The 72,089-nt window shown below is 40.1% G+C and overlaps 3 protein-coding genes, 1 non-coding gene and 2 pseudogenes across 10 annotated transcripts in view; all 6 read right to left on the bottom strand.

The window, feature by feature from the left end:
- The window catches only part of fbxo41 (F-box protein 41), a 33,323-nt gene extending 31,512 nt beyond the window's left edge, over window positions 1-1,811 (bottom strand). The window contains exons 1-2 of one of the 4 annotated variants that reach the window (XM_058384985.1): window positions 1,094-1,157; window positions 400-519 (exon numbers count right to left, since the gene is read on the bottom strand). The gene's annotated coding sequence lies outside the window, so the exon portion shown is untranslated. Of the gene's footprint in view, window positions 1-399; window positions 1,060-1,093; window positions 1,186-1,375 lie in introns of those variants that run through there. The other 3 variants (XM_058384983.1, XM_058384986.1, XM_058384984.1) reach the window with 3 other exon arrangements.
- Window positions 1,812-19,815: 18,004 nt separating this feature from the next.
- Window positions 19,816-23,800, bottom strand: LOC131348944 (early growth response protein 4). The gene is made up of 2 exons (XM_058384194.1): window positions 23,324-23,800; window positions 19,816-22,928 (listed from the first exon to the last, which is right to left on the bottom strand). The coding sequence occupies exons 1-2, from the start codon at window positions 23,583-23,585 to the stop codon at window positions 21,790-21,792; spliced, it is 1,401 nt and encodes a 466-aa protein (XP_058240177.1). The 5' UTR covers window positions 23,586-23,800; the 3' UTR covers window positions 19,816-21,789.
- A 10,683-nt stretch (window positions 23,801-34,483) lies between these two features.
- On the bottom strand, window positions 34,484-40,361 carry LOC131349112 (mannosyl-oligosaccharide glucosidase-like). Of its 4 annotated transcripts, none has more exons than XM_058384498.1 (5): window positions 40,188-40,361; window positions 38,746-38,879; window positions 37,975-38,198; window positions 37,139-37,332; window positions 34,485-36,595 (listed from the first exon to the last, which is right to left on the bottom strand). In XM_058384498.1, the coding sequence occupies exons 1-5, from the start codon at window positions 40,208-40,210 to the stop codon at window positions 34,843-34,845; spliced, it is 2,328 nt and encodes a 775-aa protein (XP_058240481.1). In that variant the 5' UTR covers window positions 40,211-40,361; the 3' UTR covers window positions 34,485-34,842. The 4 variants fall into 4 exon arrangements, with proteins under 4 accessions (XP_058240483.1, XP_058240481.1, XP_058240479.1 ...); XM_058384496.1 differs by having other exon boundaries at window positions 38,509-38,879; window positions 40,188-40,327; XM_058384497.1 differs by lacking the exon at window positions 40,188-40,361 and adding an exon at window positions 39,889-40,178 and having other exon boundaries at window positions 38,509-38,879.
- Window positions 40,362-40,985: 624 nt separating this feature from the next.
- LOC131349111 (mannosyl-oligosaccharide glucosidase-like) lies at window positions 40,986-65,107 on the bottom strand (annotated as a pseudogene).
- trnag-gcc (transfer RNA glycine (anticodon GCC)) lies at window positions 63,111-63,181 on the bottom strand. The gene has a single exon. It is a non-coding gene; the product is annotated as a tRNA-Gly (tRNA).
- A 4,594-nt stretch (window positions 65,108-69,701) lies between the features above and the next one.
- The window catches only part of LOC131349142 (mannosyl-oligosaccharide glucosidase-like), a 6,873-nt pseudogene continuing 4,485 nt past the window's right edge, over window positions 69,702-72,089 (bottom strand).

Genomic DNA, 72,089 nt, shown 5'->3' with positions numbered 1-72,089 from the left:
TAAATAAAATAAATTCCAATTCAAGAATTGAATCCATGCTGAGGAAGTCTATAGATTTTATTTATTTTTTCAGTAAAAGGAGACTCTTGTTAGCAAACATTTGAGAACCACTGCTATAGGTAACAGACTAGAGACTATACAACTTTCACTATTAAAGCCCATTTAAACCTGGTCCAATGTTGATTTAAATTTTAATGACATTTACTATCCATCCATCCATTGTCTATACCCGCTTTATTCCTAATTAGGGTCACGGGGATCTGCTGGAGCCTATCCCAGCACACATAACGCGAAAGGCAGGGGTACACCCGGGACATTTACTAATTTAACCAAATTTATTTTACATTAATATCTGATTCCTGGAAGTAATTTGAGCTTATAACACTTCACTATCCTTACCCACTCACGCTGACTTTGTGATCCTGCCTCACATAAACACCCAGGGTTTTGTAGTCCTGTGTGGAAGATGGTGATTTTTTTACAATCTCCTGACGGTGGAAACTTCAGCAGTTAGAGATGCTGTAACAAGACATCAGGACGTGTTTTGGTTTTTACGGACGAGAGATGAGGGGCTAAAATCGATCTAAGCAATGATTAGATGATGAGATCGAGATCTGCATCTTGGCTGCATTTACATTTTATGTTATTAATGGAAATCTAGCTGATATGAAGGAGGCAGGTTAATGATGCAGGTGTAAACAGGAGCTTAATTCATCTGGACATTATCTACAAGGTCAAAATACCATCTATAAACCCTGCTCTGTTTCTCTAGGCTACAGAGGATAATAATACAAGCTGTAAGACCGATTAGCCTGTTTTATTTATTTATTTTTATCCCGCAGACTCTAATCCGTTTAGCAGATACAACTGATACACATCGATTAAATCGAACCCGATCCGATCCATCAACACTTCAAGCTTACGGTGTGAGGCAGAAGCCTCCATCCCACTAAGATGCTAATCACATCCTAATTTTTTTTTCCTTTCTATGTCAGGTCCAAGAGCGCGAGCCACTGATTAATGCATCCTCATCTATTGCAAGCAACCGGAACCGAACCCGTTTAAATTATCATCATAATATTCAACCTCCAACCTCTCTGAATATCCGTGCCCGGTGGTGTTGGTGATGGTGATGTGATGCCAGCCAGGTTTGCACCATTTCTCGTTCCCTCTCTCCCCCTCCCCTGTCCTCCCCTCCGGTGCGGCTCGCGCTCCTCTGTAATACCCCGGTATACCGGAAAGCGCGCGCCTTGGAGGACGCACCGCCACCGCGCTCGAGCTCTTCCGTACAAACACGCCATGTCAGAAAACGACAGAAGGCAAGAAAGAAAAGGTCAGACACGTTGAGGTAAAAAAAAAAAAGGTTTCTCCTCACCTCTATCGGTCTTTCCCCCGGTATTTTTTTCTCCCGCGGAGCCGAGCTCGCGCGCTCCGGTGCGCTGACGTCACGCCGCTGCGCTCTGCAGCATGACGCGCGGGGCGCGCGAGAGCTCATCAGAGTTGCCAGATTGAACGATCCACCTTTTTTGTACGTGTTCCCCCAACCCGATTCAATCACGGACTAACGTCGATGACTGATGATGATGATTTGATTGTACACGTGACTAGGTTAGTTAAGTGAGAATTGTCAATCTGGCAACCCTAAAGAAAAAAATCTAACGGCCCCGACGCACGGAATCACATCCTGATCGCTTAATTCGATTATTCGACTCGACTCTTGGGGATGAACGCAATACGAGTAACGGGTGTAAGTCATAGAGGCGGACAAACCGGAAATAAGGGCATCACTGCGAAATCCCGGGATGCAGAAACACGAGTGACGGAGGAGTCGATGAATCACGCAGGAGTCGGTTCGTTTCGAACGAGTCTTTAAAGTGACTCAGGGAAATCGATTCGCACGTACTCATGACCTTTATTTGCTTTAATAAAAGTCAATCAATTCATGCATTATTCGAATTTATTTATTTTAAATGATTTTAATATATCATTTTAATTTAACTTCTATTTATTAATTTATAAATTCATAAAATTATTTTTTGTGATTCATGTTTATTAAATTGTACCTTTTTTATTTCGTGATTGCTGGCCATCGGAGACAAAACAACATGACTTGTATTTCAACTCAATTCATGTCTATTCATCTTCTTATAATCGTGTTATAACTGATCGGCTTTATTAATCCTTTGTAATACAAACACATTGATGAAAAGGGAGCCAACTGGCAAAATACTGCACATTAAAGTCAACTGAGGAATATTAACGGCATAAATAAGTTTATAATGTTTAAAATTGTTCGTAGATCATCATCAAATATTCAGCCTGAAATCTTTTATAGCTGGAGTTGCACTTTTCAGCTGTCCATAAAAATCATCAGGAAATCAGCGGCTGGTGGTGGAGTGTAATATATACAAATAGAATGAACAACAGCACCGCCTTGTGGTAAGAATTTAAAACTGCATCCCGAAAATATCAAGAATGCAGCCAAAGTACATTACGCTAGATGAGGGCGCTCTCTTTCCAAATATTTCTGGACTAAACTATAGATAATAATAATAATAATAATAATAATAATAATAATAATAATAATAATTAATAAATATCCTTCAGACTAGTTTGGAATAGATTTAAGAAACAGAATTAAAAAAATGAGAAGTAAAATTCCATCAACTAAAATGAAATGAAATACAGTACAATACATCTTACTGTATACCATCCATACCATCTATACCATACAACAACTATGCTATATTCAGTAGAGAACAATAAAACAAAAGTAATATAATACATTTAAAAATAATAATAATAATAATAATAATAATAATAATAATAATAATAACTTGTATTCATACCACGATTTATTTATTTATTTATTTATTTATTTATTTATTTATTTTAAATTAAATCTAGAAACATCATCGGTCCTTCGGTTGTACATTTACATTTCTAGCATTTAGCAGAGCGACTTACATTTTCATCTCATTTTATACAATTGAACAATTGAGGGTTCAGGGCCTTGCTCAGGGGCCCAGCAATGGCAGCTTGGTGGATCTGGCATTCAAGCTCACAACCTTCTTTACCACATCCCCCTTCTTTTGTCCTTCTGGAAGTTTCCTTGTAGAAACTGAGAGGTTCTTATCATGTCATTCGCATCACTATACTTTGCAATCCTTGGAAATTTGCCTGTGTGGAAGTTATCAACAGTTGTATATTTGAGGGGGGGAGGGGGTACGGGGGGGCTACAGCATCAAAGATAGGCTAGTTTACATTTACACCATTTTTCCTTTTAAGGTAATGAGCTGTAGTACTGCTAGTCCTTTAGTCATGATGTTAGTCATATTTCTCTGAGAACTACAGAATGAGCTATTTAAGACACACACACACACACACACACGCCCCTCTACATTCTTTATCATTCAGATGTAGCCAAATTGACAGCCATACTATAGCATAATTGCTATCCTCTCAGATCCCTTTGTGCTTTGATTGGCTCTGCTGGAGACGTGCTGCGCTTTTCACTTGCTTTTTATTCACAAACGCCTGGTCTGGATATTATTAGTTCCCTTTTGCTTAGCAATCATAATATGTGACATTTCTACAGCGTCGTCATTTCTGTGAGATGAGCAAGAAAACAACAAAAAAAAAAGAAAGAAAAGAAAACAACAAAACCTGTGAATGAGCTCCAGAATGTGGTGGTGTTGTTTTTGACCTGACAGTGCTAGCATCACGTGCTTAAATCAATTATTATTATTATTATTATTATTATTATTATTATTATTATTATTATTATTATTATACTTTAACCCCGAAAATGAAAGCGGTCTCGTTAACTTATTTTTCCTAAGAGTATTCCAGACCTGCACTTATTTTCTCCACCACTAGGGGGCAGCAGATGTTTACGTTCGAAATACGTATTCAATTTACCTGCAGAGAATTTTAATCTTTCATTTAACCTACATCAAAACAATTCTAATTAAAATTTACAAAGATTTATAAAAAATAATTAAGCCAAACTGAATACGCTGCAATTAATATTTATATAAATTTGTTCCATTTTGGAATATAATTAAGTTACAGATGCTCCACAGTAAACAATACGTTAATAACATTCTGACCTGGAAAGAGAGGTTTTTTTTTTTGCACCTAATTTTTTTGGACATTTAATTATTTATCACCCGAGCTGCGAACACATTGTATAGTTTCAATTTCAATTCAATTTATTTGTGTAGTGCTTTTAACAATAGACATTGTCTCAAAGCAGCTTTACAGAAGTGTAGAAACAGAGAAAAAATAAATAAATAAATAAAGTTTAAAGTCTCTAACATTTATCCCTAATGAGAAGCCTGAGTGACGGTGGTGAGGAAATGATAGGAAGAGGATGATATGAGGAAGAAACCAGAAGGCTCAGAAGGGAACCTCATCCTCATTTGGATGACACTGGACAGTAAATAATGTAACTGTTGATGATGTCCAGGAACCAAGAGCTCCTGAGGAACTAACAGGCTAGTGTAGTTTTTGAGTTCATTATAGACTTAGCACTAATTCCTTCCTGCTGAAAGCTGACAGATGCAGCGACAGTTCAGAGATGGTGTGATCGTCTCCAATTGGTTCTATCCACTGCAGTCCCCTGAGTCACGGGCTGTCCACTCAGATCTATCCACAGCATCAGTGAGCACCACCAAGTCACGAGACTCAAACACACTAGCCTATTAAGTAGAAGTAATAAGCATATACCTGCTCATTCATACATATATATCACAACATCTCAGAACATACAACAACTCAAAACTTGAGCTCTGTCAGTCAAGATGTCAGGTCAGGGTCATGATTAGAGAGCATCACAATCCTGCAGGACATTTAAATCTATAATCTACCTCGATGCTTTAATTCTTCTAGATTCTTCTAGTAAAATGTGAAGAAAAACGAACACAAGGTCCCTGACCAGATGAAAAAAAAAAAACATCCATTGTGCTTCAGTCAGCAGTTGTGTTTGTGTCTAGCATGTCACAAAGAGGAAAATCACACACACACCGGCGTAAAACTATATTTAGAAAATGGACATTAAAGCAGCAGTATGTAACTTTTAGGATCTAAGAGATCTCTCCACTTGCAGGATTTAGCTTGCCTTTATCTATGACTGACTGTGTAGATAATCATATGAGATACCTAACTAGCTTGCTTTTTTCCTCATTGAAGCAGCCATTTTTAAAAATAAATAAATAAAGTGTTAAATAGCACTTGTGGCCGTGTTTAACATGGCATACACACATTTATAACAGACCTACATTTATTTATGGCACATTTCTGGAATATTATGTATAATGGTACAAATAGCATAAATGATCTAGCAGAAATGGTCTTCGATATGTGTGTGTGTGTATGTATGTGTATATATATTTATATATATATACTAGTTAGATTTTTATTATTGCTAACTGACTACAAATGCCCATTGTCCATCATACATGGGGTGTACTGAGTCAGCAGGTTTCCATGCTAATTGTAATTAGCTGAGATTACTACCTTTCAATGCTAATTACAGAGTAACGGGCACAACAGATTCAATTTTTCATGCTAATAGAACAACAGTAACTACTGAAAGTCAGAAAATTTAAAATTGTCTGTTGGCATGAACATATCTATATCTGTATTAGTATATTTTGCAAAAAAAATCTATGATTACTAGCAGACCGGAATTAATCTTTTTTATTTTTTTACGTTCTACATGGAGGTTTTCAGCATGTGTAATTTGCATATTTTTGACACCTCTACAAATCCTACTTTTTTGATTTTACCCCTCAAAAAGTTGCTTCTGGTCGCTTTAAGTTCCAAGAATGCAATCATAACTCATCACCAGAGACATTTAGCAGTTAAACTCTGCTAAATGGGATGAATTAGAGTGAAGACTGCGAGCCAGACCAAAACTGGGACGTCTTCCTTTACATGCACATGAATGTAATATGGAGTTGTCTCCCGCTCTTTGCAGCTATAACAGCTTCAACTCTTCTGGGAAGGCTGTCCACAAGGTTTAGGAGTGTGTTTATGGGAATTTTTGACCATTCCTCTAGAAGAAGCACATTTGTGAGGTCAGACACTGATGTTGGATGAGAAGGTCTGGCCCACAGTCTCCGCTCTAATTCATCCCAAAGGTGTTCTATGGGGTTGAGGTCAGGACTCTGTGCAGGACAGTCAAGTTCCTCCACACCAAACTCACTCATCCATGTCTTTATGGACCTTGCTTTGGTCACTGGTGTACAGTCACGTTGGAACAGGAAGGGGTCATCCCCAAACTGTTCCCACAAAGAGCATGAAATTGTCCAAAATGTCTTGGTATGAAGCTGAAGCACTGAGTTCCTTTCACTGGAATTAAGGGGCCGAGTCCAACCCCTGAAAAACAACACCTGAACTCAATGATTTGGAGGGGTGTCCCAATACTTTTGGCCAATATAGTGTATGATAGTATATTGTGTAGCATTTTACACACAGGAGTAAAAACAGCAAGTGTTTATTTAACACCTAGAGTGTTTTATATAATCTGAACACAAAAGGGACACTGCACGAGGAAAATCTGAGCCTGGAATTCAGTGTAGGAATTCAGCAGCAGGAATCATTTGCTCTGCACTGATCGTTTGTCGTAATCGAAACGTATCAAGCGAAGCATTATGAAATCCATTAATGATACATGGCATGAATGTATGAGCCACGGCAATAATACAGACCTCTGCAATCTTAGCATGAGCCAGAGACGTTACCATAGTAACAGAGTATGTCTTATCAAGTATGGCTCTCGTGATTTTTTTTTTTTTTTTTTTCCACTGGAACTTATTTGGGCTTTCAGAGTAGGTATGACAACAGGCTATTGAGCCAGCGCATTGATTTGCATGTTAATAGATTTAACAGGAGCGGTATGTTAATTTGGCCGCTAGCTGAGAGGTCTCGTCAAAAAACCTGTCATATCGCTTAAAACTGAGATCGACGTATATATAGAAGCTTTTATGAAAATGGTGAGGAGATACTTGTAAACTAAAAATAGTGGCGGTTCAGGTGAAGGTGGAAAAAGGCCGCTGTTGTTCTCTGGATGGAGTGTGTGTGTGTGTGTGTGTGCGCACATCAGTGATACTGCAGTCGACACCTGGAAGCAGAAAATACTCAAAAAATCCAAAAAAAAGAAAAAGAAATTCGACTGTGTTGCAGCTCACACATTTGAGCTCTTGTAGGAGAACTGGACTGAATTCATGCTCAATAATTTAGCCTTAGCTTTCAGTTAGATTGCTAATGTTCATGCTAAGGAAGAAAAAAGAAACAGTGCTCATCAATGGAAGTGCAGCAGCTAGATAGACTGCTCATTTCCATGCTAGTCAAAATATGATAATAATGAAATAAACAGAATTGGAGAGTTTGAGTCCAGATTTTCATGCTGATACACCAGAGAAGGGCTTATGAAAAAAAGGATAGCGACTAGCTAGAATGCTATTCGAGTAGTACTGCTAGTTTGAGTGCAACTTTTTATGCTAATATGCACAGAAAATAGCAGGTACTTAGCTTCGTGCTGCATTGAAAGTAAAGTATTGGATAGTTTTAGATAGAGCAGCTAGTCTATCTTATATGCTAATTGGCTAGAGAGTTGATTTGTAAAATAAGCTAAAAAAATGTAACACGTTTGATCATGCTAATGAATAAAAGAGTAATGATTAGATAAATAGCAACTCTTCATGCAAATAAACCAAAGAACTAGTTAGGTGGTTAGAGAATTATGCTAGTTAGAGAGAGAGCTAGTTATCAGCTTGGTAGAGAATGATGTTTTGTTGCTAATTAATTCAAGACTAAAGTGATGACTAGCTTTGGCTTATTACCAGAGAAAGTCTAATTAATCTAACTAGTCGCTACGTAAGGCAGTAATCTTTCAAGTTGCTATTATTTGGTCTATTAGCTTGAAATATTTGACTATTTCTGTTTAAATAATGACTTAAGTTTCCAATTTTTATTAAACAACTGTTTAATTCATTAGCAAGTCAAAGAATGAAGGAAAGAAGAAGCTACTTAGATTATGGCAAATAATAGCAGCTAGTTAGCTTGCTATCTATGCTAAGCAACTGACGTACAACATTACAATCAATTTTATATGGCTGGATTGAAACACAGCTGCTATTTATCTTCTATAGCATGAAACAATCGCATGCTAACATGCTATATTATTAATATGAAATACAGGCTCACACTTTCTGCACATTTCCATTCTAATAAAACAAATAACAGCTGCTAGTTAGCTAACTTTAGACCTTTTCTGATGAATTAAAGAGAAGAGGCTAGTTCGATTGTTAGCTTATGTTGCTGTTGAATGAAAGAATGTTGGATTTTTTAATGTTTTAATATGGAGATTTTTGAACAAAGTTTTCTGCTCTGAAACGGCAAATAGTTCATTTCCTTTTCCCCCCACCGTGTTTCTGTTCTCTTCATATTCAAGTCTCTCTCCTGCTAAACTGTTTAAACTCGTTACACTTTGTGACCCCGACTTGGCTCAGCTTGACCTCGACGTATTCATCAAGTATAATGAAGGCCTGCGGTGTGACGGGAAGACGAGAGCTGTGAGTAAAGGTGATGCTCGCAGCACTTCCACACTCGTGTTGTCCATTATCAGGAAGCCGGTGACGGCTGCACTTCTCTGTTAATGGACAGCAGAGACTCGTAATACGACAGAACGCTGCGGCAGACATGATCTTTGTGACGGAAGAAATACCATCAGAGGCTGTTAAACTTGTTGGACCTTTGGGCCATTTATAAGAATGATGGGCTATTAATATGGTGTAAATGCCACAATGTGGTGCAGGTCAAAAACAAACAAAAAAAAAAGGAAATAGCAAATGGAAGTGCATTTGGAGCTCACAAATATAATCATGTCATAGGAAAAATTAAAGAAATACACCAGCGTTTTTTTTTCTTCTTATGTGTAGATACTGTATGTGTTTTTACAATGGAGGAGAATTTCGACATGATTTTCTGCACTGACCAAAGGGGCATCTATGAAATTCCTTCACTCTATGGACTTTTATACAGTGCTCTGGATAGGACCATCTACCAAGAGCCTTAAAGGTAATGTAAATGTAAATATAAGGATTTTGGTGTGATTTTTGGTTTCACAAGTATAAATCAAACATCATAAAAGAATGACCATAGCACCAGAATCATACAGTAAGAATCAGAATCGCGATGAAAATCTGAATCATAATAAGAATCGGAATCAGATTTGCAATGAAAATCTAAATCATAGTAAGAATCAGAATCGCAATGAAAAACAGAATTGTATTGGATATCTGAATCATAATAAGAATCAGAATCACACTGGGTCTCTGAATCGCATCGAGAATCAGAATCACAATGAGATTTAGAATTGCAATGAGATTCAAAATAGCAGTAAGGATCAGAATCACAATGAGAATCAGAAACACAGTAAGAATTACAATCTCAGTAAGAATCAAAATCACAAGAAGGATGAGAATAGAAAGAAGAAACTGAATCACAATAAGAATCATTCATTGCATTGAGAATCAGAATCACCATAAGATTTAGAATTGCAATTGAAAAAGAAATGCAATAGGAATCACAATCACAAAGAGAATCTGAATCAGAATAGAAACAATCATAGTGGCCGGGTACACTTGCAGTCTATCTATCTATCTATCTATCTATCTATCTATCTGAACTCCTTTGGTGAAGGCTGGAGCTTTTCCACTGTAGATTTGATTAAATGGATCAGTCTTCTTTGCATTTATTGTTATTTATTTTAAGGAGAAAAGAAAAGGAGATTTTCATGATTCTTAAGAAGAAGAAAATAACGTGGTGAGGAATGGGGATAAGACTGCAAGAATTTCAGCATTAAAACCCAGAAAGACTCAACACTTCAGCCGACCTGTCACCTAATCTGTCTCCCTCAAGCACCGCTGGCTCTCCACTTCCTCTTCTTCTACATCAGATTAATGCTTAACCTGCAAATCCTGAGTCCAGGCTGAGGGCCACAAAAGCTCCATCAAGCCCAAGTGATTCCTTCACTTCCTTCGCCAGCGGACTGGGAATGGGACACTGGTTAATGTTTAAAACCAGCAGAGACGAATCCATCAAAGTCGACGTCAGAGCTCCTTAAGAGAAGGATGGATGAGTACATGAGTACTACCTCGCTCCCGGTGACTCAGAAAAGATATGGACAGCTAACCAGCCCTTAGCTGGGCTGGTTAGCCCTTAGAGGAAATGAACATCATGGAACTCACAATGGGAGATCACAAGGAGATCAAAGGTTCGAGAAGATGTTTGAGATGTAGAATTCTCTTCATGCGTCATGCTGCTTCCCACCCCCCCTTGAGAACGTTGTCTTGCCAAAACTTTAAAAACATTATTATGCATTAAAATCTACAACAGAGTGCATTCCTCAGTTGCAATTAAAATGAAGAACGGTCCAAAGAACCCTTAAGGAACCTTTAATTAAAAAAAAAACTACCTGATAAACAAAAAGCTAACCAAGAGATTTGAAAAAAATACAATTGCCCAAAGAAAGAGCAGAACCACAATAGAACCGGTTTGTGTTTCCCAAAGAACCTTTTGCCTGATGGTTCTTTAATCATTTTTCTTGGTTCTAAAGAGAACTGGAATGATTTTTTCACCTTAAAAGCAAGAAAAGCAGCAAGAAAATTGGCCATAGAAGCAAAATTCCAGAACGTTCATTAGGGAACCGTAATGGTTCTTTTATTGGCAAAGATTTGAATAACCTTTTCTGCCATCTTTATTTGTTTAAAGTATTTAAGAAAAAAAAATCACATTTGAGAATTGTGTAAAAACACAACATGGCTATTTTAATCCCCATTACGGTAGCAGAGGGTCTCCAATGGATACACTTCTTCTCGATAATAAACGCTGATAATTGGTGTAAAGAATAGACGGCTTATGGTTTCCCAGTGGGGTGCAAACATTGTTCTGTATTCGTCCTCGCGAGACAGAGACGGATCAACTCTCTTCGCTACACAAAGGGAATCACAAATCGAACCTCGCTCCATTTCCATCGGCAATTTCCTCGACTCAATTTGCACGTGCGCCGATCTTCCGAGCACCTATGTCATCCTGAGTAATTACCGTGGCACGGCTGAACTCGAGTAATCGCAGCACTCCTCTCGGAACAATAATTAACGAGAGCTGTAATTATATCGCCCGTTATTCGGGGGGTTGTAATATACACCTCGAGAGGTGGAGCATGCGTGGAAAAAAAGAAGAAGAAGAAAAAGCTATTTTTCATTGTACATCATGAAGCTTTGGTGGAGGCCAGGTTCAGTCTGGGACGTGGTTCTGGTTCTATTTGAAAAGCCGCTGTTTTCTCAGCAGGGTTGCTATAGAGTAAGGACCCCAATTGTGTTGCCCCCCATGATCCACCCGACACTCTTTCAAACATCACAGCAAGTGTACCACCAATCGTCAGAATAGGGGGAGGGGAGATGCACATAGAGATCAGGAGTGTAAATGAATCAGGGTTCAAGCCCCAGCACCACCAAGCTCCACTGTTGGGCAGTTGAGCAAGGCCCTTAACCCTCTCTGCTCCAGGGGGCTGTATCATAGCTGCCCTTGCACTCTGACCCCAACTTCCTCGAAGAAAAGGATTCCACTGTGCTGTAATGTATGTGTGGTGGTGATAAAGGATTCATGCCCTCAGTTCAGTTCTAAGACCAGTTATAAACTGGAGTGATGAAGGTTGAGAAGGTTGAAGATCAGGGCTGATACGATAACATGTTGATTCATATGGCAACGAATCAGTACTTCTTGAGAGAATCTGCTGCATTATATAAAACAGAATCCCATTTCATTTAGTTTTTTCTGATCAACTTTATTCAGAAGTTGGCTCATTGATGATGATGATGATGATGATGATGGTGATGATAATGTAATGATGTAGAGATGAGTATTTTTTTAAGTATTTGGACAAATACTTTCTAGACTGTTCAAGTGTACTTTTTTAATTCCATTTCTTTTTAATTTTATGATCGTTGCCTCGATTTATTTCAATTCTTGCCTTTTAAACTGATGCACTGATCCAAATAATAACATCTTATGACCATTAATATTTAATTAAAAAAAAAAAAATCAAGAGCACAGGCCACTACTGAGAACAGAGAGAGATATTTTGGAGCAATAAACAGATACAGACACAGACAGTGACATTGTGTTACACGTCTAATAGAAATACATGCTAGGTCTTGTCACAAGGGATCTTCTTCATCCTCTTCTTCTTCTTCTTCTTCTTCAGTTTTTCTTCTTTCTTTTTTTTTTGTTTTTAACAGTCGGCTTGTACAGTATTTCCAGTAGAGCTGTTAAAGATCTCAGGAACACAGCAGGAATTCACACACCAAATTAATCCATTTAAACAAACAATTGAGTTGTTTATTTATTTATTTTTTTTATCACTCTCAAGACATTGCACTTTAGACTGAAAATAAGTTACACGCTCAGCAAGAGTCGCACCACTCCCATCTGGAATATAAAGTCTGTTTGAGAAGAGATCAAATTACGAAAATGCCATCTTTAAATGTCATCGCCATTGTCATCGTTCTTTGCCTCGCCAAAGAACGCTCTGAAGTCGCACGAAACGTTGAAACCTTACCGTATAAAAGCCGTAACGCAGAAACACTCCATTGACTAATAGGTGTGTGTAGCCTGCTTACAGAAATAAAAGTGCTAAAAATACATACATTCTGGAATGAGCATCTTGGTGTTGTGGCCAATTTCAGAATGACTCGGATCCCACGAGAGATCCTTAGCCAACTTACATGGCAGGTTTCCAGCCTGTGGAGCAGATTTCACAGCCTTGGACATCATTAAGGGTTGAAAATAAATGTTGCCACACAGAGTAGAGCAACAGGGCTGCCATAGCTTAGCACTTTCAAGATTGCAGTGTTGTGGGCTTTACAGCATATATACCGTTATTTAAGTGCACGTGAGGGTTGGGGTGGGGGTTGGGGGATTCGGCCGAGAGAGAGAGGAGGAGTCCTGCTGAGAAAATGCGAGCGCGGCTCATTCAGCCCACTCGCTTTATTAACTGGTCATAATCATAAACTGAATTTTTTTTTTTCTTCAGAGGGTATCTCTAAAATAGACGCTGGTGTTATTTATTTATTTATTTATTTATTTCACCGAAAAGCAAACACGAGCTACAAATTAAATTACAGGTTGTACTGATTTCATACAAACATTTCTAAGAAGTCTGCAAATTGGTCACATGACCAGAGCCATTTCCTTCCGTCGTGCACCCGAGAAAGATGATCTCATAAAACATGTTAGAAATATCATGTTGAAATGCTGTTTCCCGATTGGTCAATGAGAAGGTGTTGATTACCAGCAGCTCTAACGGTCAGCAGATCTGACGGGTGGCGGTAGCTCAAGTGGGTAAGGCTCTGGGTTGTTGACTGGAAGATCAGGGTTCAAGCTCCAGCATTGCCAAGCTGCCACCGTTGGGCCCTTGAGCAAGGCCCCCAACCCATCCTGCTCTGGGGGCACTGCATCATGACTGACCCTGCGCTCTGACCCCAACCCCCAAGGGCGTGATATGTGGAGAAAGAATTTATTAGCAGCAATGTATATGTGACAAATAAAGACACCTTATCTTAATGTTCAAGATCTCGTCTCTATAGCAACGGCTCATTGATGGGGACTCCTACAAATCATTTTCCATATAAACGTGTTTGAAAATGTAATTGTTAATATGGTGAACTTTTATGTTCATGGTAGGAGTCTCCAGCCTCGGAGTTTCGGGATTTTTCTTGTATTTCAGCACAGAGGAGTTTATGCTTTGTGATTTCTTGGTAACAAAAACAAGCTGAGCTTATTAATTATTAATTAAGTAACTGAGTAACTACAAACAGATAAAACGTGTAATAATATAATCTTGTTTTTTAATTACTAATAAAAACAATAATTGTGGTAAAACCTGTAACATTGTGTTATAAAAGAAATGTGGAGGTAACAGTTACTCCACTTCATCACACCAACACATTGTTGATTATTTTCCTATAACAGCATGACAAGGAGTGTGTTCTACATTTTTCACTTATATATAACTAATGTTACATTAATTTATAGAAAACTAAATTCTCATGTAGTGTGCTGGTTGAAACAGTCAGGACGTGTGTGTGTGTGTGTGAGAGTGTGTGTGTGTTTTGAAAGAATTGGCTTCATACACTAGGACAAAAATTAAATGAGTTAAATGAGTCTTTGCTGCTTGATTTCCCCCGAAAACCTTCTGAAAGTTTAAACTTTCAATAAACTTTGGGATTGAATTCGTTTCTTTTTTTTTTTTTTTGCTTACACACAATCGTCCTAATCGCCTGTTACATCAGTCTTACATCAGGCTCTGTCCAGTTTAAAGAAAAAAAACTGCTGCTATGCAAATATTTCTGCTTTCACACCAAAAAATGTTGTATTGTCAAAGCTGGTGTATTTGACTATTTCTCTTCAAGTAAACTCTTTTATTTTGTGTGTATGTGTGTGTGTGTGTGGATATGATGGACCTGTCTGGTGTTCTGTAATGGTGGATTGATGGCAGGATACAGCGCTGATCATTAACCAGGACGGGATCTAAGTTGTCACTCAAAGTTTCTTTTTAGTAAGACAGATGAGGGTGGATCCCTGGTTTATTTTCTCAGATTAACCCCTTTTATTCCCCCCACTACGGAGTTCCTCTCCAAACTATCCGTAAAAGCGCACACACGTCAGATTTCTTCATTTAAAGAATTACACGGCGGTTAATTTCTCAGCCGGCAAGTCGATACGGAATGATGCATAGACGGATAAGAGAACGGTCATCTTGAAAAAGAGAGACTATTAGCTGGTGCCCAAGGGGACACCGATTTGTGGTGTGGATGACAATTGTGTGGTGATAATGAGGCTAAGCCTGAGACGGCTGTGTCACATCAGGCCACCCAGGTGTCAGTGTGTGTCAGAGAGCACGCTCACACATAAGAAAGAGCAAGAGATGGCAGAAAGAGAGAATAGAATAATACGGTCCAGAATTAAGAGAAAGCGTGAGAGCAGGATGGAAGGATGGAATGTAATTATGTGAGAGAGAGAGAGAGGGAGAGAGATGGGGTGAAGAGAAGAGGAAAAATAAGCGTGAAGAGCCACGATGCAGCGAGTTTATCTTGGCTCCTGTGGTTCACCCACTGTGTCAGACGGAGAGAAACAAGCACTTAGCCATAGTGAGGCAACAGTTACCTGAAATGAAGTGTGCCACATCGGAGTGCCGGATTTCCCCTGAGTAACAGGTGCGGCGCCGAGGACCACTTCAGGAACCGACCGCGTCCTATATAAGGGACGTGATTTAATCTTTACGTAACATTTACATTTCTGCCATTTGGCAGACGACCCTCATCCTGAGCGACTTACAATTTATCTCATTTTATACAACTGAGCAATTGGTTAAGGGCCTTGCCGTGGCAGCCTGGTGGACCTGGGATTTGAGCTCACAACCTTCTGATCAGTAGCCCAAGACTTTAACCACTAAGCTACCTAAGTTAAAACAACCTTGATTAGTTAAACAAGCAGAACATGGAGAAGCCAGAGAAAGTTCTTCAGTGCAATGCTAAGTGGTTCTCTAAAGAACCGCACTGAAAAGTAAAACCTTAAACCTGAAGTCTTTGAAAAGCTCATGTGTGTCAATTCGGAATCATGTGTTTTTTTTGTTGTTGTTTAAGGAATTTTCTTTCCTTAAAAGACAAAACTTAAAATGCAGTAATTTATTTCTGTCAAAATGTAATGTTTCATTATTTACATTTCATTTCTAATATAGAAATGATCCTAGTGCTATCATACCTTCTTTTTTAAAGAAGTTTTCCAGCTGCCAGACCCTCCGGATTCATTCGCTTTGATTATTTTATGGAACAAGGATCATGAGGTGTAACTGGAGTCTGCATCTGATGATCCTTAAACTCTGATTTCATGCTTAGTGCATGTTCTCGGGACTTAAAGCAGGCCCTCCGCCACTCCATCATGGACGTCTCTGCGGTGTGATTTGATGAATTGCTCGGAGACAAAGTGTTCACCTCTCCGCCGTGGGTTTTTTTCGGCTCACCATGAAGCTTGACCCCCCGGTTGCTATAGAAATGTGGTGGCGAGAAGAACATCCGTGGAGAAGCCTCCTTGACCCTTCGGTTTAACTGGTGGTTTTTAATGTGGTATAAAAACTCCTTGGAGAAAACTCCTTCTGCTAATATTAATGAAGAAAAATTCAGTTTGTGAGGAATTAGCCACTTATGTGTTTGCATAATCAGCTCCTTTACCTCGCTGCTCGTCCTGGCTTAATCACCTGGACTCTCCAAAACACCTACACCCTTCTCAGGATCAGACACGGGACCAGCGGCGCGCATGGCTATCAGACGAATTAATCTGTCAAACTTGATTGCCATTGGAGGCGTGTGATTATGCGGTCCTGATTACGAAGCCAGCCCGAGGACCATACAGCCGTCAGCTCACACTCGGTCAAGGTGGATGGAGAAATCACGCAATGATTGCGCTGGGACGGATCGGTCTCGCCGTCACGCCGTCATCCGGCTCGTCTGAAGTGCGACTGTGATTAATACGGGGCCACTTCAGCGCTATACGCCCGGTAACGACACTTAACGAGACCTCCGGCTTTCGCATCAAAAGTTGCCCTTTTTACATCCTTCTAAAGCAAACACTTAATTTGACGGCCGGCGCAAACGTATTGGTTCCGGCTGGACAGAGGACAGGATTTGAAGCTGGGATCGTAGAAATAATTCCACCCCAGATGGAAGTTGTGTGAAAACAAATAGATAATATTTACGCTTTCAGTGCATTAGTCAAGGTTCACGTGATTTAAATGAAAGTTTGAACGCGTTTTTCCTGTGATTTAGAATTTTTTAACTTTTTTTCTCATGTAGTGAAGTTTTTATATGTAATGATTATTTTTTTGAATGTTCATTTATTTTCATGATTTTTACATTTATTTCTATGTTTATTTTTCACATCATGTTTTTCCATCTGAATTCTGATGATTTTTTTATACGATTCATTTCCATTCACGTGCAAATTTTCATAAGCATGTTTACAGTAACGTGTGATTGCTACACAATCATTTCCATTCACATACGATTTTTACGTGTTCCTTTACTTAACAAGTGTTTTTTACTCACAAATTTACTTTCACTCGTGATTTTTAAACATTCACCTTTTTTTATTTGTTTTATTTTTTTCACGATTCATTCACTTTCCTTTGATTATTTTTCCACATGATTCATATAATTTTGTGTAATTCTTTTTTTATTTATTTATTTATTTATTTTTATGCATCATGAGAACTACACCATAAAATATTGACTTTTCACAAAGCTCGAGAAAAATGTTTTTTTTTTCCATGTAAAATATGCATTTTAAAGGGGTCAAAAAGGTACAAAAAGAAATAAATAAACTAAATATTTACATCATGTTAGATCATAATTGCAATTCTTCCAGTATAGTATACATCCTTACGTACCATTTTTTGGCCATTTTTTGTTACTTGAACTAATTTAGAAATCTTTGTACCACTTAACTTGCTTTAAATATCTTGTTTGCAAAAGTTTGTACACCCCTACATTACAAGCACCCTCAATTCATAAAATTTTTAGTTTCGATGTGTAAAATCTCGTCACGGTCATGTCTGGTCTTCGCTCGGTGCCGATCTGTAGGTTGCCCTGAGGCTAGTAGAGGATGGAGAGCGCCGTGCTGCTGCCGTGGACCATGTGGTGGGTCACATGGCTCTCCGAGGCTGGGCATCGGCGTGGGTGCTGGTGATGTTCTGCCAGCAGGCCGCGTCATGTGCACAGAGCAGCCTACACTTCGAGGAGCCCCTCAGAACTCATGCGTGCCGCTCGGCGACAGATTGTAGGAGTCCAGAGCTCACAGAGAGCGCAGTAAAGTACAGTTCAAAAGTTTGTGCCCCCCCCCTTCCTTTTTCCCTTTCTGCCTTTTGAAAACATAATTCCTGTTCAATTTATTTGAAAGATCCACAAATCTGAAAGAATCTTTAAGAAAACCAGAAAGAGGTCGAATTTTAATTTCAAATGTTATACTACTGAGGTCCTCCACACCCCAGGTTTATTATCACAAAAAAAAGAGATAAAAGCAGCCACACAGAGACATTTAAACATTGCATTTCATGTCATACAGAAATGCCAGAAAACTAACTATACCCTAACTAACTATAGACCAACTATAGAAACCAACAATAAACCGATCACAACCTATAGATTCAATGAAACAACTTTAGTCTGCAGAAAATCAACAGTTATGCATGATTATCTTGTTTACTCAACACCAATGTTTTCCATTTATATTTTTAAATTTTTATTTATTTATTTATTTATTTATTTTAGAACATCCCATCACAATGGACCATATACAGAGTTTTCCTATTTAAGTTACATCAATATTTGTGTGGGATTTTTTCTTCTTCTTTAAGACACCTTTAAGCGCAAGCAACCTAAAAAAAAAATCTGGGATAGAAAATACTGACTGAAAAGTTGCAAATAGCATCTGAGTCAATATAATGCTGCATGAATAGCCAGAGTTGCATTTACTGTATTTCCAGCTTGTATAAAATCGTATTTGATCCAGTACATCTAATCATGTTCTATTTTTAGTTTATGTATTTATTTTTATTGTACAGGTAATGCTCTGAGTTACACATGAACACAATTTAAAGAACACAAAAATCACTAAATTAAGGTCATGAAACCATACTAAAGGTTTTGGATTGTCATGTTAATAATAGGATGACTTTTTCATACTGATGTGATGCGCTCTCCTGTAAAGAAAAGGTGTTCAGGGTTTGACGGATACGTTGCCTAAATACACACCTGCTAAAATTACAGTTCAATTTAAGTGTTGTTCATAACTGTATCCATGACATAAGTTCTACACTCTTGTAGAAAAAGTTCTTGCAGATTTCTTTAAGGATTTATTGCATTAATAAGGAGTTTTAGCTTGATGAATCTTATGTTTTGCTACAGATTTTACTCCAATTGTTGTAGTAAAGTTCCCTGAAAGGGTTCCACTTGGAATTAAACCCCTTTAAAACCCTTTACATGTTCCCCAGAGGAACAACCAAAGAAGCCTGTAGACTTACACTATATTGCCAAAAGTTTTGGAACACCCCTCCAAATCATTGAGTTCAGGTGTTGGACTCGGCCCCTTGGTTCCAGTGAAAGGAACTCTTAATGCTTCAGCTTCATACCAAGACATTTTGGACAATTTCATGCTCTTTGTGGGAACAGTTTGGGGATGACCCCTTCCTGTTCCAACATGACTGTACACCAGTGACCAAAGCAAGGTCCATAAAGACATGGATGAGTGAGTTTGGTGTGGAGGAACTTGACTGGCCTGCACAGAGTCCTGACCTCAACCCCATAGAACACCTTTGGGATGAATTAGAGTGGAGACTGTGAGCCAGACCTTCTTGTCCAACATCAGTGCCTGACCTCACAAATGAACTTCTAAAATTCCCATAAACACACTCCTAAACCTTGTGGAAAGCCTTCCCAGAAGAGTTGAAGCTGTTATAGCTGTAAAGGGCGGGACAACTCAATATTACATTCATGTGCAGGTAAAGGTAGATGTCCCAAAACTTTTGGCAATATAGTGTCCTTAAGTGTGTAAACTTTAAGTATTTGTCATGTCTGAGTGCTGATTTGATTAATTAGACATCACCTCTTACAGCCAGAAAAAAATACTCTTAAAAGTAGTTTAGAAATATTTTTATTCATAAACATCAGTCATAAAAATAACAAACATCAAAGTTCATTCAAAGTACTTTGTATAAACCGTCTTAATATGTACAAATTTATTCTCCCAGTATAGGAAGAGATTAAAAATAATTTAAGGCAAGTTTCCCATAAACATCTCCCCCGTCGTTTGTTCCTATCATCTTTCACTCAATTTTTTTAAAACAAACTTCAGTACAGTCATGTCCTAACTGTGATAAGACACCTGTTTTACCTTCATGTAATAGAACTAGTGGAAAAAAATAAAAGAAAATGCAGCAATGTGTGCTACCTAAGTTACTCAACAGCAATGTCCAGCCTGGTGCTATTCTAGTCTTCATCACATTACACACTACAAGAGCCATGTGAGCTAGATGATTCATAATTCATTCATTTATGTACATACACAAACTAGGGGTCTGTCAAACGACGACACACGGGTTCTAAGTGGACAGAAATGCTTTGTGTCTCTGCAATGTAAACTTGTACACTTGGTCAGGAGTCTTTAACTCTTTCACGCTTTTTTTTCCTTTTCTACGTGTCGAGGTCTGCTTTTTATTTCCCGTTAATATACTACACACAGGAAACACTGTGAGTTCAAAAAGGTTGGAAATAAACTTTTCATCTCGTATATCCAGACAAACAGAAAAATACAAAAATACAAATAATCATACATAGCCATATAAATATATTTATTTTTGCACTGACAGCTGTAGTAGAATAACTTCCTTATCAAACAACACAATTTTTTTTTACCATTCAATCTATAGCATTGCAATGAAATAAAACACAGAAATTGACACTAATTCAGGGAAAAAAAGAAATAAAAAGGAACCCCTTGGCACATTTGAACCACAAGTCGTGGTTGTGTCCAAGTTCCAAAGGTGAAAAAGCCACCACCATGATGTAGAAACGAGGTAAAGTCTCACTTCTGCAGTGAGGCGTCAATTATTACATTAGCTTATTAATCATCATATTACATGAACAGTAAACATGCAATATCAAAAAGCACAAAAGTTGGAGAGAAGTGCAATACGATCCAGCGCAAGAAAATAACAAAGTGAAAAGGAAGGAAGGAAGGAAGGAAGGAAGGAAGGAAGGAAGGAAGGAAGGAAGGAAGGGAGGGAGGGAGGGAGGGAGGGAGGGAGGAGGGAAAGAAGGAGGAGGGAAAGAAAATAAAGAAAAATAATGAACTCGAGGTCGGAGCTGTTCCGAAGTCAAAGTGCTGAACTGCAGCTCGAAAGCATTTGGCTGCTCTGCAAACAACCTGGAGCACAAAAGTTAAACGGTAAAAGAGTTTATGCAGTCGCTGCACACAGAGCAAGCATCGCGAAGGGCATTTCTGTAGGAAAGATCCCCCTTTATTCCCCTTTCACAGAAAAAAAAACTTCTGCCACTCTTGGCCAACTCGCCCCTTTTTGCGTAAAACGTCCTCCATCCAGTTCCTCCAGAGGAAAAAAAAAATGTGTTTTTAGTCTCTGATTCAACATGATGAACTGATATTAGTCGAGGAAGTAGCTTACTTGGAACTTTCCTTTCATATTTCCATGATATTAGAGGCCCTCTCTGTAAAAGTGTGTCCCCTTCTCGAAGGCGAAAATGAAATGTGAGTCTGTTTCGCAAAGATTTTGCGCTAAAAACACAACCAACTCCACCTGAAAAAAAGAAAAAAATGCGCACACTCTACAAACTAGGTTCCACTAGAATTGTTCATTTGGGAACCATTTCAGTTTTTAAGACCCTTTCCGATGTAGTTCCTGGAGGCACTTTTAAGGATTCTGTGCATTAAAACCCATAAAAGATATTCCAGGAACCTTTCTGTTTTGTGTGCAGGGTTTTAAAGAGGAAGAGGGCCGACAAACGAAAAATAGAAATAACTATAAATACATGCGCACAGTGCACGTGGAGCCTCCGACCAAGAACCTAAGCAACCGTAGATCTTCCCAAGATCGTGTGCACACCAAATACAAAGCGCATTTTGGCACCGGATTTTGGTTTCGTTCGTTCTTCAAATGGCCTCCGGGAGAGCGAAGGGCCAAGCGGCAAGCTCTTGCGTCTTCTCCTTGTGCCGGAGGTGCACACGGCCGTGCCGCTTGCGCTCGTCGCTGCGCGCAAACCTCTTCCCGCAGACATCGCACGCGAACGGCTTCTCGCCGGTGTGCGTGCGCGTGTGCGTGGTGAGGTGGTCGCTGCGGCTGAAGCTGCGCGCGCACACGCGGCACCGGAACGGCTTGTGGCCCGTGTGGATTCGGATGTGCCGGTTGAGCTCGTCCGAGCGAGAAAAGCGCCGGTCGCATGAGCCCATCGGGCACGTGAAGGGCTTCTCCTTGGCGGTGGAGGAAGAAGCGGAGGCGGCGGCGCTGTTCTTGCGCTTGGGCGCGCGTGCGCGGCTAGGTGCCAACGGCTCCGGGGGCAGCAGAGTGGAGTACAGGAGCGAGTCGATGGTGGAGGTCGCGTAGGTCGGAGGTTCGCACTGTCCCGGAGCAGGGATGGGCTGGAAGTTTGGGAACACGCCCTGTTTCAGGAGGCTGTTTGATGGTGCGTCCATGACAGAGTAATTAAACGCAGGCGCACCAAAACTCTGGCCACAAGCATCCCCGAAGCTTTGCTCCTGCTTAATTCCGGCTTCCACCTTGAACTCTATGTCAGGGCTGGACAGCGAGTCCAGCAGCTCCTTCATATCCACTTGATGATGCTGATGCTGTTGCTGCTGCTGCTGCTCGGATGAAAAGTCGCCAGATGATGGAAAACCATAACTGTCAGTTTTCCCGAAGGAGTTCCACTCGTAATAACAGCCTCCACTGTTCTCAAATTCACTTTTCACGACCACAGGGAAGGTCCCAGGCTCAGAAGATGGAGGTTCTTGGGGTGCAGTCGGGGTGTCGTTTTGCTGTTGTTGTTGTTGCTGCTGCTGCTGCTGAGGCTGAGGCTGGGGCTGCTGCGCTTCTGGAAGTGGGCCTGCGGAGATGCCCACGATCTCGGTGATCATGTTAAGCAGCGTTTCCGCGCTGCAGGGGGCGCCCTGACACGCCTCCACGTAGAAACTGCCCGAGTAGGACAGCGAGGCGTCGTAGCTTCCCTTAGGGCCGTGACAGGAGGAGTATTGATCCGCGCTGGTGGGCTCCGTTTTGGGAGTGATTGTTGTATCTGTGGATGACGGCGTAGGAGGACAGGAGAAAAAAAAAGAAAGAAAAAAATGAGGCGTCATTAGCGTAGAGTTGAAGATGAATCTTACAGCATGTTACATAAAGTAGTAAGTAGATGCGCACTATGGTGATATTCATGGACAGGAATAATACAGATGGTTGATGTTGTAGAACTATTAACATACTATCGTGATGTTATAGAACTATTCGAACCTCGCTGAGAGTGAGACATCATTCCACAGCTCAGTGAAATAGAAAATGCCTACACTAAGGCAGGGGCTAATTCATTCACGCAGATGAAGAATATACATCTAATCTTGATAACAGCATAGCTATAATCCACACCCTGTAAGACAAATCAACTTCATGTAATAGACTGATCTATGGCGAACTCACCGTGTGCAAACTGAGTAGGTGCTGTGCGCTCAGCGTCCATAAAGACATCCTGATGCTCCTTAGTGTCCATCATCCCGATGGTCGAGTCGTTACAGGTGTCAAACTGGGGGTAGAAAGAGTCCTGAGAGTTCAAATCGACGTTATTGAGCATATTTTCCTGAAAATAAAAAAAAGTAAAAGAAATAAAAACAAGGAGGGTATTTGGCGATCCGGTCCAAAAAAAATTCTTTTTGGAGAAAAAATGGAGAATGAACATAAACATGAAATGCAAAATGTCTCTTCTCTGCAACAGTCAAGTCCGTAATAGATCCGTAATGCGTAATGAGGTCCGGTAGAAACAATAAAAAAGTGAATAATAATCAGGAATTCCCTTTTTTTTATAATAATGTCCTGGATGTGTGCGACTCGCAGTTGGATGTTCCTCCGCTATCTGTTGCTGCGCGCCTCTCACCCAGAGCCGCTTTTTATACCCCCGAGCTGGCGGCTCGGCCCTCCCTCTCTCATTCACCGCGTGCTGGGAGAGGATTCCCCCGCTGCGTGGCATCTTCATGCCCATACATGGACACGGAGGATGTGACGGGGTTTCCCCTCCCCTTTAAAAAAAAATGAAAGGAAGAAAGAAAACGAAAAGAGAGGAGAGGTACTGTACGTGCCTCACGCTTCCAACAGGTCTCTGGTAAGTTGGGCCAGATCGCTCTTCATCATTATTACACTCTCGGAAAATAAGGATACCTTTACTATATACCTTTTTACTTAAAAAGGTGCATGTAGGGGAATTTTACAACTTTGCGGTCATGTACCTGACATGCACATTTCCAGGTGAAAAATAATCTGTGAGTGAGTGAAGTCTGAATTATGTGAGCATGTTTATATATGATTATATATATATATATATATATATATATATATATATATATATATATATATATATACATGACAGTAAAATGAGTAAAGCATTAATTGGGTGAGTTTTTAAGTTTAGCTAGGCTTGTCTATTCATTTATTTATTTATTTATAGCATAGTAAGATATACTAGTATAACAGTACAACTGTAAATACTACTTTATATCTATTTGTTTTATTTCATTTCAATATTAATACTTTTTCTAAGATTTTAGTAGCAACATTTCTTCTTTTTCTTTTTCTAATTTTTTTCTCACAAGCATTTCACAGCACATGATATGCAGATTTTATAAAAGAATCCCCCCCCCAAAAAAACTCTAGTGTTGCATTAAAAAAAGAAAGACTGAATAACTGTGTGTGTATATATATATATATATATATTTATATATATATATATATATATATATATATATATATATATATATATATATATATATATATTTATTTAATATTGATCTGCAAATATAAATTTCACACTGAAAAGGGAAAATGATAAAATATAAATTCTGTAATTTTCCAGTACCACCCAATAATTCTTAATAAAAAAAGATAAAAAAGAAACAGATAAATAGATAAAAAATCTACTATGATATCTTGATATATGTGTGTTCTGCAACATAATTTATCAAAATATCAACACTAGTTTCCATGAACTGATTTCCCCCTTGATGATGAACGATTCACACAAAAATCTGCAGATTTTTACACTGGATTTGAATATAAAAGCATAATCACACTCAGGGGTGTAATAGAAGCACAGTTTTCTAAACAACTGAATCCCAAAAAACAAGTCCCAGATCTCTAAGACAGAGCAAAGGTACCATGGACAGCGACACTGCTCAGGCGCTTCCTTTCTCCACAGCAGCCATTTTAAAGTTTCTGGAAATGGCCTATTAGGCTACAGTAAGCACAACACTGCAAACACTAGATAGGCCTGTAAGATCAAACTGAGGGGTTGTTACTGAAATTAAAGAAGTGATCACATTTCCTGAGTCTTTGCAACAAAGTTTGTGTAGCCATTCTTTCATTGTTTCTCCTGAACTCTTACTTTAGAGCTTCTGTAAATTTTGTAGCAACAGAAGTATTAAATAAATTGCTCAGACCACTTAAGAACAGATTTTTTAAAATGTATACACACACACACACACACACACACACACACACACACACACACACACACACACATATATATATATATATATATATATATATATATATATATATATAATTCCTTTTTCATTTCTTTCTAGAGACAGAAAACATTAGATCCAAGTTACCATTATTTATTTATTCAAGGTCTACTTACTTGTTTCATTAAAACAGCTTGGTTTTCATCCCCTCCACTTCCATCTAAGAAGGAAAAAAAGGAAGAGAAAATCTGATTAAATAAAATGAATATATCTTCCAAATTAAGAAAAGGAAGAAGAAATGAATAAATTAAAAATAATAATTATTATAAACATTATTTTTTTAAACAAGAAATAAAAGGAAGAAACAAATTAATAAATAAAAAATAATATAATCTAATATAAAGAAATAAATAAAGAAGAGAAAAGAGAAAAATATATTATGCATGAGTGCATGTCCACATCAATTTATTTGACAACAAACCAGAAAAATAAATAATAATAGTAATAATAATAAATAAAAACAAAAAATGATGGAAGTGGAAAATTTTAGAATGTGAAACATATTGATACACTGACTAGCAAAAAAAAAATCTTGTTTAACACATTAGCTGAATCTCCATTGCTCACCACTGCTTGTTGTAATAAACTACTTTACCTGGTCTCTAAATGATGACTTATTCACCCTACATAGTGACACCATAACTGTAGCTCTGCACCCATTTATCCATCAAAGCTGATCTGTGAATGTGAAGTGAATGAAAGGCCTTGCATTAAACCTGTTTCCATGCATGATATTAAAGAGCAAAAAAAAAAAAAAAATCAAATCAAATCAATCATCAAACAGGATGTGTGCCGAGTGTTCTTCATACTTATTATGATAATGACACAATCGGGCTCGTCTCGAAAAGGCAAATAAGTCTGACATTCTCCGGAGCAAATCATTTTCACCGTGGTAATGTGCTCTTATCTGAGGGCCTGGTGTGTTGCCTCTCTTCCAGTCGACCTAAATCTATTAAGTAGTTCATAACACTGAAGCTACTGTGGCGCTAACTGCAGAGCAACACTCACCTCTCGCCTCTGCAAAATGCCACCAAGCTCCGTAATGGCTTTATGTAATGCGCTGCACTTACCAAGATTAATACACAGAAGTATAATGCAACAGGGGTAAAAGTGTAAGGACGCAGACGTGTCGGTATTTATTCCGAAGGCTGATTTCGAGTTGACTGATGCTGACGCTGACTCTGAGCCAGGAAAGCTCCAGGATAAACTGAAGGATTCCAGGATGTTAGTCATTCGATGCAAAATCATGCAGGTGATGTGAAGATTTTAATCATTATTAGCATGATATGGTAATATCCTCTTTTTCTCTTCTATTGCTGTACCTAACAGAGTGCAAACAGAGTGTTTGGCATCTACACTTGGTTCCTTCTGGAGAGCTGTTACTTGCCACCCATCTGTGGCTGCATTCACAAAAAAAAAAGAAAAAATAGTATCACTAATAATGCTTTTAAGTGGAACCAAATATTCCTTGCTAAGAGTATATTCCCAAAATCTATTACTGATTAAAAAAAATCCTTACTTTTAGTAAAGAGCATCTATAGGAAGAAGGTGGAGCTTCGGATTTTTACACACATTTTTGTTATTATATCCATTGAAGGATTCGTGGAACTCAAGACACCCTCTTACAAGAATGAGAGTAGAGTTCTGTTTTTAAATATTTTTAAATAATTTAGACGAACTACAGTTGCTTAATTCAGTTTGCCAACAGGAAGCAAACATTTTATATTGTTTTCTTTTTTTTTTTGGTTAAATCCTTTAAAGTTTCTAGATTTAACCCTTTTATCTTCTGTTAGAAATGACACAGTTCCTAAAAGGATCCTATGAGACGTTCAGGATTATTTATATGCTCGTTTGGGTGATGCTCTTATCCAAGAGACAATTTGGTGACAGGTGGCGGGATTTTTTTTAATAAAATAAAAAAATATATGTGTTAGCTTTGGAGAATCGACTGTGAGGAATCAAACATTTCCGGAACGTGCTGCTACAGCAACACGACAACAACAATATTACTTTCTTTCGATGTTTTTTTGTTTCCTTTTCATATGTCATGATTGAGTAAATACCGATAGTGGATATTACATGACAGATAAGCCTGTCCAAATCTATTGTACTATTGCAAACGAAACAATTAACCCCCTATTCATTGCACAATTGTGATAGTGTTGCAGAAAATGCTGCAAACATTTCAAATAGCTGAAGTGAATATGATCAGATGGTTATGTAATAATGGAGACAGGCTGTAACTTCCATTTCTGAATCAATGCATCGTGCCAGCGCTCTTCCTCGATTCACTATTTGAAAAATAACAAGCTCTTCTAAATCATCAACTCTTATTCCAGGCACTTCAATCACCTTTTTTTTTCTCTCTCTCTCCCTCTGATGCACAACTATGTGCATTTCCATACAAGATGAAGAGAAGGAAGAATTTTTGGAGCTCTCTCAGGAGAGGAGGCTTCATATCACCAACCCCCCCCACCCCCCACCCACCCACATACGCATCATATTTCTGAATATGTCCCACATTATAATTCCCCTAAAGGCACTAGATGAAACCTATCAAACACGGTGAACAATGGCGCTTCTGAGAAAGCGCAAAAAATGGGATTGGGCGAGCTAGCATGAGTGAAACCTCGGCCGGAATCACGACTCACTATAAATACAAGACGCTCGTTCTCAGCTGCCAAGATTTTCTTCTCTCTCTTTATTGCTCTCTTTCCAGTCCTCAGCCATTTCTGTCGTTTTCTGCTCATGTAATAATATACAGTTGCTAGAGCTCTGTTAAGAAAGATAGAGAATGAAGTGAAATGAAGAAAGTTCATCTGTCTTTTCTTGCTCTGTCTCCGGAGAGTGTGGGAGCAGGGTTAGGGAAGCCCGATGAATCTCATGAAGCCCCACTCGCTGAGCTGCAGGTTTCCCTGATGTTCCAGAAATACACCCCGCTCGCCCACTCTCGTACCCGGATGCCTGTCCTCGCCTCTCAGGATGGGAGGGGAGAGAGCTGAGAAGCTTTTCCTGTTCGTGACTGCGGAGGGCTACAGCCTTTTTCAGGAAGAGCTACACACCTTGACCCATCAAATCCCTCAAATCCATAGGAAACTTCCACTCTGAAAGACTTTAACACCTTAAATACAATTAGATTTTAGTACCGGTGATGTGTTTAGGGATTTTGGTACCAGGTTGTTGGTTGGTGCCAAGTTCCTACAAACAAGAGCTTGTTCTCAATCACCATTTTCCAGAGGGGTTCATTCTAATGAGAAATCCAGTGTTGAAACAGCCAGAGACAGCAAATCCCAGAATGCATTGCAGCTATGGGACCCATCTAACTAGTTTGGCTAGTTAGTGATCTGTGAGATCAATTAGCAAGAATGTTTAAAAGCTGATCTGTTTCACCAAAGTGTACACGTAAGTAGATAACGCTAGCTTTGGACTACAGCTCCAAAAGATTAAAGTGTCACCACATCAGTGCACTTGTGGGTAAAATAGACAATTTGCAAACCCTTTGCAACAATGAAGCATGCATATTTATTTATAAATATTGATATGCATTTTTCTTGCAGACAATTAACAAACATGATCTCATTTAAATTGAAAAAAAAAAACAACCAAAATGTACCAGGAGTGCCCCAGGGCAAGGAATAAGAAACACCCGATGTGAAATAGCCCATGCTGGTGCTTAAGGCCAAACCTGGTGCCACCTGCAGTTATCTAACCACCACACTTCGAACACTCTTGATCTTTGCACGAGTTTAATTTATTCAGCAAATTATACACTAGCAAGAGGTTGCGTCAAGCACTTCAGAGTTCTCAATAGGATTCAGGAAATGTATTTTATAACAATATACATCCAACATGGTTTCCAGAGCCGAGCAGATGACTGGCCAGATGGCCAACACTTACACGTTCGGTATTGTATGCATGATGTACGATTTTATAACGGATGCATTATGTCGTATCTACAATCGGTTTCTTAAGACAAATTCCACTTGAGTTTGATTGATAAATCCAATAAAGATCAGAATACAATAACTTTCTTTTGAGTAAGCCTGCTAATGCTCCTGGTGTTAATTCTGCAAACATTCTGCATGACACAATTCCATGCAGAGCAGACTTCATAACTGTTGGCCCTACGAAAGGTAATTCAACGCAACCCTTTCAGTGAATTCAATACCCGCAGTGTGAAAAGGGACGAGCCTATTCAAACACACAGATCGCTGCTTTTCTGAGGAGACCGACTAAGAATGTAGCGCCTCTCTCTTTCCCTTTGCTAGCACAAGTAACTATGGTAACAGGCCCTCTGCATGGCACTGCTTTCCACATGCTCTCCAGAAATAAAACTGTTGGGCTAAGAGTGAGCAGGTAAAGACAAAAGATCCTGGGCGAGACTATTTTTAGCCGAGGTTTTACATAATATCCACCTGGACCAGTGAAAGCAGGGTGAGGCTCAGTGATGGTGAGGGTGGCACGGGGGCACTGACATTCTGGAGGAGAAGCAAAGCAGGGCAGAGGGTGCTAACTGATGGATCGGGAACTGATTCTGAAAGTCATGCTCAATGTGATGGAGATCACGCAGGTGCACCAAGACACAATGGCAGAAAAATATACGTTCCTCAGAGATTCTTTGGAATTTTGAAGATGCAAGCTTTCTAAAGGAATGAAAACAGGAAACACATTACTCTAGGGTTCTACCCTTATGGGTTCCACCAAATGGACAAACCAAAAGAACCTTTAGGGGTCAGTGATCTAACCTTTTTTGCTGCAATAATGGAAATTAAATTTAAAAAGGGGGGTTGACTTGGATATTGGATGGTTAGCTGTTCTTCTTAAGAAATTCTTTGCTTAAAGAGAAGGACTTAATTTCAAGGTTCAACTCTTCCAGGTTTTTCTGTAGGTGTAAACAATGTTGGGGGAAAAAAAGGTTTAATGGGGTTCTAACTAATTTAAGTTCTACATATCCTTTAAGAGTTCTACCAGCTGGACAAAGTAAAGTAAAGAAATCTTACAGAAATAATGACAAAAAAATGGTTGCTCATAGGTTCTTGAGAGGATTACTCATTCTAGCTTTATAAAGGCATTTGATTTGCAAACGTTTCTTCAAAAGAGGGAGGTGGGGAACAAAAACAAATGCTTTTAAGAGTCAGAGAGGACTGAGCATAGAGAAAAAGTTAAATCTCTGACCTAAAGAGTGCTCTTTGGATGGTTCTTTAGATTTTGACAGATTTGACAGATGGAAAAATTGAAGAATCTAAGGGGAAAATCACAGTTACACTTAGATAAAAATGGTTTTTCAGGAGTGAGAAATTGACATGACTTTCTAGAAAAGGGTTCTTATTGGAAGAATAAAGAAAAAAGTATTTTTATTTTATGACAAGAAAACCATGGCTCTACATAGACCCTTTAATTATTTCCCCAAATACCATTAGCCAAGTATTCACTATGTGGAACCGTTTTGAAAAAGGAATCCATTTTGTTGTAAATATTCCATCACTGGAACAAACTGAAGAACATATAAAGGAAGCAAAAACTTTTTTTTTTTCATATGGTTCTAAGGATGGATAAATATTCTAACTTAGTGTTCATGATTTGGAACTTTTTGGTGTAAAAAATTCCCTCAGAGGGACTTGAATGTCTGATGCATCTAGCTTTCTAACAAAACTCTAACTGGAAGTGTTTTAAAAAGGAAACATTGTTCTGTGGTTCTACATAGAGCAAAATTGAAGAACTCACTCCTAAAGGGTAAAAGGGTTTGAGAAAGGTTCTATAGATGGCTAAAGTAAGTTTAGCTTGCTAAAAAGGTAACACTTTTAGACCAATTGATCCTTTAGGTTTTCCCTCAGGGACTGGAACTAATACGTATTTATAGGTTATCATTTGTCAAGACACCAGAGGAAAAGAAACAGACCTAGGCATTAATAGTGAGTGACTGATTTCTAGCTGGTGGCCAATATGAGTGTGTCAATTGGAAGCTCCCGGGGGACATCTGCTATCAGCCCGAGGCAGCAGGAGATAGAGGCTGATGAGCGTCACCGCACAACCTATTACATCATCCCTCCACTCGTTGAAGTAACAAGTGTTTATGAGCGAGAGGAAAACATTTGCAGGGAAAAACAAACAGGCAGCCTTTAGCCACGAGGCGCGGTGAGCCACGCTTTCCACTTTACACACTGACAGCAGTTACAACGTCAACGCATGATGTGGGAGTACTGCTGAAGGCCTAAGAGTTGGCTGGCAAACACGTCAACAATTCCCCCCTGTGAAAATACAATATTATTGTGCTGAGAGTTGTTGAAGTTAAGGACAATATAATTGTTACAAATTATAATCCAGAACTAACTTTTTTGGAAAAGAATTGGAGAAATATTGAGTAGTAGTGTTGGTTGGAGAAAGAGATTTTCCAATTGTTGAACTTCATCAAATTCTGAATTTCCCCTAAACATGAAGAAACGGCTCCATCTAGCCAGTGTATTCGGACATGACATCCCTGGACAAGCCATGGTGAAAGTGGGCACAGAGTGCAGTGAGTTCATGTCTTTTGTTATGTTTGTATGTCCGTCATACAGTCAGCAGCGGTATGTCAAAAATTGAAGTGTCCACCTAGTACAGATCCTGTCTGTAAAATCCTGTGTCCATGCACCATACAGCAACTCCACAAAACCCTGAACAAACCTCAGTCATATTCCAGATATTTTGATACACAGCACTCAGTATTTTTGTTCAAGGACAGGAAATAGTTTCTTCAGACACCACTGAATTACATTATTACTGTCAAAATTTTAGCCTTATCACACAGCTTACACTAGCTATACAAGAGAAACAACCTCTGGAATTTCTAATTCTGTTATATCATTCATTCATTCAGCTGCAGAATAAATTCGATTTGAAAAAGCATTGATCATAAATTATGCTAATCAATTAATAAACAAAGCCTTCAGTTCCTTCAGATAGTGAAATATAGTACGGGCTTGGTATCAAGCTGAATTCAGAAATATTCATATCCTGCTCACATACCTGTGTCCATGGGCTTGGATTTTGTAGAGTGGTGATACTAACTTGAGACATCAACAACAGTACCAGCAGTGAAGCTTCACTGACCGATTTCCCATAAAGCTTTTGGGAAGAAATGTAAAGCAAAGAGAACACTGAGGTCTACAGATTTTTGTTTTAAACAATGGGAACATTATCAACAGACTTTTACATTTGATACTCTCGGTTACTTGTATGAAATGTGGGATGCATCCCCAAAGTCCGAATTGGTAATGTGTCATGGAATTCATCAAAGGTACATGGTCTATGATATGGCTCACTTTTGCATGTTCAGAAATAAATATTTTTCCCAAACTGTTAGACATTATATTAGGCTTTTTGGTGCAAACAAGAACAACTGGTCTGAATCCACAAATGAATAATAATTACTCGTGTCAGGCAGCACACTGGATCGGCGCTTTGATAATGTTGATGCCTCACAGCTCAAAGGACTCTGGTACAGTCCCATGTGGGGGTTATTATGGAGTTTAGCCCCCCCGCCCCCATTATATGTGTGGGTTTCCAATGGTTTCCTCCTACCTCCCAAAAACAGGTGATTTGTCAACTCTAAATTGCCCCTTGGTGTAAACAAATGAGGTGTCACATGGGATGACATCCCATCCAGGGTGTATTCCTGCATCACACCCTTGCTTTGCATTCAACAAAACTTTGAGTAGAATAAAGAATTTTGGAATTCCCATAGTATTTATTTGCCTTTGCATAGTGAATACCATGTACTTTGCTGCTTTAGTTTTATCTTTCAATACAATCCCTATCTGTTTCTCTAATCAATGAAAAAGCTGTGAGTAACTGATGCATTAATTGGCCTATTGGCAGTTATTGACTGTTCCCCCATGCATTGACTCATACAGATGTAGCCCAACTGATCTGATCAAAAGAGACAAGTTCAGGATCTCATCAATACGCAAATGAAGCCCCTCTGACTCATTTATTTACGCCTGCATGTTAGATCCCACTAATGCTGTTTTGGCTATTATCCCATTGCTCAGTGAGAACAAGTCTTTGGAAGAGGACAGCGATTGCGCAATGCCTGCTTTAGTCACACCGACCAGGCACACACTACAAAGGCAGAGACACGCATTTTAAATAGGGAAATGGTTTCTGCACAAATGAGTGAGGGGATGTGAATAGTGCTTGTGCGTTCAATTCGTACCTTCTTGCTCCCATGATACCTTTCACAGTTGTGTGCTTAATTTTGTGAAAAGGTCAACCAGTGCTTCAGTCATTCAGGGGTCAGCATGTTGCAGATACAAAAAGAAATGTGGCAAAAGTTTGCCTAACTGACATGATGCATAAACCATCAACTGCAGTATCTTTCATCAAATCTGCTTAAATGGACAGCTTCTATTAGAGCAGAGGATGGCACAAGAAAAATAGAAGGCTTTATCATGATAGCTGGTAATATGAAGCAGGGAGGAAACAGAGCATTCTAGTTATTTTAGCCGTTTAAAAGCTGCAGCTGAGCTGCCAGAGAGGAGGCCTATTTATAGTACTGTAACCCTCCTGCAGCAAAGCTCTGCCTCTGCATCTATTCAAACTAGAGGCATGAAAGAGATGGTGCCTTGACCCTCTGTGGTGCGGGCATGTGAACATCACGGTCGTATGAAAGAAAAGACTGAGAACTGAGATAGAGAAAGTTTAGCAAAAGAGATGCTTCGATGGAAAGCACAGAGGATGTACAGAGCTTCTTTTTAACAGCATTGTATTAAAATCTCATGAATCGCATCTCTACCACAATGACTCTCCATGGAAACAACGTGCAACAAAAAATTGGTGGGTTGACGCCAGTCATTGGCCTTCATCTGTCTGTGTGACAATGTCATGGACTGGGCTAAACTCTACAGTTTCATCACTGTTGGTGGAGATTTCTCCATCAGCCTTATCCAGTAAGACTATCAAAACCTTAAGATCTGACTTCACTGCCCACTATGGGTCAGGATAGGGTTACTGAAGACCTCCTATTTCTGGGCTTGGGATTAATACACCTAAAGTTTACATTAAAATATGTTTTAAGTTTTAAATTCAAAAAAGAAAATAAAGAAAATTGCAGGTTGGTATTGGTTTATTATTTTGAACCCACTAGAATTTCAGAATAAAATCCATGTGGTCTGATCACATTACATTCTCTTACCCTCTCTTACATCCCATTGCAATTCACACTGGAGAATAGAATGATCAATTGAAACTAGTTTATAAAAGAAAATACTTTTCATTTTTCAAGTATGATTTATAAAAGACTTCTACTTATTACTGTAAAACATAATCCCATATGAATTATTTAAACATAGATAGTGGTCTCCAACATAAACACTCATTTTTTCTAATAAGCAAGTTAGATAAATACAAGCACCTTTTGATATTAATAGTACAGAACCTGCAGTGGGGTCAGTACTCTTCAGCCATGATGAGAACAATCAGAGCTGACCAGCCTGTGAAAGGGTGACTACCCTGTCCCCGACCTGTGCTGTCTTTGTACTGTTCCCAGATATATCCAGTTTCCTGGTACTGTTTGTAAATGTTATTGATGACATTAGTCCTGAGCTCTTGATAGAGATCAGCAGCCATCTCCTGGTATGGTCCCTCTATCCTGCTGTAATGGTGCAGTGCCCTTAGTGCCAGGTAGTTGATGTTCATCCTTATAGCACCACGCCAGTAGGGGGCATCATGCTCTGTGTTGCGTCTCATATACATTGGATCTGAATGTGAAAGTGAGCGCAAGCCATAGGGTGTCCACAAGCGAGCAGGATCCCGAATGTCTTTCAGAATGTACTCTAATTTTTGAGAGTCGGGTGTCAGGACCTGAAGCAAGAATGGAAACAGACTAACGTAGCCAAGTGCATTCACATATTGAAGCTTAGGGGCTTTGTGCACTAATCGCACCAGGCGTTTTGCAGGTAACTCATGATTCATCTGTTCGGCAGGCACAAAAACCTTTTCTTGCTGCAAGAACACATCCTGAGTGTGGTTACCATAGTCACAGAAGGCCTGAAATCTCTTGGACCAGTGAAACTCACTCAGAAGGCTGTTGTTGCTGAGGGTCTGGTAGGTGTGCTCATACTTCTGATGGGGTTCCCCAAGCAGCTGTGCTATGCTTGTCATGATCCGGGATGCAAGCACCATCCAACAGTACAAATCCACATGCCTTTCATCTTCAGAAGGGTGTGATGCACGAGGGTAGTCTTCCAGCCCGGAAGTCAAGGTCTTAGGGTTGAGGAAGTGGTTGGTGTCCTTGTCTCTACCACGCCAACGGTAGGAGTTGGGCAAGGGTCCGGCTTGAGTGGTGTTATACCAGTCGAACCATGTCTGCAGTCGGGGGTACAATCTTCTTAGGAAAGGTAGAGTATCTTGCAATTGTGGTGCATCTGGATGTGTCTCAAGCTGTTCCAGAATCTCCTCCAGGACAAGAAAGAATGCAGGTGGGTTTGCATTTTCAGTGTGCTGCACCACAAACTGTGAAGGGACCATGCTGAGTGCCTCATCACCGAGGATCTGCTCACGTGGGATCCAGCCTTCCATGTTCATCAAATCCAGCCAGTGAGCAACAGCCTCACGTGTCACTTGAGGGTCCCACTTACTGATGAGAAGCTGGTGGAAGCCTTCATCCCACAGGAAACCCCTTGGGAAGAAGGAGCGGGAGGGCACTGCAGTGAACAAGGCAGCCTCAGGGTAAAAAATGGGGTGCTCATCATAATTTGACTGCACCATGGACTGTCCAAAGAAGTAGCCCATACCACCAAGCATGTTGCTTAAAGCAGCTTTGCCAAACCTCACCTGATCTGGAGTAAACTCTTTAGCCTGAAGTCTGAATGCCTCCTCGAACTTCTCACTGTAGGACAATTCCAGCCTCGTAAGCTCCTCAGTCAGCACTGAGCCCTTCAGCTGGTTGGGCCGGTCATGAAAACTTCCAGACTCAAACAAAACCTCAATCTGGAAGGGGACTTGGACAGTAACCTGGTGCACCACAAAGTCACCCTGGATGCGGTTGTCTTTTTGTGGAGGAGGTGTGTAGGTATCCACAGCAATGTATGACCTCTTCTCTGCAGTTGATGGGCTGAAAACAAATCTGTGACTCAGGCTGTTCTTCACTATGTCTGTTAGTTGGTCCAGACCAGGGCTTAGTGTCTGCAAGTAATTATAGCTGTGGAGAAGAGACATAAGTTGTTAAAAATAAAATGATGAATTGATGATGATCTCCTGCTATCCACTGACCTCTGTTGTCTGTCCGACTGAATTTTAAGACAATTTTGGTGACTGTGCCAGAGCAACTGAGAAAATCTGCAACATGATGATAAATTAAAGATGGTACAGTTTGGGAATTAGTGAGTGTTCACTGAATATGTACCATAAATAATTAACACAGGTTTTAATGAGAAAAAACGAAACAAAACAGACTTAAAATTTAAAGTATTAATTGCATGACTACAGTGGCAAACTGAACAGACACCAGAGGCCAGTGGATAGCAGATCATCACTGTATTTTATTACTACAAGTGCCCAGCAGATGGCAGCTTAATACAAGTTTACATGTTCTTTGTGACACTAACAAATATCCTAAATCCTGTCTACAGTTCTTAGACGATTGCTGTAACTTTTCCTGAATGCACTGTATGGGTTACAGAATAATGTTTTTGTTGAAAAATTCCAAAAGCTTTGTCCAGATGTGATTTATTATTTGAAATACCTTGCATATTTATCTGTAGCTGTGTCTTCACTGGTAGGTTTGTTGAAAGTGATTTTGAAGTCACCCAGTTCCTCTGAAGTGCCTGTAACATGGCTCAGATGGGTCTTATCCTCTATGTGAGGTTGCAGATAACCCTGGGTATCAGTAGCAACATAGAACATCAGCGAGATGATGGGAGCTTCAGAGGCTGTGTTCTGAAACAAGCCATGAGAATGGTTTGAGCACAAGAGAAAATTGTACATTGGGGAAGGTTGGGTCAATGCTGACAGGTGTTGTTGTGAAAAGTGCACCACTGAAAAGTATGAGGCCCTGTTAGGCCAACATTTTCAGGTTGTTAAGAATGGTTTGGCCCTGCCAGTGCCAGTGATGATCCAGTGTCATCAGAGGTTTAATAAAAATTAGTCCTGTCCAACATTTAACAGATGTTGTCCAATGAGAGGCAACTTTTGGTCAGTGTGGTCAGGGGTTGTTATGCAAAGTAACATTGGCAAAGTTATGCCAGCACTGTCAAGGTAATCATGAAAAGTGTGACCTTTCCAATCATGGGCCAACTTTAGGCCAAGGATGTCAGGGTTGGTATGAAAAGTATGCCCTTGCCAACATTGGCCTAATGTTGTTTGGGCTATTACAAAAAACACCTTTGTTAATGTTGGGCCAACACTGTGCTTCTCATTGGTCCCAAATATCCATTTATTTTGCAATCAATATCAAAGATGACACTTTTTGTCTCCTGTACTTCAATTTGCATAGACAGTATTAGTATCACTGACTAAAACATGTTTTTGTTTATCACAGTTTGCTGACTAAAAATAAAGGCTTTCACCATCTTTACATACGCTCTGTTTGCCTGTGATTCTCCAGGTCCAGTCCCCACCATGTTTCCCTCCCATCCGTTTCACAAAGGTTGTTGTCAGGGTGAAATCAGTGTCCTGGATCTGCTGCATCCCAAAGTTGACCCCATCATGGATCAGCCAGCCATAGGAGCTCAATCCATCCCCCTGCTCACACGTGTGCCTCAGGTTCACATCACTCTGTGAGATTTGACTCATCCACATCAAGCCTGTGGAGCCAAATACACAGACTGCCATGGGCATCATGTTGAACTAGGGACTGTTCAGGGTATATGACAATATGCAGTATCTACACAGTTTTATAACTGCATGGTATTCAGTGACTTTAACATCTGTACCTACTGTACATGAATTTAAAGGTCCTTCATGTCATTTAGTAATAAGCATATAATAACTGCATATTTAATTTTTTTTAACTGAAAGACATAAATATGGTGTGTCAACTTAAATTAAAATTGGAGTTGTTCAGTTGTGTTTGTTAAGATCCTGTCAAGAAATGATCTGGATATTCAGTGGTACCTGTAACAACAGACCTAGGACTTCTTGTTTTCATGCCAAAATAAATGTGTGGTCGATACGAGCCCCAGAACCTCTCAGGAGACACAGCTGCAGAGGTGCTTTTGGCATCTAAGAGCCGGGGTGAAGGATGAAGTGTCACAGCTCTCCTAGACAAGGCAGAGCGCATGTACAGGGCGTAGAAGAACCAGACGAGGCTAAAAATGCACAACCCAATGGAGATGTTGATAAGGAGCTTACTAATAGCCATTCTCTTCTTATTTTTGTTTTCCTTCTGGAAAGGAACTGGTGGTTTTTCTTCCTTCTGAGAGCGAAATTCTCCATTTATGTTGATGTTCTTCTTCCTCTGCCTCGCCGGATTTGTGTTGGTCTGCCTGAGATTGAGGCATAATGCTCAGTTAAGACTAGTAGAAACTTACATTTGGATCATGTATGGTTTCTATCAGTGGAAGACACATTTGTTTTAGAACACTAAATGTATTGTATCAGGACAAATAACCAAACATGAACCTAAATTTTTATGCTCCATTATATTTCCAAAAGTATGTTGAAACAGGAATATTGGGGTCCAAACCCTGAAAAACAGCCTCAGACAATTATCCCTTCTCCACCAAACTTCACTGTTGGCACTGTACTTTAGGGTAAGTAGCGTTCTCCAAACCCAGATTCATCCATCAGACTGCATCTTAGTGAAGTGTGATTCATCACTACACTAGAGAACACTTCTCCAGAGTCCAATAGTAGCGCTTTACACCACTCCAGCTGACACCACATACAAATCTTAGGCTTTTGTGCAGCTGCTCAGCCCTGGAAACCCGATTCATAAACCACCTGATGCACAGTTCTTGTGCTGATGTTTCTTTCGTGGGCAGAAATTTGTAGATACTGATGCATGTTTACTCACTATGCACTTCAGCACTTGCTGGTCCGGCTCTGCAGGTTTGCATGGCAGATTAGTAATTGCACTTCATGTGGATTTAAGACCTGGCCTGCATGATGATATAGTTTCATTCCTGTTAAATTTCTGTATGCTGATTTTATTGATAGTACTAATTATGCTTTTACTCTCTTGAACAATGACTATGTTCTGACTCTCTTTGTTGTGGTAACAACATTCTGAGGACACAAAAACTTTTTGAAAATACAGACTGACTGCATGATTGGGTTGGGTGTGGTGAGCATACAAATTACATATAAATTCCACAGTATAATAAAAGTAGTAATTTAAAAAATGGCTTGTCCAAAGAAACAGAAAAACAACAAAATTACATAAATATCATAAACAGCAAAATCAATAGCTGTATATTGATTAGGTAAAGAAGGCAAAATGTAAAAAAAACAACATAGTTCTAATTGAACAGTGACAAATATGAGGGTTCATACATGTGAATGTGGACAATGTGGAACTACAGCTTGAGACGACACTTGAAGTGCAGAACACAAAGAAACCTGATCCTGGTTAGCAGTTATGATAAAGTGTCCTGGCACATTGATAACACATGCAACCCCTCAGTGATATGGTGCACATTTTCACCTTTTCAACAATGAACCTGATTGGCATAAAGAGTATATACAGTATAAACAGTACGAGACAGCAATACAGTGGTGTACTTATTTTTCACAATTTTCTAAGAATTGCAAACAGTTTGGTTGTTTGTATAATGCTTAAGTTGAAGGCTTACCTGAAACTGCTGGAGTACATCATTGTCACAGTATGTTACAATTGACTGAATTAACGACAAACACAGGACAAGAAAAAGCAGTGAGGGAGAACTTTTCCGCATTTTTTTACACCCTTCTAAAACAAGTGTGACAAGTTCTTTGCCAGAGAGAAAAGCAGTTTCTTTAGCAGGAAATCAGTCACACCATGTTGCAACTTGTACTTCATGTCATATTTGACACAAGCATCAAGAACTGTCTATGAGTGGCTCAGCAGCCATTATTTTCTATCCTTGTATCTGTTTTTCAAATGAGCCAGTTTGACAAGATCCTCAAAACAAACAAGCACCAAACAAACAAACAAACAAACTGATTAGATTTGTTAAAACTGCTTTCATTTTGATAAAACTTTATTTAAAAAAACTAATGATTAAAAAACAGCCATCACCATACCTAAAGGCCAGAATTAATTTCTACAAGAGTAGAATTTAACTTCACTTAGATACTGGAGGTTGCAAGCACTGCTCATACTGAAGATCCTGTAGACACAATCAGTGCTGTTTAACCTTATAGTTTAAAGCTCTAGAAGAGATTTCTTCCTTATTCCTCAGGGCTTGCTCTTGGCTTGTTCACTGTAGATCTACATTTCTGTAAAACTGGTTTGTCATAATGTCTGTTGTCCAAACCACTATAAAAAATAACTGGGGTGAAGAAGAGCATAAGAACATAGCACCCTCTGTTGGCAATAAATAACAACAACATTTAAACCTAGAATCAGAGGGGGACTGGCAATCTGGAGCACCATGATTTTCCTGGTTGGTCAGCCTGCTGCAATAGAAATATAAAAAACAATTAATGACAGCAATTAAAAATTGTGTCTACTTTCTTCTTCTGGTGATGTGTGACTATGTGTGGTATTGTTATTAGGGTGATACTAATAGCCAGGTTTCAGTTCTGAACCTAGTGCAAACAGCACGTCTGGCAAGGACATCAGACCTCTTCCCGAGAGCTGTTACTTGTGCTTATCACCAATCTGTGGCTGTGTTAGCAAAATTTCTCACCACTAAGTATTTATCACCCCTTGGATATTTAAACACTTTAAAACTAGAAATTAAATTGACTTAATTGGAACTATATACCATAAATCACATAATACAATGGAAAAGATGGTACTACTTGGGTGTGACAATATTCATTGGCAATGGAAATAACAAGTACCTGTACCATGTTGCTGGTAGGAAAGATCTTGAAGCACATACAAATGGACCTTGACTTATGTTGACAATATATTGTTATAGTCACACTGTAATTCTAGGAATATTTTTTTTTGCTGGTGAAGAAATGTGTTTTGTTCTTTAATGCAGAATTCAGTTCATATATAAAAAGGAACATCCAGGGAGGTATCATTTTATTCTATTGAACACACCTGAAAGTCAGAAGAAAATGCCTGTGGTTCCTTTTTATTACATATACATTCTCTTATCATATCTAAATAATCACAAAATCCTCGTGCAATTTAACACCTGAGCATAAATTTATTACATAATCACATTTAAAAGAGAAATATTTCTCATATATTCTATTTCGTATAAAGTGTGATTTAAAAGGACCTCAATACATCATTATAGAAATAATCCTCATTTTCAGATAAGCATAGATTTTGTTCTTCAACATATGCTTTCTTTTTCTAACAAGCAATGAAACATGCCATCATTAGCACAGAACAGTTGCTGAGAAAAATAATAACACACTTTGACATTAAAAGTACAGAACCTGCAGGGGGTCAGTACTCTTCAGCCATGATGAGAACAATCAGAGCTGACCAGCCTGTGAAGGGGTGACTACCCTGTCCTTGACCGGTGCTGTCACTGTACTGTTCCCAGATATATCCAGTTTCCTGGTACTGTTTGTAAATGTTATTGATGACATTAGTCCTGAGCTCTTGATAGAGATCAGCAGCCTTCTCCTGGAATGGTCCCTCTTTCCTGCTGTAATGGTGCAGTGCTCTTACTTCCAGGTAGTTGATGTTGATCCATATAGCACCACGCCAGTAGGGGGCATCATGCTCTGTGTTGCGTTTCATATAAATTGGATCTGAACGTGAAAGTGAGCGCAAGCCATAGGGTGTCCATAAGCGAGCAGGATCCCGAATGTATTCTAATTTTTGAGAGTCTGGTGTCAGAACATGAAGCAAGAATGAAAACAGACTAACATAGCCAAGTGCATTCACATATTGAAGCTCAGGGGCTTGGTGCACTGACCGCACCAGCTCTAATGACACTGCCTGAGTGTGGTTACCATAGTCACAGAAGGCATGAAGCTGCTCGGACCAGTGCAACTCATTTAGAAGGCTGTTGTTGCTGAGGGTCTCGTAGGTGTTCTCATACTCCTGATGGGGTTCCCCAAGCAGGCGCGCCATGCTTGCCATGCCCCGGGATGCAAGCACCATCAAACAGTACAAATCCACATGCCTTTCATCTTCAGAAGGGTGTGATGCCCGAGGGTAGTCATCCAGCCCAGAAGTCAAGGTCTTAGGGTTGAGGAAGCGGTTGGTGTCCTTGTCCCTCCCACGCCAATGGTAGGAGTTGGACAAGAGTCCAGCTTGAGTGGTGTTATACCACTTGAACCATGTCTGCAGTCGGGGGTACAATCTTTGCATGAAAGGTAGAGTATCCTGCAATTGTGGCACATCAAGCTGTTCCAAAATCTCCTCCAGGACAAGAAAGAATGTTGGTGGGTTTGCATTTTCAGTGTGCTGCACCACAAACTCTGAAGGGACCTTGCTGAGTGCCTCATCACCGAGGGTCTGCTCACGTGGGATCCAGCCTTCCACATTCATCAAATCCAGCCAGTGAGCAACAACCTCACGTGTCACCTGAGGGTCCCACTTACTGATGAGAAGCTGGTGGAAGCCTTCATCCCACAGGAAACCCCTTGGGAAGAAGGAGCGGGAGGGCACTGCAGTGAACAAGGCAGCCTCAGGGTAAAGAATGGGGTGCTCATCATAATTTGACTGCACCACAGATTGTCCAAAGAAGTAGCCCATACTGCCAAGCATGTTGCTTAAAGCAGCTTTGCCAAACCTCACCTGATCTGGAGTAAACCCGACTGAATGCCTCTTCAAACTTCTCCCTGTAGGACAATTCCAGCCTCGTAAGCTCCTCAGTCAGCACCGAGACCCTCAGCTGGTTGGGCCGGTCATGGAAACTTCCCGACTCAAATAAAACCTCAATCTGGAATGGGACTTGGACAGTAACCTGGTGCACCACAAAGTCACTCTGGTTGCGATTATCATTTTGTGGAGGAGGTGTGTAGGTAGCAACAGCGATGTAAGGCCTTCTTTGATCAGTGGATGGACTGAAAACAAATCTGTAACTCAGGCTGTTCTTCACTATGTCTGTTAATTGGTTCAGACCAAGGCTTTGTGTCTGCAAGTAATTATAGCTGCGCAGAAGAGACATATCATATTGTTAAAACTGAAATGATGAATTGATGATTATCCCCTGCTATCCACTGGCCTCTGGTGTCTGTTCTGTTTGACATTGTAGTCATACAATTAATACTCTGAATTTTAAGTCTGTTTCATTGACTGTGTCAGAGCAATAGAGAAAATCTGCAACGCAATCTGCAATCTCACGTACTGTTGGGGACATTTACATCCATCAAGGGTAATTTTTCACTATTAATTTGGCCATAACTTTCACCATATTTTAGCAAATGGAATGATTTTTCGTGACAAACCTTGATTTGACACAAATTTTGAAAATATGATTTAAATATTTTTAATAGAAATCTGTTAATCAACCTCAGTTCTAATCAAAACTACTAAATGTTTAAAAAAATATCCAGGATTTTAACTCTTTAAATGCCAGGTTCATAAGTGATGTCACTGATTTTCTGAAGAAAAAAAAAAAAAAAAACACAATCACTTATTTTTAATATAAAAAGTGTGGGTTTTTCTTTACCTTTTACCTCAGTCTTGGATATGTCAAAAATTAGTAACAACATTGACTTTAATGCATTGTTAGTTTTTGTGTTTAAATTTTTTTCTTACTCATTTACTGTTCGTGAATGTTTTTGCCCCATTGATTGCCATTCTAATGACATTTTATTGACTGCACAGCCTTTACGTTATACACTATATTGGCAAAAGTTTTTGGACACCCCTCCAAATCATTGAATTCAGATATTGTTTCACAGGGGTTGGCCTTGCCCCTTAGTTCTAGTGAAAGGAACTCTTAATGCTTTAGCATACAAAGACATTTTGTACAATTTCATGCTCCCAACATTGTGGGAACAGTTTGGGGATGACCCCTTCTGGTTCTGGACTGTACACCAGTGTACAAAGCAAGGTCCATAAAGACATGGATAAGCAAGTTTGGTGTGGAGGACTGGTCTGCCTCAAACCAATAGAAAACCTTTGGGATGAATTAGAGTGGAGACTCGCAATTCCAAAACTGGGACATCTGCGTTTACATGCACATGAATGTAGTATGGAGTTGTCCCTGCCTTTGCAGCTATAACAGCTTCAACTCTTCTGGGAAGGCTTTCCACAAGGTATAGGAGTGTGTTTATGGGAATTTTTGACCATTCCTCTAGAAGCACATTTTGTGAGGTCAGGCACTGATGCTGGACGAGGTGTTGGCTCACAGTCTCGACTGTAATTCATCCCAAAGATGTTCTGTCAGGTTGAGGTCAGGATTCAGTGAAATTCCTCCACACCAAACTCACTCATCCATGTCTTTATGTAAATAGCATAACCACTGTGATAATCCCACAGGCAGTGTGTGGACTCTAGCCAAAATCAGTAGCAGTGGAGCTGTGGAGTCCACCGCAGTCCAGTTTCTCGCTGTGTGGTGCCCAAGGAAGTTGGTCATGCTGACAATGAGGTGAATCATCTCTTCTGTAAAAAAAAACGGTTGAATGCAGATTCCACGTTCTGGACCTTCGCGATGTCCTAATGCCTTGTTTTTGTTTAGCCTGTACTTCTCTCCATCAAAAGGTGCATAAATACACTAATCAAGCATAACATTATGAGCCCTGAGAGGTAATAACGTTGATGATCTCCTCATCATGGTACCTGTTAGTGGGTGGGATATATTAGGCAGCAAGTTAACTGTAATATGCTGATATACTTCATATAATGGCATATAAAAGCCAGAAACTAAAGGCCACTTGGTTGTCAACAGTTAAAAAAGATGACTGACCTCAGACCAGGTCTCGCCTGACGGGCCTATGCCACACTAGCCTTCTTCTCTGCCCTGTCAGCAGGCTTCTTGCTGCAGCAAGGGATAAACTCTTTAAACGCCACCGATTAACACTTCACCTCCTTGTGCCAGTCACCGAACAGGCCCTGAGGTGAAATTGGGGCATCTAAGAGAAAGGACTTGTCCTTGTCTTTAATCCCTGTAAGGTTGAGCCACAGATGCCTCTCCATGGCAACCAGCGCAGCCATTGAATGGCCTATGGCGCCGTCTGCTCAATGACTGCATCTGGGCTCAGACCTTCGCTGCAGTCAAGCTTCCTTAACAGGTCAGCCTGGTAGGCCTGCAAAAACGCCATGGTGCAGGGACACATCGGCGTAGCCTGCTGCTGTGTAGGCCTTCCCTACGAGGGCTACGAGGGAGGGGTGGGGGGGCACACGGCCTGTAGTCAGGAAGCGGTCATCTAGCTTAGAAAGGATGATGCCAGCTTCTTGCTCTGGCCAATCTAAATCGACGGAGGAATTCCCTTCATCACCCGCGTCGAATTCCTCAGAACCCGACGTGGACAGAGAAATATCCATTTCCGGGTTGGGAGAAATCACAGCGCAAGCTCCCGAAGCCGAAACACGGACATCGGATTTAGGGGAGAGGACAAGAGAAAGGGAAAAAACCCGTCTGCTGTTCCACTTCTGCTAACTCCATCTGTGAACCCTATGATCTAAGAGTTTGTGAGGAGAAAATCTCCCGCAATGCAGCTGGATCCCTCGAGAGCCGACCGGGCATGCTCCTCACCCAAGCAAACCATGCAAAGTGCATGTGTGTCATCCTCCGTAAGGAATCACGGACACGGATGCACACACATCTTAAAATTTTTCGCCATACCTGCCTCGGACAGACACTCGACACTCATACAATGGAACCCTTCTTGAAGACAAAAAAGCTGAATACATGTGACGTAGATGCCCTTATATGGACATGCTAGCGTGTAGTCCTCCGTCACGTGTCCTATCCAAACTGGTGTGTGTGTGTGCACACAGAGCTTCAGACACACTTCCTCGACAAAGTTTTCCTATAGCGCCAGTCATGATGCAGGGTCAAGTTCCCTCAAAAGGGAACACAAATTTTACCTCATCTTCCCAACAGGGGAAGCTAATCAAGAATACATATAGTGTAATTGCTGTGCAGTCAAAAAATGTTGGTATAATGGCAGTTAATGGGGCAAAAACATCCACGAACTGAGTGAAATGAGTGAGAAAAAATTTAAATCTGATGCCGTACAAAAACTAACAATGCATTAAAGTCAATGTCTTTATATATGTCTTTGACATATACAAAACTGTGATAAAAGGTAAAAAAATATCCACAATTACTTTTTATATTGAAAATAAGTCATTTTGTGTGTTTCTTTTTACCAAATCAGTGACATTACTTTTGAAATTGGCATTTAGAGAGTTAAAATCCTGGAATCCTGGAACAATATATAGTTTTTATCAGAACTGAGGTAAATTAACAGATTTTAGCCAAAAAAAAGTTTTAAAAATGATCTGATATATTTTTAATTTTTACAGCAGTTTTATTTATTTATTTATTTGTTTATTTATATTTAATTTGTTTTCATCCCAAACATAACAAAGTGGTAGTGTCTTTGAACAGTGCACAAGGGTTAAAGATGGTACAAGTCAGGTTTAAAGAAAAAAATATATAAAACACAATTTAATACTTTAATTTAAAAAAGAAAAGCATCATTTATAATAATATTTAAAGGTTTGTTTTTATTTAGTGATGCAGTAATAAAAATGATTGGAAAATAAAAGATATTTATTTTATTTGGAATCTTAAAGTAATGTTTTTTTAATATTATTTTTACTATTCGAAAGGACACTAACCTATGACTTACACTTTATTGTATTTTATTACTATGGATCCCCAACAGGTAAAAGCTGATTTTTGTTTTTCTTTGTGAAACTCAGACAAATATCCTCAATCATATATACACATTATGGTGTTGTTCTTGCTGGAACCTACAGTTGTTCAGAATAATGTTTTTCTGTACAAAATTTCCAAATGCTTTGTCCAGATGTGATTTATTATTTGAAATACCTTGCATATTTATCTGTAGCTGTGTCTTCACTGGTAGGTTTGTTGAAAGTGATTTTGAAGTCACTCAGTTCCTCTGAAGTGCCTGTAACATGGCTCAGACGGGTCTTATCCTCTATGTGAGTTTGCAGAGAACCAGTAGCAACGTAGAACATCAGTGAGATGATGGGAGCTTGAGGGGCAGTGCTCTGGAACAAGCCATGAGGATGGTGTGAGTGCAAGAGTCGGGTGAATGATGACAGGGGTTGTTGTGAAAAGTGCACCTTTGAGGCACTGTTAGTCCAACATTGTCAGGTTGGTAGGAATGGTTTAGCCTTGCCAGATTTGGGCCAGTGTCTTCAGGGTTTTATGAAAAGTATTCCCTTGTCAATATTGGCCTAATGTTGTGTTAGTCAGCAGTTTGCTAAATATAATAATTATAAATATGATATAATTATATTTATAATATAATTTATAATATAATAATTTTATTTTTTTTTACTAAATTTACTAAATATAAAGGCTTCCACCATCTTTACATACGTTCTCGTTCTGTTTTCCTGTGATTCTCCAGGTCCAGTCCCCACCATGTTCCCATCCGTTTCACGAAGGTCGTTATCAGGGTGAAATCAGTGTCTCGGATCTGCTGCATCCCAAAGTTGACCCCATCGTGGATCAGCCAGCTGTAGGAGCTCAATCCATCACCCTGCTCACACGTGTGCCTCAGGTTCACGTCACTGTGTGAGTTTTGGCTCATCCACATCAAGCCTATGGAGCCATATACACAATTCACGATAGATAACGATATGCATCTACACAGTTTTACACTAGCCTGGCATTCAGTGACTTTAACTTTAAGAAAGACCTTAATATTATGTGTGTATTCGCATACAAATACAGTACACCACCTGATCATTTACTTGATGTAGCATATTGTGTTTTTGATTCTGTGATAATATGAAAGTCTGCGGTTATTATGTGTTCAGTGCTATAAAAACATAAAAAAAATGAAAAGTAATGTCAGTATTTAACTTCATAGATGCATAATTTTAAAATCCAGACAATGTACCTGTAAACCCTTTTTCTCTCTAAAACATTTGTTTATAATGAGACATTATCCTTTGTTTTTTCAGAAAGTGTGTAACTAGTAATTGTAATTTTCTTAAATGCATCAATTATAAAATGAACACATTGAAATTATGCAAATTGGCCCAGACATGTTAATTTTCATGTAGTAAAGGAATAAACTATTTAAATTAAAAATGGAGTTGTTAAATTGTAAGTGTGTGTTAAGATCTTTTCAAGAAATGAGCTGGATATTCAGTGATACCTGTGACCACAGATCTTGGACTTCTTGTTTTCATGCCTAGATAAACGTGTGGCCGATATGAGCCCCAGAATCTCTCAGGAGACACAGCTGCAGAAGTGCTTTCGGCATCTAAGACCCGAGGTGAAGGATGAAGTGTCACAGCACTCTTGGCCAAGTCAGAGCGCATGAACACAGAGTTGAAGAACCAGATAAGGCTGAAAATGCACAACCCGATGAAGATGCTGAGGAGCACTCTAACAGTTGTTCTTCTTTTTATTTTCCCTCTGGAAAGGAACTGGTTGGCCATTTACCTTGATGTTTTTCTTCCTCTGGTTTCCTGGATGTGTCTTGGTCTGCCTGAGATTGATGCAAAATGCTCAGTTAAGACCAGTAATATCTCACATTTTGGATAACGTTGTGCACGTTCCTGTCCAGAGTTTTGATCTGGTGCTACTCACCTGTTCTTAATTATCCCCACTCATTTCCAGCTATTTATATAGCCTTACTTTTTCAAATCCTTGCTGGATTATCATGCTTCTTGTGTCCGATTTCTCCTGTTTTTTGACCACGCTTTTTCCCTCTCACTCTCATCTCACCCCTTGGATTACCTCTATCTGGACTATTGTCCCCTGTTTTTGACCATGCTTTTCCCTCGACTCACACTCTCATCTCTCCTCTTTGGATTACTTCTGTCTGGATTATAGTTTTTCCCAGTTTTGGATCTTTTGTTCTTTTGTTGAGTTTTTTATGGGGGATTATATTTTTGTGGAGTCTTTTTTGAGGTAATTTCCGTGTTTTATTTTTTCGTATTTTGCCTTTTGTTTTTTGGACTCTAGCTTTTTCTTTAGTGCTGTTTTGTTTTTTATTTCAGTTTCAGTTCTGTATTTTTTTCATTAAAGACTTTTTAAAACTCATCTGCTGCCTCTCTCTGTATTTGGGTCCACTCGGCCTCATAGGACAACCTGACACGTGTGGTTTACAACAAATTTCAGAATACAAATACACAATATACGATATACACGCTAAATATGCTTAAACTATTGCAAGACATTCTCAAATAATATATACAAACCAAAGTCACAGTTAAAATATGAAGTCTAAACGCACAAGTGTGGGCTGGGAACAGTTTAAAGATGATGTGTCCAACTTCTGCCCTCACTCTAGCTGACGTCGCACACACACACACACACACACACACAGAGTAGCGGTCTGAAGTCCGTAATGTATTTAAAAATCCATTTAAAATAAACTATAATACAGTAATACCTTGACTTACGAGTTTAATTGGTTCTGTGACCGAGCTCGTAACTCAATTGGCTCGTATATCAAATAAAATTTCTCCATTAAAATGAATTGAAATGCTATTAATCCGTTCCAGCCCCCCAAAAACCACACCAATTTTTTTTTGTTACGTGTTTTTTAAATAAGAAAAATGTATTTTATAAATAACAAATAATGTATAAAACAATAATAACACATAATAAAAGAGAATGTAAAGAAATAAACTGGTTTTATTAAGTGTATTTACGTTGAAGATCAGATGAAGATGCTGGCGGAGGTGGGAGGAGATAGGCGGAGGAGGGTGGCGGAGTTTTTCATTTCGTGCTCTATCGCTTAACTTAACTTACTCGCTACACACATAATGCTACAATTAATTGCTAAATTTAACTTGCACACTATGCTACACTTTTCGCTAAACTTAACTGCTACTTTTTTATTTATTTATTTTTTTTTTTCACTTCACTTAATCATCTTCTTCACTGACTTTTGCCTTTTTCGCCACACTTTCCTCGCTTTCACTTGCAGGGTGTTTCAATAAAAAACCTGTCCAGGGAGGTTTGTTTCTTCCTCCCTTTCAAAATGTTTGGAAAATAAGTGAGATAAGCATCGTTACACAGTGCCAATGCAAGACTTGGAGAGATAACCACGTGAACTGACCGCTCGCTGGGCGACCTAGTGGCGGGTGGCGTAAGCTCGCTCACTCTTAACTCAGATCTCGGCTCGTATCTTAAAGCAAAAAATCGACCGAGCAACAGCTCGTATCACGGAAAACTCATAAGTTAAGTTATTCGTAAGTCAAGGTTTCACTGTACTTATCAGCATGAAACATAATAGCACACTTAAGCACAACATGAGCAACATTTTAACGTTGGAACCATGTTTCTAGTGTGTGCAGGAAGTGAAGTCTGTAAAAAATGCATTTAAAAATTAATATAAAATAAATTACAATACTTATCAGCATGAAAAGTAATAGCACACTTAAGCACGGAAAATAAGTGAGGTAAGCATCGTTACACAGCGCCAATGCAAGACTTGGAGAGATAACCACGTGAACTGACCGCTCGCTGGGCGACCTAGTGGCGGGTGGCGTAAGCTCGCTCTCTCTTAACTCAGATCTCGGCTCGTATCTTAAAGCAAAGTAATAGCACACTTAAGCACGGGCGCGCTAACAAATAGGCTAAAGTGCAGCTTATAATACTACTGAGATCAGTGGAGTAAAGATAGTAAAAGCAAGGTGACGTATAAGCAAGTTGAAACATGCTTTATACAACTCGCTGCACAGTACCTAGCCTCCATTACATATATAAAAACTATACATGCTTAAACTATTGCAAAAAATTATCGAATAATAAACACAAAATAAAGTTACAGTTAAAATATGAAGTCTAAACGAATCAGCGTGTGTGCTCTGCTTGAATGTCAGTTAAAGATGATACGACCTAAAAAAACAAACCTCTTCACTCACTCTAGCTGACGTCTCACACACACACACACACACAGCAGCGGTCTGAAGTCCGTTTAAAATACATTTACAAATCCAGATAAAAAACTATAATACTTATCAGCATGAAAAGTAATAGCACACCTAAGCAGCATTTTAGCGTTGTAAGCATGTTTCTAGCCATTGTTGTATTATCGGGCGCTCTACCAAATAAGCTAAGCTGCAGCTTATAATACTACTGAGATCAATGCAGTAATGTTTTACATGCTTGTTTACGGCATCTACAGATGCTTGTTTATGGCACCTACCGAAAATCTCCAAGAAAGACCGAACTGTATGGAAACCAGGAAGTGAAGTCCGTAAAAATGCATTTACAAATTAATATGAAATAAACTACAATACTTATCAGCATGAAAAGTAATAGCACACTTAAGCATAACATGGGCAACATTTTAGCGTTGGAACCATGTTTCTAGCTATTACCGTTTAGGACTAGTAATGTTTTACATGCTTGTTTATGGCATCTCCTGAACATCTCCGAGAAAAACCGAACTGTGCGCGCTCTCCTTAAATGTCCATGTGGAAACCAGGAAGTGAAGTCTGTAAAAAATGCATTTAAAATTAATATAAAATAAACTACAATACAGAACTGGTTTTAGTTATTACCGTTTAGGACTAGTAGCGCACCCAGGAAACGGAATAATAATAATAAATAGTGACGATAACAAGAGTGCGATTGCTTATGCAATCACAGTAATAATAATAATAATAATAATAAATAGTGATGATAACAAGAGTGCGATTGCTTACGCAATCACACTAAATAAACATAAATATAACTATAGCAGCAGATGACAGGTTGAGCCCAGGCGAGGAATTCGCACCAACAATGCTGTTCCTGATTGCAATGGGTCCATGGGAAGGGGCCCAGCTCCTGATTGACTCGCTCTGCCTGGCCATTGGCTTGGGGTGATAGCCTGATGTGAGGCCCGTTTAAGTTGCTCCAAAATTCCATAAGGGAGTTGCTGAGTGGTTCATGTCTGGGCACATACTGTGCAGACCTCTGCGTAGTTTTTTACATCTCTTTGTTAACGAGGGCAACCAGAAGGTGTTCTGGGCGAAACTGGTGGTGCGCTGAATCGCCTCATGTGTCTGGAGCTCTGAGCAGTGTGGACCCAGTGGAGGATCCAGGATCGTAGGCTGGTGGGTACTTAGGACGGGTCCACCGGGTAGGGACGATGGGTGAGAGCATCTGCTTCAATGTTTTTTAAGCTTGGGAGGTAGGTTACTGTAAAATGGAGTGGCCAGTCCTATGGAAATTTAGCCTAGGAACCTCTGAATTTCTTTGATGTTCTTGGGGGTGGGCCACTCCACAATGGCTTGTACTTTTGTTTGGTCCATCTCTATGTCATACCTGCTGATGACATAACCCAGTCCTTGTGGAATTCACACCTTTCTGCTTTAATCACCAGTTGGTACTGTAACAGGCGAGCTAGTACTGAATATGGATGACATGGAGGGAGAAGATGCTTGAGTAAATCAAGCAAGATTTCGTCAATGTAAACCGCTTCGCCACTGGTGACGCGGATGGGCAGATGAAGAGCTTCCGTGATATACACTTCCATGGCCTTGGTTTCTGGTGCCGCAATTGGATAGACCAAGAACCGAGGAGGTGATGCATTGGGGAGGAGATCTATAGCTTTATCTCAGGAGGGATGTAGGGGTAGCTGTGTGGCTTGCTGCTTATTGAACACCTCCTTGGGGATGATTCCGGGGGCAGCGGCAGAAGGGCTCTCCATGGTGGTGGTCAAAGTCAAAGAAGCTTTTATTGTCACTTCAACCATATATAGCAGATGCAGTACACAGTGAAGTGAAACAACGTTCCTCCTAGACCAGAGGTGCTACACAGAACACAGACAAAGTACAGTGACGCAGACAAACATAGAGCTATAACATAGAGATAAAACTAAACTATAATTTAAAAATAAAAATTAAAGTAAAAAATTAAACTATACTTAAGGTGCAGTCTTTAAGAACTAGACATACAACAGAAGTGCACAGGAAGACGACAAGATAAGACAAGACAGTGCAGACAAACAACATATAGGCCGACTTTGTGCAATGAACAAGACAATGTTAGTCAATGAAAGAACAGTGTATACAGTGATTGCAGATATTAAAGTGACACATGTAAATAGGATTAATATAAATATATACAAATGTAAAGTGACATGTGCGTACAAACAGGACAATTTAGTGTGTGTGTCTTTCTATGTCCAGCACAGTTCAATTCTTTTTTGGTGTGTGTGTGTTATGTATCTATGTGTGTGTCCGTGTTCAGCACAGTTCAGTTCAGTTCAGTTCAGTGGTGTGGCATGGGAGGCAGATGTTACTGTACATTGAAACAGTGTTGAAGGCAGCTGGTGGATCAGTGAGTGATTTCTTTGCACTGTCAAGAGATGTGGGGTCGTGGGCTTGGAGCCATGGGAAGCCCAGAATAACTTGATTGGCTTGGGAGGAAATGATGAACAGAAGCAGCTCCTCAGTGTGAAACAATCCACTCTGGAGGACCATGCAGCTGTATGGGCAACAACAGACTGTAGGAGCAGGAACTAAGGTTCATCTTTGCAGCTCCAGTTTCTTTGGGCAGGTGGCTCAGCGATGTCCAGCCTGACTGCATTAAAAGCATAGTTGCAATCTCAGGCTCTGTCTCAGGAAAGCACACTTGCAGGCATTGTCTCTTTACGTGTCAGGCTGATGTGCGAAAACACATCGCACTGGCGGAAGAAGCCACGGCACTGATCAGCAGCGCCATTAAATTTCTCAGGTAGCGCCATTTTGGGAGCTTCTGGTGTACCAGTAGAAAGCGCGAATGGAGCTTGGAGGATATGTATGTTTGCGGCTGGCAGGGCCATTAGTTGCTTGTAGAAGGACGCTTGCATTTCCCCCTGTTGAGTGAGCATAGCTTGGAGCTGGCGAACGTCCCAAAGGCAAAGTATTCTGTAATGATGCATTGGGCTGGTTGGAATCCATATGCAGACTTTAATAAGAAAAACACAGGGCAAACAAATCCAAAATGTAATCCACAATCACAAATAGGAAACAGACAGAGAATCAAAGTACAGAAAAGGCAGTCAGTGAGGCAAACCAATCCAAACCCTAATCCACAATCGTAAACAGGAAACAGGCAGAGAATAGAAGCACAGAATAAGCAGTCAGCAAGGCAGGAATAGCAGTAGTGTTAAACCTTTGGCAGGAAATCAGTCATATCATGTTGCAACTTGTATTTCACTTTTTGGTCCCAGGTCATCGCATTGGTGCTCTCATGGTTAGACTTCCTGCACTGGCTTCCTGTTACTGAGAGAAATGCTGGGGAAGTGATGAGCACTGACCCTCTACTGCTGGCATCTGAAACAAAACAACCATCTTCTAAATATTTCCTTGTATTCTTTCTTTGTCGTTCATGTTTAAGCAATTTATAAACACTAAAGTGCAGTAAGCAACCACACTTCCTGTCCAGTGGTGATGGTTAGAATTATTGTACCTGAACCAATCAGATCCTATAACTCAATCAGGTGAGTGTTGGTTCCAGTCATACTTAGAGTTCCAGGATGTGATCGTAGATGCTAGAGGAATTGGTGGAGATGATGGGGGCATGACCGAAGAGCATGGACGGTGCAGGCAGAAAGGCCAGAGGCCGTGTTCAGAGACCATGGAAAGCACAGACAGGGAAAGGGCATAGAACTGCTGCTTCTTAATCAAAGGGCTGATTTGAAGCATCTGATGCTGGATTAAAGCCAGTAACTGTTAGCAGATGGCAAAAGATGCTGACATGTCAGTTGCATAATGCACAGATATTAATATTCATCACTATTTGTGGTATTCTTATTAGGGTGATATTAATAGCCATTTATCAGTTCTATTAATGAACTTAGTGCAAGCAGCAAGTCTCTGGCAAGGATATCAAACCCCTCCTTGAGAGGTGGTACTTGTATCTACAACCAATCTTAGTCTGTGTTAGCAAAAATTCTCACCACTAAGTATTTACCACCCCTTGGATTCTTATGAACTTTAAAAAATAGAATTTGACTTAATTGGAACTATAAATTGCACTAATTTACACTCAATCGCAGATTACCATGGATAAATTGGTACTACATGAACTACTTATACACAATATTCCTTGGCAATGGAAATAACAAGTACCTGTACCATGTTGCTGGTAGGAAAGATCTTGAAGTACATACAAATGAACCTTGACTTATGTACACAATATTTTGTTATGATCACACTCTAATTCTAAGAATATATTTACTGGATCAGAACTTAGAGGAACTCAGTTCAAACATAAAAAGGAACATGCAGAGAGATATCGTTTATACTATTGAACACACCTGAATGTCAGAAGAAAATGCCTGTGGTTCTTTTATATTACATTCTCTTATCATATCTAAATAAACACAAAATCCTCATGCAATTTAACACCTTCAACATAAATTTATTACATAATCACATTTAAAAGAGAAATATTTATCTGATATTCCACTGTGTGATTTATAAAAGGACCTCAATACATTATAAAAACAATACATCAAAAAAAACAATACCCCATTTTTCAGTTAAGTAGAGATTTTGTTATCCACCATACAATTTCATTTTCTAATAAGCAGTGAAACATTTCATCATTAGCACAAAACAGCACCCATTGACATTAAAAGTACAGAACCTGCAGGGGAGTCAGTACTCTTCAGCCATGATGAGAACAATCAGAGCTGACCAGCCTGTGAAGGGGTGACTACCCTTTCCCCGACCTGTGCTGTCACTGTACTGTTCCCAGATATATCCAGTTTCCTGGTACTGTTTGTAAATGTTATTGATGACATTAGTCCTGAGCTCTTGATAGAGATCAGCAGCCTTCTCTTGGTATGGTCCCTGTTTCCTGCTGTAATGGTGCAGTGCTCTTACTGCCAGGTAGTTGATGTTGATCCATATAGCCCCACGCCAGTAGGGGGCATCATGCTCTGTGTTGCGTTTCATATACATTGGATCTGAACGTGAAAGTGAGCGCAAGCCATAGGGTGTCCACAAGCGAGCAGGATCCCGAATGTCTTTCAGAATGTACTCTAATTTTTGAGAGTCGGGTGTCAGGACCTGAAGTAAGAATGGAAACAGACTAACATAGCCAAGTGCATTCACATATTGAAGCTTAGGGGCTTTGCGCACTGACCGCACCAGGCGTTTTACTGGTAACTGCTGCCTCATCGGCCCGGGTGGCACAAAAACCTTTTCTTGTTGCAATGACACTGCCTGGGTGTGGTTACCATAGTCACAGAAGGCATGAAGCTGTTCAGACCAGTGCAACTTACTCAGAAGGCTGTTGTTGCTGAGGGTCTGGTAGGTGTGCTCATACTCCTGATGGGGTTCCCCAAGCAGCTGTGCCATGCTTGACAAGATCCGCGATGCAAGCACCATCCAACAGTATAAATCCACATGCCTTTCATCTTCGGAAGGGTGTGATGCACGAGGGTAGTCATCCAGCCCGGAAGTCAAGGTCTTAGGATTGAGGAAGCGGTTGGTGTCCTTGTCCCTCCCACGCCAACGGTAAGAATTGGGCAAGGGTCCAGCTTGAGTGGTTTTATACCAGTCGAACCATGTCTGCAGTCGGGTGTACAATCTTCGTAGGAAAGGTAGAGTATCTTGCAATTGTGGTGCATTTGTAGGTTTATCAAGCTGTTCCCTAATCTTCTCCAGGACAAGAAAGAATGTTGGTGGGTTTGCATTTTCAGTGTGTTGCACCACAAACTCTGAAGGGACCTTGCTGAGTGCCTCATCACCAAGGATCTGCTCACGTGGGATCCAGCCTTCCACGTTCATCAAATCCAGCCAGTGAGCAACAGCCTCACGTGTCAACTGAGGGTCCCACTTACTGATGAGAAGCTGGTGAAAGCCTTCATCCCACAGGAAACCCCTTGGGAAGAAGGAGCGGGAGGGCACTGCGGTGAACAAGGCAGCCTCAGGGTAAAGAATGGGATAATCATGATAATTCGATTGCACCACGGATTGTCCAAAGAAGTAGCCCATACCACCAAGCATGTTACTTAAAGCAGCTTTGCCAAATCTCACTTGAGCTGGAGTAAACCCTTTAGCCTGAAGTCCAAATGTCTCCTCAAACTTCTCCCTGTAGGACAATTTCAGACTCGTAAGCTCCTCAGTCAGCACTGAGCCCTTCAGCTGGTTGGGCCGGTCATGGAAACTTCCGGACTCAAATAAAACCTCAATCTGGAAGGGGACTTGGACAGTAACCTGGTGCACCACAAAGTCACTCTGGATGGGGTTATCTTTTTGTGGAGGAGGTGTGTAGGTATCCACAGCAATGTAAGACCTCTTCTCGGCAGTGGATGGATTAAAAACAAATCTGTGACTCAGGCTGTTCTTCACTATGTCTGTTAATTGGTCCAGACCAGGACTTAGTGTCTGCAAGTAATTATAGCTGTGGAGAAGAGACGTTTCATATGTTGTTAAAAATAAAATGATGAATTGATGATGATCACCTGCTATCCACTGGCCTCTGTTGTCTGTGTGACTCTGAATTTTAAGTCTGTTTCAGTGACTGTGCCAGAGCAACTGAAAAAATCTTCAACATGGTGAGAATTTAAAGATGGTACAATTTGGAAATTAGTGAGTGTTTATGGAGTAAATTCAATGCCACACATACTCGCAAAAACAAATTATGTGTTGCAAAAGAAAATAAAGTTTTGCAAAAAAGAAACGTTTTGCAAAAAAAAAAGTTTTGCAAACAAAAAAAAAAATGAAATTTGTGAGAAGTTTTGCAAAACAAAAAGAAAGAGTTGCAAAATATAAATGACTTAAATTTATTTGCAGCACTGCTTTTATTATGCGTTTCAGTAAAATTCCGTTTTTGCTTTGCGTTTCACGTTTCTTTGCATTTGACTTTCTGGCACTGTTTTGACGTGGGGGTGGAGTCAAGGTATTGGGGCGTGGTAAGCAGGCCCGGGCAGGCCTCCTTCGAAGCTACGTCATCAGCTGGAGACTCAAATCGCAACAGATGAAGTTAACATATCTATGTTTGGATTTATCCTTTCCTTTTATATCTCTAACATTAAAATGAGTATTGTTTTGTCAATGTCGACAGATTTTATTTACGACCGCGGTGAAGTTAGTTTGATATTCGGACATTAGACAGACATTCGGAAGCGGTGTTTTAGGGACCGTGGTACTTGTTCCTTACCTGGCTACATGCCCCAGTTATTCTAATTTCTTTTTAAATATACATATGCCAAGCGTCATTGCATACAGCTTTTGTTAATTTATTAGTGATAATTTAATTAATAGAAAGTATTAATTATGTATCATGTGAAGTAATTTGTAATTATTCATTTATTTTTTAATTTAAAAAATCACTACTCCTTCAGTACCTTCTAGGTCATGTGACCCTGTGACCCCAAACTAGTACCAAAATAATCTACTTGGTCATCCCCACAAGGTACACCTCTTGGTATCCCAAAATATGTCTTCACTGATTTTTATTTATTTGTTCATTTTCTTCATTTGTTTAATTCCTTTCTTATTTAAATAAACATTTATATTTTGCAACTCTTTTTTTGGTTTTGCAAAACTTATTTTTTTCTTGCAAATTTCATTTTTTTGTTTGCAAAACTTTCATTTCTTTTGCAACACATAAATTCTTTTGCGAATATATGTGGCATTGAATTGACTCCATAAGTGTTTAACAAATATCTACGATAAATAATTAATACAGTCAGGTTTAATAAGGAAAAAAAATAATTGAATACTTTAACTTCATGCTTCAAGAAAATCATGCTTCATACTAATATTTAAAGATTTGCTCTTATTTAGTGATGTAGTAATAAACATGATTGTAAATTGCTAGGATTTTTTATTTTATTTGAAATCTTTTATTAATGTTTTACATTTTTTTAAATATTATTTATATTATTCAAAAAGATGTGAGAAGGACACTAACCTCTGGTTTACACTACACTGTATTTTATTACTATGAATACCCAGCAGATGGCAGATTAATACAAGATCTGAATTTTGTTTTACTTTGTTAAACACAAACAAATATCCGGAATCCTATCATCTACATTTCCTAGACCTTTGGTATAACCTTTCCCCTCCTGAATGCACTGTATTGGTTACAGATGGTGAGATTTAGATTTAGGGGCCCATATTGCTTACATGTACCTGCTTTTAATTTTTCAGCACTAGTGTTGTTCTTGCTGGAACCTACAGTTGTTCAGAATAATGTTTTTTTGTTCAAAAAATTGCAAAAGCATTGTCCAGATGTGATTTATTATTTCAAATACCTTGCATATTTATTTGTAGCTGCCTCTCTGCTGGTAGGTTTGTTGAAAGTGATTTTGAAGTCGCCAAGTTCCTCTGAAGTGCCTGTAACATGGCTCAGACGGGTCTTATCCTCTATGTGAGCTTGCAGATAGCCCTGGGTATCGGAAGCGACGTAGAACATCAGCGAGATGATGGGAGCTTGAGAGGCAGTGTTCTGAAACAAGCCATGAGGATGGTGTGAGCACAAGAGAAAATTGTACATTGGGGAAGGTTGGGTCAATACTGACAGGGGTTGTTGTGAAAAGTGTACTATTGACAAGATTGAGCTACTGTTAGGCCAACACTGTCAGGTTACTAAGAATGGTTTGGCCCTGCCAAAGTTCATCCAGTGTCATCAGGGTTTTAATACAAATGAGTCCTGGCCAACATTTAACAGATGTTGACCAATGAGAGCCAGCTTCGGGTCAGTGTGATCAGAGTTGTTATGAAGAACACAGTGTTAGGCCAGCACTGTCATGAAAAGTGTAACCTTGCCAATGATGGGCTAACTTTATGCCAAAGTGGTCAGGGTTTTATGATAACATTGTTAGGGCTGTTATGAAAACGTTCCTTTGTAATATAAAAGATGCCACTTTTTGTCCCCTGTACTTCAGTTTTTTCTTTACATACGTTCTGTTTGCCTGTGATTCTCCAGGTCCAGTCCCCACCATGTTCCCCTCCCATCCGTTTTACGAAGGTTGTTGTCAGGGTGAAATCAGTGTCTCGGATCTGCTGCATCCCAAAGTTGACCCCATCGTGGATCAGCCAGCCGTAGGAGCTCAATCCATCCCCCTGCTCACACGTGTGCCTCAGGTTCACGTCACTGTGTGAAATTTGACTCATCCACATCAAGCCTATGAAGCCATATACACAGGGACAATTCAGGGTATATGACAATATGCAGGTACACAGTTTTACACTAGCCTGGCATTCAGTAAATTTAACTTTAAGAAATTCATTACAATACCAATACTTGATGTAGCATACTGTGTTTTGATTCTTTGATAATGATACGTCACAAACAGCTCTTAGGGTTTTAGTGACTCAAAGCTGTTTATTTCCTCAAAATCCTAAATGCACACAGATAGAAAGCTAAAGTCTGCAGTTATCATGGTCAGTGCTAAAAAAAATAAATAAAAAAAATTAAAATATGGAAAGTAATGTCAGGATTTAACTTCATAGATGCATATTTGTTTGAGACACCACCCTTTGCTCTTTCAGAAAGTATGTAACTAGTAATTATAATTTTAACAAAGGTGTGTCAACAAAGTCATAATCTCATAAATACAGTGAAACCTTGACTTACGAGTGACTCAACTTACGAGTTTTCCGAGATATGAGTTGATTTTTTGCTTTAAGATACGAGCCGAGATCTGAGTTACGAGCAAGGGAGCTTACGCCACCCGCCACTAGGGAGCCCAGTGAGCGGTCAGTTCACGTGGTTATCTCTCCAGGTCGTGTGTTGGCACTGTGTAACGACACCTGCCTCACTCATTTTCCAAACATTTTGAAAGGGAGAAAGAAACAAACCTCCTTGGATAGGTTTTTATTGAAACGCCCTGCAAGGGAAAGCGAGGAAAGTGTGGCGAAAAAGGAAAAAGTCAGTGAAGAAGATGATTAAGTGAAGTGAAAAAAAATGAAAAAGTAGCAGTTAAGTTTAGCTCGTAAGTCAAGGTATTACTGTACATTCATTATGAAAAGACTGCAGTGTAATTATGCAAATTGGCCTAGATATGTCACTTTTCTTCTTTTAAAGGCTACATAAGACTACTTAAATTTGTTAAGATCCTGTCAAAAAATGATCTGGATATTTAGTGATACCTGTGACGACAGACCTAGGACTTCTTGTTTTCATGCCAAAATAAACGTGTGGTCGATATGAGCCCCAGAACCTCTCAGGAGACACAGCTGCAGAGGTGCTTTTGGCATCTAAGAGCCGGGGTGAAGGATGTAGTGTCACAGCTCTCTTGGTCATGGCAGAGCGCATGTACAGGGCATAGAAGAACCAGACAAGGCTGAAAATGCACAACCCAATGGAGATGTTGATGAGAAGCTTACTAATAGCTATTCTCTTCTCCTTTTTCTTTTCACTCTGGAAAGGTACTGGTGGTTTCTCATCCTTCTGAGAGCGAGACTCGCCATTTACGTTGATGTTCTTCTTCCTCTGTCTTGCTGGATTTGTTTTGGTTTGCCTGAGATTGAGGCATAAGTTAAGACCAGTAATATCTCACATTTGGATCATGTATGGGTTCAGTAAAATGCATTTGACTGACATATTCAGATTCAGGAAACTAGATGTGCTATCTCAGGACAAATAACCAAACATGAAACTGATTTTTTTATGCTACATTATATGTCCAACAGGAATATTGGGTCCCAAACCCTGAAAAACAGCCCCAGGCCATTATCCCTTCTCCACCAAACTTCCCTGATGGCACTGTAGGTTCCAGTGAGTAGTGTTCTCCAAGATTCATCCATCAGACTGTCTCTTAGTGAAGTGTGATTCATCACTCCACCAGAGAACACTTCTCCAGAGTCCAATGGTGGTGCTTTAGACCACTCCAGCCAACACCACATACTGATCTTACGCTTTTGTGCAGCTGCTTGGCCATGAAACCCAATTAAAAAACTGTCTGATGCACAGTTCTTGTACTTACAGGGGTTGGACAATGAAACTGAAACACCTGGTTTTAGACCACAATAATTCATTAGTATGGTGTAGGGCCTCCTTTTGTGGCCAATACCGCATCAATTCGTCTTGGGAATGACAGATACAAGTCCTGCACAGTGGCCAGAGGGATTTTGAGCCATTCTTCTTGCAGAATAGTGGCCAGGTCACTACGTGATGCTGGTGGAGGAAAACGTTTCCTGACTCGCTCCTCCAAAACACCCCAAAGTGGCTCAATAATATTTAGATCTGGTGACTGTGCAGGCCATGGGAGATGTTCAACTTCACTTTCATGTTCATCAAACCACTCTGTCACCAGTCTTGCTGTGTGTATTGGTGCATTAATGAATGAAATGAAACAGCCTTTATTTGTCACATTACAGCACAGAAATTCTTTCTTCACATATCCCATCCTTGGAGGTTGGGGTCAGAGCACAGGGTCAGCCATGATATGGCACCCCTGGAGCAGAGAGGGTTAAGGGCTTTGCTCAAGGGCCCAACAGTGGCAACTTGGCAGGGCTGGGGCTTGAACCCCTGATCTTCCAGTCAACAACCCAGAGCCTTAACCACTTGAGCCACCACTGCCCCTAAATTTGTTGCATTGGCCGGGAATTGAACCCGGGCCTCCCGCGTGGCAGGCGAGAATTCTACCACTGAACCACCAATGCTTAGATACACAGCACCGCCTTCAGGATACAATGTTTGAACCATTGGGTGCACATGGTCCTCCAAAATGGTTCGGTAGTCCTTGGCAGTGATGCGCCCATCTAGCACAAGTATTGGGCCTAGGGAATGCCATGATATTGCAGCCCAAACCATCACTGATCCACCCCCATGCTTCACTCTGGGCATGCAACAGTCTGGGTGGTACGCTTCTTTGGGGCTTCTCCACACCGTAACTCTCCCGGATGTGGGAAAGACAGCGAAGGTGGACTCATCAGAGAACAATACATGTTTCACATTGTCCACAGCCCAAGATTTTCGCTGCTAGCACCATTGAAACCGACGTTTGGCATTGGCACGAGTGACCAAAGGTTTGGCTATAGCAGCCTGGCCATGTACATTGACCCTGTGGAGCTCCCGACGGACAGTTTTGGTGGAAACAGGAGAGTTGAGGTGCACATTTAATTCTGCAGTGAGTTGGGCAGCTGTGGTTTTATGTTTTTTGGATACAATCCGGGTTAGCACCCGGACATCCCTTTAAGACAGCTTGCTCTTGCGTCCACAGTTACTCCTGTTGGATGTGGCTCGTCCTTCTTGGTGGTATGCTGACATTACCCTGGATACCGTGGCTCTTGATACATCACAAAGACTTGCTGTCTTAGTCACAGATGCGCCAGCGAGACGTGCACCAACAATTTCTCCTCTTTTGAACTCTGATATGTCTCCCATAATGTTGTGTGCATTGCAATATTTTAAGCAAAACTGTGCTATTACTCTGCTAATTAAACCTTCACACTCTGCTCTTACTGGTGGAATGTGCAGTCAATGAAGATTGGCCATCAGGCTGGTCAAATTTAGCCATGAAACCTCCAACACTAAATTGGCCAGTGTTTCAGTTTCATTGTCCAACCCCTGTATGTTGCTTTCAGCAGCAGTTCAAAACTGATGCATGATGTAGTGAGGCTAAGCGATTTTTACTCACTACACACTATGCACTTCAGCACTCGATGGCCCTTCTCTGCATGTTTGCATGGTATATTATTAAATGTACCTCATGTGGAGTTAAGACCTACATGATATCGGTCCATTCCTGTTAAATGTAAATATGCTGATTTTATTGATAGTATTAATTATGTTTTTACTGTCCTAAACAATGACTATGTTCTGACACTCCATGTTGTTTTAACAACATTCTGAGAACATGGAAAAACCTTCTGAAAATATTGACTGACTGCATGAACAGGTTGGGTGTGGTGAGCATACTAATTACATACAAATTCCACAGTATGAGAAAAGTAATAATTGAAAAAATAGCTTGTCCAAAAAAACTGCAAAAAAAACCCCAAACTGCTCATATGTGAACGCCAGCCTATAGGTACAGCATGTCATAAACAGCAATATTAATATTTGTGTTCTAAATGAACAGTGAGAAATATGAGGATTCATACATGTTAACTGTGGAACTACAACTTGAGATTTCACTTAAATACAAAGTAAAAATAACAAATTACAGAACACAAAGTAAGCACGGGCAATATTACTTAGAAATATTACAAACTGCTCCATTTATTCTAAAATTTTATGATAAATTTAAACTTAAAAACTTTGAAGTTAAAAGGTAAAATTTTAGGTGATTGGCAGTTTAAATGTCATCTATGTCTTAAGTCTATTCCAAAAGGATTAACTTTACAAAATAATGTTTTCTTATTATTACTATTCTTTTATCATGTTATACAATCAAGCTGATTGGCAGAAGTACACAATTCATTTGTTTGTTTCAGAAGAAGTCTTACCTAAAACTGCTGGAGTACATTACCACCACTGTAACCGCTGTTGCAATTGAATAAATTAAAAGCAAACACAGGACCAGAATGATCAGGCATGTAATACTGTTCTGCATTGTTTACACCCTGAAAAAACAGGTGCAACACGTTTATGAAGATTCTTCCAAAACTTGGTCCACCCAGAGAGTTCTGGGTGTATTCGTTAGAGAGTTCTGGGCATATTCAAGATTCAAGAAGCTTTATTGTCATTTCAACCACATATAGCTGATGCAGTACATAGTGAAATGAAACAACGTTTCTCCAGGACCTGGTGCTATATAAACATACAACATAAAGATCAAACACAATAAACAACACAGAGCTAGGACAGAAGTTTGTCTTGGCCACATAAAGTGCACAGTGTGCAGCTAGGTGCAAACAGAACAACAACAAGACAGTGCAAAAATAATAAATACAAAAAAGACAACACAAAAACACACAAAAAGACACTTAGTGCCGAAAAAAAAAGAAAATAACGTGTAATGGAATGTAAGTGAAATAAAATAAGATAAAATGAAATGATGTAAAAAATATTGTGCAAAAATACAACAGCAACGGTTGAGGTAGTGCAAATAGAAATAAACATAAATATAACTATAGCAGGAGATGACAGCTTGAGCCCAGGCAAGGAATTCGCACCAACAATGCTGTTCCTGATTGCAATGGGTCCATGGGAAGGGGCCCAGCTCCTTATTGACTCGCTCTGCCTGGCCATTGGCTTAGGGGTGATAGCCTGATGTGAGGCCCGTGTTGACTCCTAGGCCCTCGCAGAAAGCTTGCCATACCTGTGAAGTGAGCTGGGGCCCCCGATCAGACACAATATCTTTGAGTATATCATAGTTCCAAAACACGTGGTCCAGGAACATGTTGGCTGTTTCCATGGATGTGGGGGGCCCCGTAGAGGTACCAGCTTGCAGGCATTTGGAGAACCAAGTCACTGCAACCAGAATGGTATTCAATCCTTGTGAGCTTGAGAGGGCGGTTATGAAGTCAACTGTGATGTGGGACCAGGGTCAGTTTGGAATTTGAGTTGCTCCAAAATTCCATAAGGGAGTTGCTGAGTGGTTCATGTCTGGGCACATACTGTGCAGGCCTCTGCGTAGTTTTTTACATCTCTTTGTTAATGAGGGCAACCAGAAGGTGTTCTGGGGAACCTGGTGGTGCGCTGAATCGCCTCATGTGTCTGGAGCTCTGAGCAGTGTGGACCCAGTGGAGGATCCGGGATCGCAGGCTGGTGGGTACTTAGGACGGTGGGCATTATGGGGGTGGGGGTTCTGTGGCTTTGACTCATTGGATGTCCACCATCATTTCCCATCAGGTGGGGCGATAAAGATGGAGGGTGGGAGGATGGGCTCAGGGGCCAGTGGTTGGTCCACCGGGTAGGGACGATGGGTGAGGGCATCTGCTTCAATGTTTTTTAAGCTTGGGAGGTAGGTTACTGTAAAATGGAGTGGCCCTTCCCATAGAAATTTAGCCTAGGAACCTCTGAATTTCTTTGATGTTCTTGGGGGTGGGCCACTCCACAATGGCTTGTACTTTTGTTTGGTCCATCTCTATGTCATACCTGCTGATGACATAACCCAGTCCTTGTGGAATTCACACCTTTCTGCTTTAATCACCAGTTGGTACTGTAACAGGTGAGCTAGTACTGAACATGGATGACATGGAGGGAGAAGATGCTTGAGTAAATCAAGCAAGATTTCATCAGTGTAAACAAGCCTGCCATCCTGTTTCTTTATGAAGAAGAACCGCTTCGCCACTGGTGACGTGGATGGGCAGATGAAGACAGTCTCTAGAGCTTCCGTGATATACTCTTTCATGGCCTTGGTTTCTGGTGCCACAATTGGATAGACCAAGAACCGAGGAGGTGATGCATTGAGGAGAAGCTCTATAGCTTTATCTCAGGAGGGATGTAGGGGTAGCTGTGTGGCTTGCTCCTTATTGAACACCTCCTTGGGGATGATTACAGGGGCAGTGGCAGAAGGGCTCTCCATGGTGGTGGTCAAAGTCAAAGTCAAAGAAGCTTTTATTGTCACTTCAACCATATATAGCAGATGCAGTATGATATGATTTTCAAAGGACAAGTCACTGTCTAATATTATGCCCAGGTCTTTCACTGTTGAGCTAGTAGTAACAGTGCATCCTTCTAAATGCAAGCTGAATTTTGAGAGCTTTTGTGTACTGGTTTTTGGACCAATAAGTAATATCTCTGTCTTCTCTGGATTTAGTAATATTTTATATCTTTGACAGACTCATTTAATCTGGACAATTTAGATATTTCATCTGGTTTTGATGAGATATATAAATGGGTATCATTGGCATAACAATGGAAACTAATCCCATGTCTTTTAATGATGTTACCCAAGGGAAGCATGGAGGTCCTAAAACTGAGCCTTGTGGAACTCCGTATTTCACTGGCATTACATTAGTTCTTCATTTAAATCTACAAAATGGTATCGATCAGACAGGTAGGATCTAAACCATTTTAATGCCTGTCCCTGCATACCTGTGATTTTGTAAGCAATCTACAAGAATATTATGATCTATAGTGTCGAATGCAGCACTAAGATCAAGTAAGACTAAAACTGAGATGCAGCCTTGATCCGAGCTATAAACAAGTCATTTGTGATTTTAAGTAGTGCAGTTTCTGTACTAGGATGGGGCCTGAAACCTAACTGAAATTCTTCGAAGATTTTGTTTTCCTGTAAGAAGGAACATATTTGTGCTGATACCACCTTTTCTGATATTTTAGATATAAACTAAAGGTTTGAAATCAGCCTGTAATTTGTTATTTCATTAGGGTCTAATTTAGGTTTTTAAGAAGAGGCTCAATGATTGCCAACTTGAGAGGTTTAGGGATGTAAATATATAGGGAGCTAAATATAGTGAGGAATTAGTAATGTTGAGAAGAGGCTCTCCAGCTGTATGCATCACTTCTTTCAACAGTCTAGTTGGAATTGGATCAAACAAACATGTTGTTGATTTAGCCGTGGTGATCAATCTATACAGCCCTTCCTGTCCTATACCTGTGAAGCATTGTAGCTCTAGATGTGGAGCTTTAGGCTGGACTGGATCATGGGATGCTGTCAAAGGTTGAACATCCATTATTTTGTTCCTTATACTATCAATTTTTTCAGTGAAGAAATTCATAAAGTCCTCACCACTAAACTGTGATGGAACACTCACTCCAAATATCTGAGGTTTTGTTAGTCTAGCCACTGTACTAAATAAGAATCTGGGATCGTTCTGGTTTATTGCTATCAGTTTGCTTAGATGCTTGGCCCTAGCAGCTTTTAGAGCCTGTCTATAGCTGGACATACTGTCTTTATACGCAATTCTAAAAACTTAAAAAACTAATTTGGTTTTTCGCCCACTTTCGCTCAAGGTTACAGGTTGCTCTCTTGAGGGAGTGACTATGGCTATTGTACCATGGTGCAAGTGTTTTATCTCTGACCAATTGAGAACATTCTAAAAAACTAACGAATAAAAACAGCCATCACCATACCTAAAGTTCAGAATTAATTTCCACAAGAGTAGAATTTAACTTCACTTAAACACTGGAGGTTGCAAACTCATACCACTGCCCATACTGAAGATCCTATAGACACAGTGCTCTTTGACTTTAAAGTATAAAGCTCTAGAAGAGATTTCTTCCTTGTTCCTCAGGTCTTGCTCTAGGCTTGTTCACTGTGCATTGGTATTTCTGTAAAACTGGTTTGTGACAATGTCTGTTGTCAAAAGCTCAATTTAAATAATATTGGTGAAGAAGAGCATAAGAACACAGCACCCTCTGTTGTCAATACATAACAAGAAGAACAAAAAATGTCAGAGGCAGAGAAATGCTGGGGAAGTGATGAGCACTGACCCTCTACTGCTGGCATCTGAAACAAAACAACCATCTTCTAAATATTTCCTTGTATTCTTTCTTTGTCGTTCATGTTTAAGCAATTTATAAACACTAAAGTGCAGTAAGCAACCACACTTCCTGTCCAGTGGTGATGGTTAGAATTATTGTACCTGAACCAATCAGATCCTATAACTCAATCAGGTGAGTGTTGGTTCCAGTCATACTTAGAGTTCCAGGATGTGATCGTAGATGCTAGAGGAATTGGTGGAGATGATGGGGGCATGACCGAAGAGCATGGACGGTGCAGGCAGAAAGGCCAGAGGCCGTGTTCAGAGACCATGGAAAGCACAGACAGGGAAAGGGCATAGAACTGCTGCTTCTTAATCAAAGGGCTGATTTGAAGCATCTGATGCTGGATTAAAGCCAGTAACTGTTAGCAGATGGCAAAAGATGCTGACATGTCAGTTGCATAATGCACAGATATTAATATTCATCACTATCTGTGGTATTCTTATTAGGGTGATATTAATAGCCATTTATCAGTTCTATTAATGAACTTAGTGCAAGCAGCAAGTCTCTGGCAAGGATATCAGACCCCTCCTTGAGAGGTGGTACTTGTACCTACAACCAATCTTAGTCTGTGTTAGCAAAAATTCTCACCACTAAGTATTTACCACCCCTTGGATTCTTATGAACTTTAAAAAATAGAATTTGACTTAATTGGAACTATATGCAATAAATTGCACGTAATTTACACGCAATCGCAGATTACCATGGATAAATTGGTACTACATGAACTACTTATACACAATATTCCTTGGCAATGGAAATAACAAGTACCTGCACCATGTTGCTGGTAGGAAAGATCTTGAAGTACATACAAATGAACCTTGACTTATGTACACAATATTTTGTTATGATCACACTCTAATTCTAAGAATATATTTACTGGATCAGAACTTAGAGGAACTCAGTTCAAACATAAAAAGGAACATGCAGAGAGATATCGTTTATACTATTGAACACACCTGAATGTCAGAAGAAAATGCCTGTGGTTCTTTTATATTACATTCTCTTATCATATCTAAATAAACACAAAATCCTCATGCAATTTAACACCTTCAACATAAATTTATTACATAATCACATTTAAAAGAGAAATATTTATCTGATATTCCACTGTGTGATTTATAAAAGGACCTCAATACATTATAAAAACAATACATCAAAAAAAACAATACCCCATTTTTCAGTTAAGTAGAGATTTTGTTATCCACCATACAATTTCATTTTCTAATAAGCAATGAAACATTTCATCATTAGCACAAAACAGCACCCATTGACATTAAAAGTACAGAACCTGCAGGGGAGTCAGTACTCTTCAGCCATGATGAGAACAATCAGAGCTGACCAGCCTGTGAAGGGGTGACTACCCTGTCCCCGACCTGTGCTGTCACTGTACTGTTCCCAGATATATCCAGTTTCCTGGTACTGTTTGTAAATGTTATTGATGACATTAGTCCTGAGCTCTTGATAGAGATCAGCAGTCTTCTCTTGGTATGGTCCCTGTTTCCTGCTGTAATGGTGCAGTGCTCTTAGTGCCAGGTAGTTGATGTTGATCCATATAGCCCCACGCCAGTAGGGGGCATCATGCTCTGTGTTCCGTTTCATATACATTGCATCTGAACGTGAAAGTGAGCGCAAGCCATAGGGTGTCCATAAGCGAGCAGGATCCCGAATGTCTTTCAGAATGTACTCTAATTTTTGAGAGTCGGGTGTCAGGACCTGAAGTAAGAATGGAAACAGACTAACGTAGCCAAGTGCATTCACATATTGAAGCTTAGGGGCTTTGCGCACTGACCGCACCAGGCGTTTTACTGGTAACTGCTGCCTCATCGGCCTGGGTGGCACAAAAACCTTTTCTTGTTGCAATGACACTGACTGGGTGTGGTTACCATAGTCACAGAAGGCATGAAGCTGTTAAGACCAGTGCAACTCACTCAGAAGGCTGTTGTTGCTGAGGGTCTGGTAGGTGTGCTCATACTCCTGATGGGGTTCCCCAAGCAGCTGTGCCATGCTTGACAAGATCCGCGATGCAAGTACCATCCAACAGTATAAATCCACATGCCTTTCATCTTCGGAAGGGTGTGATGCATGAGGGTAGTCATCCAGCCCGGAAGTCAAGGTCTTAGGATTGAGGAAGCGGTTGGTGTCCTTGTCCCTCCCACGCCAACGGTAAGAATTGGGCAAGGGTCCAGCTTGAGTGGTTTTATTCCAGTCGAACCATGTCTGTAGTCGGGTGTACAATCTTCGTAGGAAAGGTAGAGTATCTTGCAATTGTGGTGCATTTGTAGGTTTATCAAGCTGTTCCAAAATCTTCTCCAGGACAAGAAAGAATGTTAGTGGATTTGCATTTTCAGTGTGTTGCACCACAAACTCTGAAGGGACCTTGCTGAGTGCCTCATCACCAAGGATCTGCTCACGTGGGATCCAGCCTTCCACATTCATCAAATCCAGCCAGTGAGCAACAGCCTCACGTGTCAACTGAGGGTCCCACTTACTGATGAGAAGCTGGTGGAAGCCTACATCCCACAGGAAACCCCTAGGGAAGAAGGAGTGGGAGGGCACTGCGATGAACAAGGCAGCCTCAGGGTAAAGAATGGGGTGCTTGTGATAATTCGACTGCGCCATGGACTGTCCAAAGAAGTAGCCCATACCACCAAGCATGTTGCTTAAAGCAGCTTTGCCAAATCTTGAGCTGGAGTAAACCCTTTAGCCTGAAGTCCAAATGTCTCCTGAAACTTCTCCCTGTAGGACAATTTCAGACTCGTAAGCTCCTCAGTCAGCACTGAGCCCTTCAGCTGGTTGGGCCGGTCATGGAAACTTCCGGACTCAAGTAAAACCTCAATCTGGAAGGGGACTTGGACAGTAACCTGGTGCACCACAAAGTCACTCTGGATGGGGTTATCTTTTTGTAGTGTGTAGGTATCCACAGCAATGTAAGACCTCTTCTCGGCAGTGGATGGATTAAAAACAAATCTGTGACTCAGGCTGTTCTTCACTATGTCTGTTAATTGGTCCAGACCAGGACTTAGTGTCTGCAAGTAATTATAGCTGTGGAGAAGAGACGTTTCATATGTTGCTAAAAATAAAATGATGAATTGATGATGATCACCTGCTATCCACTGGCCTCTGTTGTCTGTGTGACTCTGAATTTTAAGTCTGTTTCAGTGACTGTGCCAG

The sequence above is a fragment of the Hemibagrus wyckioides genome, linkage group LG29 (assembly GCF_019097595.1).
Source record: "Hemibagrus wyckioides isolate EC202008001 linkage group LG29, SWU_Hwy_1.0, whole genome shotgun sequence".
Lineage (NCBI taxonomy): Eukaryota > Metazoa > Chordata > Actinopteri > Siluriformes > Bagridae > Hemibagrus > Hemibagrus wyckioides.
Note: the sequence above shows the minus strand (reverse complement) of the source record. Positions and strands in the feature narration are given on the sequence as shown.

What these genes read in the sequence shown, in the direction of transcription:
- LOC131348944 (XM_058384194.1), bottom strand. Translation starts at nt 23,585, where the DNA reads ATGTTTATGTTCATTCTCCATTTTTTCTCCAAAAAGAATTTTTTTTGG. An exon ending in ACCTACTCAGTTTGCACACG is followed by an intron (nt 22,929 to 23,323) that starts GTGAGTTCGCCA and finishes CGTCATCCACAG; the next exon opens with ATACAACAATCACTCCCAAA.
- LOC131349112 (XM_058384496.1), bottom strand. Translation starts at nt 40,210, where the DNA reads ATGATGTACTCCAGCAGTTTCAG. An exon ending in ATGTACTCCAGCAGTTTCAG is followed by an intron (nt 38,880 to 40,187) that starts GTAAGCCTTCAA and finishes CCTCAATCTCAG; the next exon opens with GCAGACCAACACAAATCCGG. An exon ending in TCCTAGGTCTGTTGTTACAG is followed by an intron (nt 38,199 to 38,508) that starts GTACCACTGAAT and finishes TTGGCTCCACAG; the next exon opens with GCTTGATGTGGATGAGTCAA.